This window comes from Epinephelus moara, chromosome 13, assembly GCF_006386435.1.
Source record: "Epinephelus moara isolate mb chromosome 13, YSFRI_EMoa_1.0, whole genome shotgun sequence".
NCBI classification, from domain to species: Eukaryota; Metazoa; Chordata; class Actinopteri; order Perciformes; family Serranidae; genus Epinephelus; species Epinephelus moara.
In genome coordinates, this window is record NC_065518.1 from 11,871,673 (window position 1) to 11,930,890 (window position 59,218).

General features: G+C 42.5%; 2 protein-coding genes across 4 annotated transcripts; both read right to left on the minus strand.

Moving 5' to 3' along the window:
- Positions 1–3,625: 3,625 nt before the first annotated feature.
- Positions 3,626–6,088, minus strand: six3b (SIX homeobox 3b). The gene is made up of 2 exons (XM_050060163.1): positions 5,016–6,088; positions 3,626–4,452 (listed from the first exon to the last, which is right to left on the minus strand). The coding sequence occupies exons 1-2, from the start codon at positions 5,708–5,710 to the stop codon at positions 4,314–4,316; spliced, it is 834 nt and encodes a 277-aa protein (XP_049916120.1). The 5' UTR covers positions 5,711–6,088; the 3' UTR covers positions 3,626–4,313.
- Positions 6,089–21,527: 15,439 nt separating this feature from the next.
- Positions 21,528–56,578, minus strand: ppm1bb (protein phosphatase, Mg2+/Mn2+ dependent, 1Bb). Of its 3 annotated transcripts, none has more exons than XM_050060122.1 (6): positions 56,194–56,578; positions 38,882–39,724; positions 33,755–33,872; positions 33,046–33,157; positions 30,608–30,665; positions 21,528–22,895 (listed from the first exon to the last, which is right to left on the minus strand). In XM_050060122.1, the coding sequence occupies exons 2-6, from the start codon at positions 39,710–39,712 to the stop codon at positions 22,866–22,868; spliced, it is 1,149 nt and encodes a 382-aa protein (XP_049916079.1). In that variant the 5' UTR covers positions 39,713–39,724; positions 56,194–56,578; the 3' UTR covers positions 21,528–22,865. The 3 variants fall into 3 exon arrangements, with proteins under 3 accessions (XP_049916079.1, XP_049916078.1, XP_049916077.1); XM_050060121.1 differs by lacking the exons at positions 21,528–22,895; positions 56,194–56,578 and adding exons at positions 22,906–27,407; positions 51,758–52,088; XM_050060120.1 differs by lacking the exon at positions 21,528–22,895 and adding an exon at positions 22,907–27,407.
- Positions 56,579–59,218: the final 2,640 nt, after the last annotated feature.

Here is a 59,218-nt window from a genome sequence, read left to right on the forward strand (position 1 = left end):
TTTTTGTGGAGGCTTTATTGTCTTCACAATTTATTGTTTCTTATCTGTGAAATTAAAGTAAATAAAAGCTTTGTTTCCACTGAGGGAAATGGTTTCAGCTTACAGAAATAGACAGGAGGTCTGCGTCGCTGTGACGTGTAGTTACATTTCTGGGGAGGTGCACGTCAGGCTACAATAATAAATGGGAATTAAAATCAATATGAAAGCAATAGAAAGACAGACAGGTCAGATAAAATCAGGATTTGCTTTCAGATAGAAGTATGTTTATAGGAGAGACTTAAACGAAGCCAGTGACTCAGACAGCCTTACACCCTCTGGCAGGCCATTCCAGAGCCTCAGGGCCTCGATGGCAAAAGCTCTGTCCCCTTTGGTCTTCAGTCTGGACTCTGGGACAAGCAGAAGACGTCTGTCCAAGGATCTCAGACTACGCAGAGGTTCATAAGGGACCAACAGGTCTGAAATGTAATCTGGAGCCAGGCCATGAGGAGCTATAATGAGAGCAATAATATCTGAATCATGCGATCACAATGTTAAAACAAACACGCACACACACAAACTTAGACTTTTAGATGATTCATGTATGAATCACTGAACTGGCTGCAGCTTTAATCTAGAGAGCAATTTCACTGGATTCATTTTCAAACATGTTCATTTCAATAGTCCTTCGTATTTGAAACAGTTTTTGACTCCATGTAATTCCTCATATACACTTCGACGTATGCAGTGTCTGTAAAAAAAATTCTAAATAATTGTGTAATTTGTATTTAAAATCTTTGTCATATAAATGCAGTGGAGTAAGAAGTATTAAGTAGCATGACAGTAAAACAGGCCTGAAGTACAACAACCTTGATTAAAGCTTGATTAAATGTCCTCAGCAGCCGGTGTCTTTACTTTGACCACTGGATGGCGCCGCTCTGCCTCCACACTGTGTCCAGTTTGTTCACAGCCCTCCAGAAAAATCAGATGAATGAAAAATGAGACCTTTTTGTATGTCTCCCTATGAGAAGGAAGCTGGCGTATATTGGAGGTGTATGGATACACAGTTTACAACCATAATTTTTTTTGCACAAATAAAAATAAATAAATATCTAGCAGGCTACTATGCAGACGTCTTGGGAGAGTCTGGTTTCCAAGGTCTGCACTCAATGTACTCAAGTAAGGGACTGTTCTTTACTTGTCAGAGTGAAGACCTTTGCACACTGAGTTCTTTTCTTTCAGGTGCATTTCTTTAATCCGTCATCTGAAAAAGAAATCGTTGCACACAGAAACCTTGCAAGCTGATTCCGATGCGTTTTATTGTTCTATTCGTTGTGAAAATTCGCAAAACGTGACAAAATGAAAAGACACATTTCGTCCTTTGCCTCTCTCCACTGGAGTCACCTATCTGGCTGTCACCACTCCCTCCATGTTTCATTTGGCACCGTGGCTGCATCAAGGGGCGGAGCTGTCTTCCTTCTCAGTCCTCCGAGCCCCGGTCTCACTCCGAAGTCGTCGAAATCAGGCGCTTTGGCAGTGACTTGAGGCATCAGAAACCAAGGAAAAAGGTGTCCTTTAACATCGGCATGATATGAGGCTAGTTGCCATTATAGTGTGACAGTTCCTGGCGGCATCAGGGGGAAATGCGGCAGTAGGCGGTGAAAGTCTGACTGGGGCTGTGGATGGGTCCAACAAATGTCAGCTTTCACCTGAGAGAGCGGTGTTCACGTCCCGTAAAATTCTAAAGCCAAACCCTGTTCTTTTTTCCTAAACCTAAACACGTATTTTTGTTGTACCGACGTAGTGCTTTTATTTTGAAAGAGACCGTATGTAAACGTTAAACTTCCTGTGAAAACAGAAGTGTATTTTGAAAGAAGACAATGCATGTAACAGGCAGAACTTGACACAGTGTCCCAGAACGTCAACAACCAACACACCCAGGGTCCCTTGCACGTCGTATGTGGACATGGAAAGTCCATGACCAAACGTCAATATGTGACGAGGTCGGAGTGAGAATGTGTTGGTCCTCCACATTCTGTGTGCAGTCCACACCCTCCTCCTCCTCATCATCATCATCATCCTGAATATCTGAGCTGTCTGAGTTACGAAATGATTCTGCGCGCTCACCCCGCTCCTCTGGCTGTGTCTTGCTGCCACATGCTCTTCACTGATTCTTAGTCAGACATCTCTGAAGGCTCTGGCGGACGCGAAAGATGCAGAAAATTGAACCTGTTCCGAAAATTCTAATGATGAACCAAAGTTCTGGACACATTTGTGCGAACACGACTGACACAGCGTGAGGTTGTGTTTACTTGTGCGAAAAAACAGACTCAGTGTGCAAAGGCCTTTAGGGCGTGGCTGGCGTGTAACTTTTTTTGACCCTCCCTGAAGTTACAAATATTTTTCCTTGAAATCTTTAAAACTTCCCCTTTGATGTTTGAAAGTTAAAAGTTGAAGTCGAAATCCTGGAGTTAAAAAAAATCTGTTTTTTCACTCTTATCGTGCATGGTGTTCAGTCAGTGTAAACGGTTGACCTTTGCCCAAAATTTCAAGTGATTTTTGAGAAATATCATAATATTGAGATCAGATTCGGTTATGGGGTTTTTTTTTTCTGACGGAAGCCTTTGTTGCACATGATGTGTCCTACAGCCGCCAGAAATTTCAAATCCAACATTCATTTATCTTTTTTGAAATTAAACCTTTTTTGTTTCTGGCTGTGATAAATTAAAATAAAAAATTTGCGGTAAAAAAAACAAAACAATATACGACCCCCCTCCCCTAAGCTAAAATAAAAAAACGCAAGTCCCTCCCCAGTGCTTTAAAAACACAATTGACATGCCATCCCGTTTTTGCACCAACCCTCCTCCCTCACAAGTAATGAACAGTCCCTAAAAGCAAAATACCTTCAACATACCAAAAGTAAACGTACTGGTCCATTTCAGAATTATGTTTATAACACTAGATTATAATTATTGAGGCACTAATGTAATAATGAGCCCTGCGATAGTCCGGTGACCTGTCCAGGGTGTACCCTGCCCCTCACCCAATGTCCACGACCCCTAATAGCATAAGAGGTTATAATGATATAGGGCTATGAATGATATAATGAATAATGTGTACATTACTTTTATGTTGCTGGGCAGTTTGTGATTTTACCTCCAGGGATCAATAAAGTCTTAACCTAAAATGATACATTGTATTTGTTGATTGTATTTTATGTCATTAATCTGAATTTAAAAATGAACTAGAGGTAAATAAGTGCAGCGCAGTAAAAAGTACAGTAATAAAAGTACAATATTTGCCTCTAAAGTCACTTAAAATTCTACTTCTATTGTGTTTTCCTTTAACACGTATAGATGGATAATATAACGGATGAACAAACGTCATTTATCAAAACTCTTTTACACTCAAACACATTTATAAACTGTTTTAGACCAACTTGTGTTTTAATAATGCCTCTTTTATATGACACACTATAAGCATTTATTCATGTGTGTCATCATAAAGTTCATCATTCAGGATGATTACAGCCATTTTATACTGCGTTAACAATAATTAATGAACTGTTTCTACCCTATATCTGCCTAGAAACACTGTCCTTATGAATATTAACATCATGAAAGAAGAGTGGGCACAGTAACAGTCATATATTAAATAATTTTATTTATATAAAATACCAAAACATTTGTTCAGCATCAAACTGAACACAAAGTACAACACACACAGACTGCACAGTGAACTTTAAATAAAGTAGAAGTGAAGGTAAAGGAACAAAACAAAACAAGGGAGGTTTTAGGCTTCAGTGCGTATTGATTGTCTACAGCAGCGGACATCAGGGTCTTCTAAAGAAACAACTGGTTTCATTGAAAAAGAAAAATAATGATACATAATTAGAGAAAATGAGAGTGATTAGCTCACTGGCAGGTTTCAGTGCGTAAAGGTCCTCCCATGTGGGGGTCCCTGCAGGGTTAAAGTCCAACAGGGGTCCACGGCTTGATGTCTGTTTAATTAGACTGATGGTGCGAGCTGGGTCCACACATGTGCAACGTCACCGTCCAGGCAGTGATGTCGTTTTTTTGTTTTTTTTAAAAAGGAAACCAACAAGAAAGACACAAATCAATGATATTCTCAAGAAGCAAAAGAAAAATCTTCATGTAACCTGGAACATCATCTGCTTGGTGGGCTGAGGAAACATTTAGGATGAAGCTGTTTTATGCCCTGAACATTTATTGCAACCCTGACCAGCCTTTTTTCTTCCTCCCTCGCACACATCATCCTCCTCTCTCCGGTAATCCACTGAGGCCCCCTGAAGGTCCATGTCATATTTTTGTAAAGTCTCAAACATCCAAGTCAGAGTCACTGTCCGTTACTGAGAGGAGAGTTTCTCCATCTGCGCGCTCCCCGCTTTCGTCTGGACTGCACTCTCCTCCGCTTAGTGACCGCGCACCGTCTGGACACATCCGGTGGTGCTGCAACCTGGAAATAAACAGAAAAAGAAGTTAAAAGTGGGGAAGTCATCTTAAATATAGACCCAAGTGTGTGCAACAAGTTCTTGTGGAAAAAAAAGAGCAAAAATAAAACTGAACCCAAAATGAAGGGTTAAAATGGATCAAAATCTTACACACAAACTGTTATATAAAAGCATCTCAAGTCCACGCGTGGTAAGCAATATATGCCCTCACCCATCAGTGTGGGGGTTGACCCAAACACTGACCCTGAAGCAAATTATAGAGAGATAGAGAAGCGAGAAAGATCGACCAGGTCAGACTGACAGAAGGAAGACAAAAAGCTACAAGCTGAATGGCCGTGCGCTTTTACGCATGAATAGCCCTTTTTACGCACAACTTAGGGCTGCCCGCGGAGACTGAAAGTGGGTGATCAATAGGGAGACGGATTCATGCTGGACACATGAAGTTACTTTAATTTTTAAAAGTATTTCGATACCAGTAAAACAAAGTTATACATGTCCGCCCCTGCTCACTGTAGGCCACCAGCTGTGACACTCAATAGACAACTTATTTTGAGCAGAAGTCACTGACCTGTTTTTTGCTGCTGCCGCCCGGTCTCTCTGTCTCCGGTTTTTGAACCAGTTCCCAACCTGAGTCGGTGTGAGTCCGGTTGCGTGCGCCAGCTCCCGCTTCTTCCCGGGATTCGGGTACGGGTCCTGCAGGTACCACTCTCTTAGCAGCCCCCGTGTGCGCTCTTTGAAGCAGTGCGTCTTCTGCTCACCGTCCCAGATTGTCCTCGGTAACGGGAACTTCTTCCTCACGCGGTACTTATCAACAGGTCCGAGCGGTCGCCCCCGGAGCTTCTCCGCCTCCCGGTAGTGCGCCTCCAGCCACATTGCCTGCAGTTTACCGTGCGAGGCGCGCGTAAAGCGGTGCGTCTCCAGGATGTGATAAAGCTCGCGGAAACTCCCGGTGTGGTAAGCCACCACGGCGCGAGCCCGCTGCACGGACTCGTGCTCAGAGATGGAGTCGCGGCCGTTTGCGGTCACCGGGAGTGACCAGAGGAACCGGGCCAGCCGCTCGATGTCTCCGGTCTCCTCCAGAGTCTCGCAGACGCTGGCGATCTGCGCCGCGGAGAAACACAACCCCGGGAGAGCCAGGGGAGGACAGGCAGAGGGAGGGTCCTCCGGGGAGCGGGAGCGGGCCAGAATAGGGGGCCCATCCGTGAAGTGTGGCAGCAGGATCCGGGAGGCTGAGAAAAAGTCGAGCGGCGATCTGAACACCATCTGGATGACAGAGTGAAACCAGAGAGGAAACCAAGCGTGTCTCGGAGACAGTCTGACAGAAATCTGCTGAAGTCTGACTCTTTAGCTCACCTGGGAGTCAGGGAGGGACCCTGAATCTGACTCCTCATTGGACACCCTGGAGCTGATGCGGGGTTGTCATGGCAGCAGCTGTCAATCAAACAGAGAGGATTTATCTCCCTGCTTTTAAGCACAAGCTGGACACATGAAGTCTCTATGAATGACTCTCTATTGTGAACCTTGAAAAAAAAACTCAAGAGCCACTTACTGGCTTTATACAGAGCTCTGAAATTGAATAAAATAAGTGAAAGTGATAAAAACATACCACGGAATAAACTCAAACTATTACAGGATGAACAAAAACAGCATCAAAAACTAAAACTGTGAAGACTGATTTGACAGTTACACATTTTATTTTAGATTGTGCGTTGGAAATAAGAAAATAAATAAACCGTGAAACATTCTGGAATTTTTACATTGATGAAATTAATTTTTAAATCAATATACAATTTCCAACACATCTTAGTATATGTTTTATTATCATTACACTTATTTTTAAAATTTGTATTTATTGTTTATTTTATTTTTGTATTTTTGCTAACCGACCGCTTTTATGTGCCTCATTTATCATTTATTTATTTATATCTTTACAGAAGAGTCAATGAGAAAAATCAGCTCTTCCTTCGCTTGAAGGCTCACTGCGCCAAATGTGTAAGTTAATGTGATTTCATTGTCACATTTCTGCCACCAGCACAAATTTTCCTAAGTTTTGATATATAAATTGAGTATGTAGAGCGAAAATTGTGGCATTGAGAGCAATTTTTTTTAGACATGTTGTAGAGGATCTTCCAGCTCCTCCACACTCTAGTGGTGATGTCATCACTCTAGCTCTCTCCCATAGACACCCATTATAAACTCTGAAACAAACATCATCAAATGTAAACTGCAATTTCTTAAAAACCGTAATAGATACAAAAATGCTGATTTGCTCCAATAAAGTCTAGAGTCTCATGAGCGGTTTAAACTTTGAATAATTTTTCAAAGTGAAAGTATGGCGATTTGGTGTGGCCTCAAAGAGGAGGGATTTTTTGTTGTTTTCACGTTGTTTTCTCAACGATCTCCCGTTCATTTTAATGAGAATTTTTATGATGTTTCGTAAAAACACTTGGTAAATCTCTGAGAAATGTCATAGCACACCATTCCCAATCATTCTGCACGTTTTGATGTATGTTTTGTGACTGTGTTGGCAATGCTGTGGGACAAGAAGCGCACCAAAATATCGATGCGGAAGAAGAATAAGAAGAAGTATGAGAAATAGTAATAGGTTGTGCCTCCTGTTGCTCAACAGGCACCCCCAATAAGAAGACCATAAGCCCTCTTAAGCAGAGGAAAAACTGTGATGATGATGATGATGATGATGTGTCATATTCTTCAAACAGTAAAACAGGAGAAAAGACTGAAACAGAACTGACTTCGCTGTCTGCTATCAACTAACTCTCACAACCTCTCTGGTCCTGCCGGTAAGCAGCTTGCATCATTAATAGCAGTAATGTGGACGGTGTGATCACCCGGACCTGAAAGCGTATGTTTCTCTAAGTGGTGTCCCTCCACTCTAATCACTTTCTAATCACTTTTCCATTCTCTAATATCCGTAAGTTCAGAGATAAGCTGCGGCTCCGGCTCCATTCTCTTACCTTGGATTAGCATCGGGACTACACAGCCTGCTAACATTAGTCTAATAGAGCTGCATATTCAATCAGCATTAACACATTTTGGTTGCCCTGCGCCATATGCTTTGGAGTGTGGCACCCCTCATGCAGGGTTGTGTGTGTGCAGATCAAGTGTTTGACATGACTATTTGTTTACTCGATGGTGGGAAAAGTGGGTCCCCTTAAACCACTGAAAACCACACTGACCTCATATACCACATAAGCCTGTACGTGTGTGTGAAATATTAATAGTTTTTTTTTTTGGCCGAGAAAAGAAAAACATACTTTTACGCCTATATTGTGCAGCATCTCATTCTATTTTGTCACACACATTTACATGCCAAATGTGAGCTGTGTTGGGCGTGAAAAAGGGGGTCACCCAGCTTGAAAGGGTTAATGCCAATTACCCTAACAGACAGATGTCCCGGCATGGTGGTCGTGTGCCAGTTTTTCACCCTAGATGAGGCACGGTCGTGGTAATCTCTCCTTCCTTCACCAAATCAAATAAGCTTCATAATAATAACAGTAACAGACTGAATCACTGTGGCATCGCGCTAACAACAACAATCACTTCCAAGCAGACGACTGGTATTTGATTTAAATTGCAGAAATATGTAAAATCAGAAAACTCATTTTTTAGCAGTAACTGTAATGTTTAAAGATATACAGTTAAACACAATTAAATCAAAATTAGTTACACAATTAATAATTACACTCAAATAAATATTGTTTTATCTGGGTCTTTTTTAGGTGGCTAAAAACTAGCCATTAAAGGCTGAGTTTGTACAGCTCTGTTTGACTTGGTTGTGCAGTTTCCAAAAGGGGACCTCTATGACAGATTTGAAAATGAAAAAAAATCTAAGGACATGTAGTTAATAAGAGCCCGCTTCTCATACCTTGAGGCTAGCATCTCAAGACAACGTTAGCTGCCACTAGCATAACACAGCTGAATCTCCAACTTAAGTTTTGATGGTTGAGTTGCATTGTGGGTAATTTAGATGCATGGTTTGAGGAGAAGGAATACATTGAATAGAATACGAAATTTCTTCCTTTTTTAAAAACTTTTCATTGGGGTCTGATGATGTTCTTGTAAGAACAATCAGAAGCAAACAAACAACTACAACACGCTCTGATCCCAACTCGTCAAAGATCATCGTCATTGGACTAACCCGTCTAAATATGACGTGCTAGGTACTGTCCTGCGTCTGAATTTGAACATTCGGGGACTGTGTTTCAATTTACACTCCTTACATGCATTGTGTCTTTTTGTAAAAATAAAAACATAGGTATTACACCTTATTTTTAGGTTTATTTCCTTATGTTTACGCAACAAAAGTCAATGGTTTGGTTTAAAATACACACAAAAAACAAACCGCGTGATCCTGGGTCAAAGTCCAGAGTTTGTTGGACCCATCCCCCACCCTTCCTCCCCACCCTACAGGGTCTTCCTCACTCTTTAAGTTATGGTAGTTGCTGGCGCTGATGCCGCCCGGTGTGTATCATAACCCTGCAAACGGTGCCTTTCTGTGTCTGATGCCGACATCCACTGACAAAGGTGCTGTATTTGATGAGTTCGGTTGTTTCCTGCTGCCTCTAAAACTGTGTGTATCATACCGTTGCAAACGGTGTCTCTATGCGTCGGTGTCTGACACTGACATCACTGACGAACAGGTGGTATTTGACGAATTAGGAGTGAGAACAGGCTGAAACGTAACAGTACAGTCTAACAGGCATATTCACAAACATAGCTGATTAATGGTGATCAACAAGCAGGAACATCGCAGCCAAGAAAGCTGTTTCAGTGTCAGTTTCTCTTCTTCCTCCATTCACATAAAGTGGCTCATTCTGCTGTGCTTCTTGAGTCCACCGAGCAGCATGTTTCTATGTCTGTTTTAACAGCAGAAACAATAGACAAACACACACACAAGTCTCCAAGTGACAGTCACGGCCAGAGCTCCTCCAAGTTGAAAAGACATTCCTCTAACTGAAGCAAGAAGGAGGCACCAAACATACTTGAGGAAACATACTTGAGGTGTGTGTGTGTTGTGGTGATGAGGTGGCGAGTGTGTCGCAACGGTGACAATTAAGTTAATTCAGCTACATCTTCTTTCAGCCACAGGACAATTAGCGGGGAAGAGGAAAGAAAGTAGAGGTGGATGACACTTCCAGGGTGGCTGGAGGAATACAGCGCGGATTCGAAGTGAATTGCCTCCCGCGTCTCCTTATCCCCTGTAAACAAAAGCCCTGCTCCTAATTAACCTCTCCACTGACCTCTACAACTTAACACTGACCTCTTAAGCCCTGAAACTTTAACCCCCTCACCCCGTCTCATGGAAGAGGCCATACAGCCCCCCTTAGTCCCTGCAAAGCCTCCTCCTCGTTAAGCCACTAATCACTTCCTGAGTCTTTGTTGTGCTTTTGTGCTCTTACAGAGATCCAGGACAGTTTGGTGCACAATGGTAACCAAAAAAAAAACAGGAAGAGGGGGGGGTAAATTGTGGCGGGGGCTGAGAAGGACGAAAATTAAGATGTGGAGAGTGAGCGGACAGCGCTTTTTATACAATTAAGTATTGGATAATCCATTAAGCATTCATCTGGTTGCCAGGAAAGTAATCAACAATTATGATAATCAATTTATCATTTAAAAGAATAATTCAGTATTTTAGCAAATACACTAATTCACGTTCATGCTGAGAGTTAGATGAGCAGATTGATACCATTCTAGCCACAACCAGGAAACAACTAGCTCTGAACAAAAGAGAACAAAATCCACTACAAGCAGCTCTAAAGCTCACTTATTAACATGTTGTGTCTTGCTTGTTTAATCTGTACAAAAAACAAAAGTCCCTTTCACACATCTGCAGCTGCATCCTGAAATTATCTAGACGTTAACCGGAGGAGCTGTATGTGAGGACGCAAATGTCCACATCAGGTGGACTGGACATTACACAGACTTTTCCCTACCAGCTGCCTTGAACAAAGTTCACATAATGTCTGATTGAGCCCGTGTGTGAACACAGCAGGTTGTTTCCCAGAGACTTCACAGTGAGCAAGTGGGAGTGTTGATGATGTTTCTATCATTTGAAATGAATGTGTCTGTTTTCATATCTAAAGGGAGTATTGAGTGTGAAGTTGTGCTTTTGCAAGACGTTTTGTGTGCAGGCTAAGGCAGAATTTATACTTCCGCGTTGAATCAACACCGCATCTACGGCATGGCTCTGCGTTGATGTAGAGCCATGCCGTAGCTTGACGTGCACCTCCCCAGTAATGTAACTACACTTCGCGGGGACGCAGACCTCCTGTCTATTTCTGTAAACTGAAACCATTTCCCTCAGTGGAAACAAAGCTTTTATTTACTTTAATTTCACAGATAAGAAACAATAAATTGTGAAGACAATAAAGCCTCCACAAAAATAGCATTTTAAGTCTTGTGTGTGATTTATCCTGGCTTCATATGAGCAGAGGAAATCTCTGCTAGCTGCTAGGCTAATTTATACAATGTAAAATGCCATAGGCTTGTGCTAATAACGTTAGCATGTTGTATTTGTGGGGAAAATGTGTCCAGATAAAGACAAGTGTTTGTCTGTGAATGCTGCGAGTTATAGTGAAGCTGATTTGTGTACTTGTGTTTGAAATTGTCTCTATTAAGCCATGTTTAATGTGTGTTTAATGTGTGTTTTGAATCAACTAAACTTTACAGCACTTCACAGAAACCTCCACCACCGACTAGTGTTTTGGAGGTGTAACTGCAGAGTGACACAGACACACCACCACACAAGTATAAATGCTCACAACGGCGTAGGCGATGTGCATAGGCTACGGCGAAGGCTCTGCCGCACGAGTATAAATCCTGCTTAACTGTTTTCCCATGCTTTTATGCTAGGCTAAGCTAACTGTCTGCTGGCTTTAGCTTCATTCTTAGCACACAGACATGAGAGTGGTATCAATCATCTCATCTAACTGTCGGCTAGAAAATGAATAAGCATATTTCCCAAAGTGTTGAACTGTTATTTCAAGTTATTTAAAAAAGGAAAATGCTGGTTCCAGCCTATAAAAATATGAAGACTAGCTGCATTATTATCTGTAAATTAAATATCTTTTGGGTTTGGAGAGTGGGTCATACAAATTAAACAAGTTTGAGACATTACACATTTATTGATGATTTAAAAAAGTAAGCGACAAGTCGTTAGTCTTCCTCATCACCACACAAATGGTGGTCCAAAGGAAGGAAAGCTGGCTGCACATGTGGACAGATGGATGTGGCTTTGCGTTACACTGTGCGCCTGTGTGTGTGTGTGTGTGTGTGTGTGTGTGTATGTGTGTGTGGTCAGTCACCTTTTGACCACAGCTCGACCTTTGTCACAGAAAGCTGAGGTGAACAGGTATTCAAGTAACTGTACCTGAGCAACTAATCCTGTCCCCCTGATTGGTTTGTAATCCAATACCTGCAAGTTAATCATGCTACTTCTACTGGCGAGGCGTTAGTCCAGCTGTGTGCGTGCTGAAACAGCTGGACAGAAGACCGTTTGTTTTTCAGAGACAAACATGAATACACATGTAAACACCTAGCAAACACACACAGACACTCATCAGCACATGACAGATGGGTGACGAGTACGCACATTAAAGCACAAACACCTTACTGATAGGAGAACAAACAAAATAATCTGATAATTTGACTAATAATTCCTCTTATGCGCTGCACTGTTTTCTACAGTATAGATTAGGACAGCTGGGCCAGATGTGAAAGCAGCGATTACATCATTATCCCGTGTTTTGTTAGTGTCATCTCACCACTCAGCACGATTCTAATTAATAGCCTGAATGACACAAACACAGCAGCTGCCTGACAAACAAACCCCTGCGGCCAAAAATACAAACAGCTGGAGCCTCATCAAAAGTCTGGCTGACGGGTCGGCCGTGCCAGAGACACACGGTCATGCAGATGTGAAGACACACACACATAAAATGCACACATAGCTAATACATTAACAGCCCTCAATCAAACATATTCAAGCAAACTCAGCAGGTTAAAGGGACAGTTCACCCCAAAATAAAAAAAATACGTTTTTCATTTTACCTGTAGTGCTATTTATCAGTCTAGAGTGTTTTTATGTACATTGTTGAGTGTTAGTCTCAACAGCAATGTCTCTTTCCAGAAATCATAACCCGGTTATTTAAGATAATCCACAGACCTTGTTGTGAGCAGTTTCATGTGGGAGCTATTTTCTTTCCACCGAACTACGCAGAAGGAAGTGTGCGTCTACTCATGGACGAAAGCCTCATGCTTGTGACAGTGCAAGATGTAAACATTAAAGGCGTCCTCACACCAAAACAATATAAATTGATAAATAGCACTACAGATACAGGAAAAAGAAATACTTTTGATTTTGGGGTGTACTGTCCCTTTAAGAGAACAAGTCAAAGAGAATGAGTCAAATTAAAGTTCTAAATTTCCTTCATGCAGAGGTATTGTTGCAGTACAGCTGCAGCGATTAGATGATTAATTGATAAGTTGATTGAAAGAAAATTAATTGGCAACTATTTTGATAATCAGGGCGGCTGTAGGTTCGATCCCCGGCTCCTCCAGTCTGCATGTCGAAGTATCCTTGAGCAAGATGCTGAACCCCAAATTGACCTATGGCTAAGTCCCGCCCTCAAACACGATTAGCCAATCACAGTACGTGTAGCCATTCTCATACACTCGGACATTCTCTGCCTGGACGTTCATTGAAATGCATTACAGAAAGTCAGTTTTGTTTGGTTTCATGAGCTTTTTCAGAGATTTGAAGTTTAAAAATGGTCAAATGGTGTACATGGGGTACATGCAACTCCGACACAAGGTATCCTGAGAGGCTGGGTGACGAGGTGTATTTTTTACACTTTAAACCACATCTCAACAGAGAAAAGTGTCTCCTTTGGATAAAGTTATGTGGTAACGTTAGACCACATCATCAACTCAAGGTGAATAAGATTAACAATGACATCTACATCTGTTCTAAGGTAAGTCAACATCGTGTTTGAGGCAACATATTGTGACTTTGCTGGAAAGAAATATAAAGTTATCTTTAACATCTCTAGCTAACGTTAGCTAAAGTTAGCCTAACGTTAGCTCCTAGCTGCGTTGTTCATCATGTCACCTTGTTTGCTGGGAGTTCATTAGCCTATTTTGTTCTAGTTTTGTACTTTGGTGATCGTACATCATTGTTAGCTGTTGTCCAAAGGGCTCTAGTTAAGCTAACGTTAACTTCTGGAGCTTAGCTTCATTAACTTATCTGTAATGGCAGAGATAACAAAGGTTGGCAAACGTTATGCTGAATGATTCAGTGTAAATACTGTAGCACCAAACTAACGGAGAGACACTCTTGGTAAAGATGGTAAAAAGGCCGTTATCCTTTTCTCATATTCTGAGCCAAAAACCTTAACTTCAGTGGCACTTTAACTTGTTGTCTTTGATGGTGACGGCAACCAGATGCGGTTCACAAGCGTACACTGTGACCTGTAAATTTTGGCTTGTAATTTAAGCTTTTCATCGACCTTCTCAACAATAAAATGATGAATATATCCCTCCAATGCGTAGTTTAGGCCCTTTTGGTTACTTCTCAATGACATCTGATCGTTATGTCTCAAAAATCATCAGTTGCCTCCTGCGAAATGCCGTGTACTGTGACACCTGCCATAGCGCCGGTCACTGAATGTTGATAGTTTGTCCGAGTGAGTGGAGGGGGGCGTGGCTTAGCCATAGGTCAATTGCTCCCGATGATGTTTCAATCGTTGTGTGAGTGAGTTAAAAACTGAGTAGCAGGTGGCACCTTGTATGGCAGCCTAGGCCACCAGTGTGTGAATGTGTGTGTGAATGGGTGAATGTGACTTGTAGTGTAAAAAGCGTGTTTGGATGGCTAGAAAGGTGCTATACAAGAGCAGGCCCATTTACCATAATCTGTTAATTGTTTAAGTCATTTTTCAGGCAAAAATGTCAAACATTTGCTGGTCCCAGCTTCTTAAATGTGAGAATTTGCTGCTGATCCAAAACCTGTTCAGTCACCTTAAATTATTTCACATGTACTGCAGCTCATAGTAGCAGAAGAGTTTATATTTAAACCCTGAGTTCAGTCAGGAACACTGCAGTGATCACAGCTCCACCTTTTAGTACCAGATCTGTGTGCTAGGTACCCCAACAGAGGGGGTACCAGATCTGTGTGCTAGGTACCCCAACAGAGGGGGGACCAAAAATGGGGACAGTACAAAACAGTTCCATTGGTACCATCCACAACTTTTCACAGTGGAAACGGGAAAAAAAAACGTATTGAACTGAACTGTACTGCTCGGTGGAAACAGGGTTTAAGTGATGGAGGAGCTTCAATAAGGGGAAGCCTGCAGAGACAGATACAAAAAAAATGGGGCAAGGATGTCGGAGTAAAAAGCAAAGAGAGGATGATGTGAAGTGAAGTTGGGATCATGATGAGTGAAAAGAGAATGAAGGCAAAGAGAGGAGGGGTTGGCTCAGATGGAGGGAGAGGGGGAGGAGGCTGTCCTGTCTGGTGTGGTTGGGGGTAATCTGGTCTAATCTGCTGCATGTTAACCTATCTGAGCAGCAAGAGCCAGATTATCCCTCTAACAATGGCCACACGCTCATCTGCTAAATTACTCCACTCAAAATCATATGCTGAGACACACAAATTCACACACACACACACACACACACACACACACACACACACACACAGCTTTCAGGGGACTATCAGTATATTGTATTTCATTATATTTCACTGTGCATGGATATTGCACACCTTTGAGCTCTTCTATGGAGCCTTCAAATCAAACTCAGAGGCAAGGTGTCTTGTTTGTAGCATGATGCCCGTGCAGAATCACCCGGTCAACATTTCTCTCACCCAAGGTTACAGCCATGAGCGGAAATTCCTTTGCCGTAAAAAGAGATAGAGTGGGCGGGAGGAGAAGAAGAACTCGAGTGAAAGCACCAGAGCAGGTGAAAAAAACAATAAGGAGAAAGATAAATACCGCTAGCATTTTCCTCCACGCTAACAAAGCTGTTGGTTTTTGTATTGGCACATGTTCTTCAGCATGTCGGGGTCAAATAGGTCAGCTGACCTTGAGGTGTAGGGAGCACAAACAACCACCGGCACTGAACACACTGCCCTTTCACAACAGGAGGGAAAAACCACAACACTTAAACAGCAGCAATACATACAAATTCATTATAGAAAACTGTAACACAAGGCAGGTTCAGTGTGTTACCATGTATGTGCCCTGTAAATGGAGTTTCTGAAGCAGCTGCAGCTTCTCCAGCAGCTCCAGGTTACAGGTTGAGGGCTGAAAAGCTTTTCACAGAAGCTGCTATCCATTCAAGTAAGAGGAGAAGGAGGGAAAGAAGAAAGAGGGAAGTCAGTACGTGATGTGTTTATGTAATTAAGCAAGACTGGAGACTCTGTGAAGCTGCGCTCAGCCACAGTAATGCTAACATCAGCATGCTAACATGCAGAACTGCTGCCTTCTGATGGGGTTGTGTTCACGAGAAGAGTCCATATGAAAAATGTTCTTAAAGCTCCGAGTTCACAAGTTGTGATGTGTTTGCTGACGTTTTCAGAACTGGCGGAGGATAATGGAAGTTCTTTTTTTTTGGTGGATGGGAGGTTGATATAATGGAATTTTAGCTGTATAGGTTTTATCGTTTCCCATAGATTGATTTATTAAATCTTATTTCCTTAAAGAATAGCCAGCAGCATATTCTCTCAGTCCCTCTTTGCCCTGCTGTCTCTGTTTGCCAGTCCAAAAATTAGACAAAAAATAGCTAGCCAGCCCACGCTCCCTTGGCCTCGCCTCTTGCCACTGTGGACTGCTTCGCTGGGAGGAAAGTGGGCAGCAGCTTGAGAAACAGACCTTCGATTGGCAGCTATAGCTGCTCAAATTTGTCGCAAACCTCCAGCACCAGGTGTCACTGCAGGCTGTTAGGTCAGGCAGGTCTAACCTGTGTAACAGCAGCAACAGAAAGTTTGCTGCTCCAGCACAGTCAGGGTCCGGCCGCCTAAAGCTGGGGTTTGTGCTGACTAGATTTGAGTTGCTGTGGCCGCTGACTGGGGGTCAGTCTTTGGAGCTGCTGCCTGCTCTCGAGGACACACTGTGATGAGGCTCTAGCTAATGTTAGCTACATAAATATGAACTTGAAGCCGCAGCCATGAGCCTTTGTCTCCAGCACATTCTCACTCCGACTTCGTCACATATTGACGTTTGGTCATGGACTTTCCACGTCCACGTACGACGTGCAAGGTACCCTGGGTGTGTTGGTTGTTGACGTTCTGGGACACCGTGTGAAGTTCTGCCTGTTACATGCATTGTCTTCTTTCAAAATACACTTCTGTTTTCACAGGAAATTTAACGTTTACATACAGTCTCTTTCAAAATAAACGCGCTGCGTCAGTGTAACACAAATTGACGTCCTTTTTCCTTCAACAACAAACACATGAACAGGGTTTGGCTTTAGAATCTTACGGGATGTGAACACCACCCACTCAGGTGAAAGTCAGTGTTTGTTGGACTCATCCCCATCCTTTCCATCCACCCCAGTTAGACTTTCGCCGCCTTAACTTTTGTCCCAACTGGCCAGGTATCATGCCGATGTTAAAGGATGCATTTTTCGTTGGTTTCTGACGCTGCAAGTCACTGCCCAAGTGCCGGATTTTGACGACTTCGAAGTGAGACCGGGCTCTTGGCTCTGGTTAGCAGAAGGCTAAACTATTAGCAACATTTTCTCTCCATCGCCAAAACACTTTGCTAATACTGACACGTGTTTTATTGTGTTCACTGTCCGACTCTCTTTTGACAAGTCTGTCTTGTTTCTTTGGGTTGCTTTGCGGTGTAGACAGTTGTTGCCACTGTTTGAATAACAACGTTCTCTGCAGGATTCTCCACTGTTAAATCAGGCTTTCATCAAAGGGACATGCACGAACAGGTGCATTCGTACAGCCAATAGAAACGCCCTCTCTGAAATTACCTGTGATTGGCCAGTGCCAAGAGGAGGTGCAGTCTAGTGTTCTCTCAATTCACTTGAATTACAATATGCTTTAAGTTTATTATGGGATTTTTGCCCAATGATGCCAAAATAAAACTGCCTACCCCAGCTTTAACATGCCGATATTTAATGCAATGGAATATTCATTCATTTTCCGTAACTGCTCATCCTGTAAGAGGCACGGGGCTGCTGGAGCCTATCCCCACTGACACCCTGGACAGGTCACCAGACTATCACAGGGCTGACGCATAGAGACAGACAACGATTCACACTCACATTCACGATGCATTATTACAAACATAAACAGATTTCTCATCTTGCACAAGGACATATCCTCTAAATTTCATGGCAATCTATCTGACAGTTGCTGAGATATTTCAGACTGGAAGAAGAGCTCAACCGACCAGTAGACCAAAAAGTTAAAAAGAAATGTGACGGCTCGACAAACAGTAGGTCTGCGTTTCTTTGACTCATCTTGTTTTGTTTCATTTCACGCATTCATACACAAACAAATTAAAGTGAACGAGATTAAAGATGAGCCGAGGAGGGGAGCGCAAACACATTTTAACAGGTCAGTGTCTATTGTTTTATTATATCAGGCTTAAAGTGGATACAGCGGGTGAATCAGTGAGAGGGTGTACCCTGTACCCCACCATCATCAAATTAAATTCACCCCTTTTACTCCCCTAAACACACACACACACACACACACACACACACACACACACACTATAGTATATTTGGATCATTCATTCACACTCTAACACACATGCTCTGCAATCCCATAATCCCACTCCAGATTGAGAACACCTTTAAGATACGATGTGATTATGATTAGGGATTATGATCAAATTATGACAGAGTGACAGATTAGACTGTGTGTGTGTGTGTGTGTGTGTGTGTGTGTAGCACATATTGTATATTAAAATGTCCTTCTTTATTAATACTAGCAGAGTGACAGATTTTTTTGATAAAAAAGGAAAAGACAAATACATATATGAACATGTATGGACAGAGGTATAATTTTGTTGTCTTGTAATCGTAGGAATTGCAGAACTGGATTAATACCTAAATCTATTAAATACTTCTGTAGCAAAAGGCAAAAACCTCACAAAAAACCTCCTTGTTTTAGTGATATTCATAAATTCATCGATTTAAGGTCCAGACTGAAATATTTCAAAAACTACTGGATGGATTACCATGGAATTTTGTACAGATATTCGTGAACATGAATATCTGTACACCCCCCTGTTTTTTTAAACTAGCACAAACGTAGTGGTATAGGGGGCCCTTAAATCACACATCATATCTTGATGAACATATTATTCAAGTTGAAAGTCTTTACTGATGTACACTCTATAATTGGTTGAAAACAAAATGATGTCACAACAGTCAGTGGAAACCAAAATCATCAACTCACTGAGGGCTGGATTCAAAATCACACCAAAAATTAAAGTATATAATTGAAATCATAGGCTGATCCAAATGTGTGAATTTTATCACAGCAACTCAGTAGTTTGTGCTGCCCCTGTGTGCCTGTATGCACTCCTGACGTGCTCCCGATGAATGGTGTCCTGGGGGATCTCCTCCCAGACCTGGATCAGGGCATCAGTGAGGTCTATGCATGGATTCATCCCTACATTATGTCCCATAGGTGCTCAGTTGGATTAAGGTCAAGGGAACGAGAGGGCCAGTCAATGGCATCAGTGCCTTCATCATCCAGGAACTGCTGAAACACTCTGGACACATGAGACCGGGCATTGTCCTGCACCAGGAGGAACCCAGGGCCCATTGCACCAGGAGGAACCCAGGGCCCATTGCACCAGGAGGAACCCAGGGCCCATTGCACCAGGAGAAACCCAGGGCCCACTGCACCAGGATGAAACCCAGGGCCCACTGCACCAGGATGAAACCCAGGGCCCACTGCACCAGGAGGAACCAGTGGCCCACTGCACCAGGAGGAACCCAGGGCCCACTGCACCAGGATGAAACCCAGGGCCCACTGCACCAGGAGGAACCCAGGGCCCACTGCACCAGGAGGAACCCGTGGCCCACTGCACCAGGAGGAACCCAGGGTCCACTGCACCAGCGAAAGGTCTGACAATCACGCCAAGGATTTCATCCCGGTACCTAACAGCAGTCACGGTACCGCTGGCTGTGACATGGAGGTCTGTGCAACCCTCCAAGGATATGCCTCCCCAGACCATCACTGACCCACCGCCAAACCGGTCACGCTGGATGATGTTACAGGCAGCATAACATTCACCACGGCGTCTCCAGACTCTTTCACGCCTGTCACATGTGCTCGGTGTAAAGCTGCTCTCATCTGTGAAGAGAACGGGGCGCCAATGGCGGACCTGCCAATTCTGGTGTTCTCTGGTGAATGCCAATCGAGCTGCACGGTGCTGGGCTGTGAGCATAGGTCCCACTAGAGGACGTCAGGCCCTCATGCCACCCTCATGGAGACTGTTTCTGACAGTGTGGTCAGAAACATGCACACCAGTAGCCTGCTGGAGGTCATTTTGTAAGGCTCTGGCAGAGCTCCTCCTGTTCCTCCTCACACAAAGGAGCAGATACCGGTCCTGCTGCTGGGTTGATGTTCTTCTACGGCCCTGTCCAGCTCTCCTCATGTAATGGCTGATCTGCTGGTATCTCCTTCATGCTCTTAAGACTGTGCTGGGAGACACTGCAAACCTTCTTGCGACCACACATATGGATGTGCCATCCTGGAGGAGCTGGACTATCTGTGCAACCTGATTGGGCTGCAGGTGCTGCCTCATGCTACCAGTAGTGACAAGGACACTAGCAGAACACAAAACTAAAACGAATCAGTCAGGAGAGAGCAACTGCCTGTGGACACCACATGTAAAACCATTCCCTTTTTCGAGGTTGTCTTGATTTTGCCTCTCCATTGCACCTGTTGTCACTTTCATTTGCACCAAAGCAGAATTCTGAACATTCTGGAGTCAATAGGTTTTTGATTCAGGCAAGAAAAGAGTCTGTTGCAGTAATCCAGGTGTGAAGAGATCCATCCTGTCGGTCTTCAATTTCCTTTTTGAATGACAGACACAGACTAGGGATGCGCATGATTAGTCGCCAAAATGATTAAACGTCCGCCCCCTTGCTAGTCGGCACCAGAAATATAAGTCGGTTAAACCAATTAGTGTTTTATTCAAGTTCAAGGCTGCTTAACTGTCACGTAGCCGCCCGCCACTAGTGGGTGCTACAGAGCTGTCAGACACCAGAAAAATCTGGAATATAATCACTTGACTGGAGCAATGTGCAACCACATTCAACTCAGATAATGTGCAGGTTTACATTCATACAGCACGGTGCAAAATGCCTCTCATTTAGATTGAAATTTAATTATAATGTAGATGTTTTATTAACTTTAAAGTGAATTACTATCCTTTCTGTCGGATGATCTGCAATGTTCAATGTGCCCCACATTTCAGAGGCAGTTTACTTATTTTAGATGTTATTTTAGTGGTTAACTTTTGAGTTGCCGTCATGTTCACATTCATACCGCACAGCGCCAACTGTCACGTACTTCAGCGGCATTTAAAATCCGACATGGTCGTTGAAGATTGTGATTAAAGGCTTCAAAGGGCTCTTAATGCACACAATTCCTTTTATTAGACTAGTCGACTAGTCTTTTGTTTAGTCAACAAGGAAATGAGTTGACGGGAACATACCGCCATCTGCTGGTGAGGAAAGTTATTTCCCTCATGCGCGCACAATATAGCTACTTGGCCATTGGCTGTAACCTCTGCGGTGCATTTAAGTTACATTTTTTTGGCCCAGACACAGGCGGCATGACACACTGCGAGTCGGCTTCTAGTTCTTGAATGTCTGTTTGATGCGTCGGCACCTTAATACGTCCTTGTTTCACAACGGTAGTCCACAAACCAATGGGTGACGTCAACAGTCTATGGTCAGGGTGCTGACCGGTCTCGCTTCGTGATACCGGCATCTGAAAGTAGAAAAGGAAAAGGCCACACAGACGAACACAAACACCCAGAGATGACACGGCCTCTCATGAAAATACGCAGCCACCACTGGATCCTTGGCAGGTATTTTATTTCATATATAGACGCTTTCTGTAATCAAATGTGAGTGCAATCAAACAACAGCAATACAAACATTACCAATGCAGTCTGAGAACCAGGAACAGGGTTAAAACAGGGAGTTCACTCACTCTACATAGCGAGCAGCTAGTAACCTCATGGACAACATTAAAAAAAAAAAAAAAAAAAAAAATTCTTTCCTCTGTCAGGACAGTCCGCCGTCATGTGTACTTCCAACCATGATGGTGGGGAGGGAGGTGGGGAAGCCCGTTTGACCCACCACCCTCCTGCCCTAAGTCCAACCAGTGATACAACAGCCCCGCCCGCCCCCCCCAAAACCCCCCACCCGACCCACCACCCCGCCTCCATGAGTCCAACTTGCACTCGGCTCTTCAGTGAACTAGATAACCTCCCATTTTTCCCCATCATGATTATCATCGTCATTATCCTAATAGTATCAACAACAACAAAAAAAAATAATTAAAAAAATCCAAATCATTTCCACTTCTCACACGGCAGGAGCCAATCAGCCTTCGGGTTCAGTCAGTCTCAACCAATGGCTGTCCATCCGGGTCGACTAGAAAACCACGTAGCTGTACATGTAGAACCAAAGTCCTCATGCAGTGCCCTGCGAAGGTGGCACATCACATACGTGCACAGGTGGAAGTGAGGGTGGGTGGGGGGGTGTTTATGTTTTGTTTTGTTTTTTTAAATGATGTGTCTGTGTGTGTTAGAGAGAGTGTGTGTGTCTTTTTTTAAGAGGGGAGAAGCAAAGGTGTTAGGCAAATATCAGACTCAGGAGCACAAAAAAAAAAAAAGTCCAGGAGAAGAAGAATTACATACAAAGTCTTTATGCACCGTCTGTCTTCTCTTGGCCCTCCTCAAAACACTCTCACACACAAACTCTCTCTCGCACACACAAACATACGCGCACGCTATAGGTCCTTACGTCATCGTGAAGTCAGGTGTTCGATGTCAACATTCAAGAAAAGAAAAAAAAAAACACCTCAATGGTAAAAATCATCTCTACCATCACAATGTTTCAGTTCATAAAATCTTGACATTTCTGAAAAGTGATTTTTTGTTTTCCTCCAGGTTTAAAGCAGTATGCGTGTGTAGTTGTTGTCGTCGTCGTCTTTGTCCCACTGCTGCACACACACACACACACACACACACACACACACACATGCACAACCAACATACGCACACTCACGCACTCCAACACACACCACATGTCCTCTTTTTAGTGGAGAAAGACATGGCGCAATGGAGAGACACTCCTCCTCGGGGCGGATGCACCGATCACCAGGAGGAGACAGGGGTCGTTGCCACGGCTACCAGGGGTCTTCCAGCTCACCGGCGCTCTGGGTGAGTAAAAAGGAGAAAGAGATGGAGAGAGGTGTGTTAGGGTTTTTTTTCTGCGTCTTCCGGAGCACACAGTAGTTTTAAGATACAGCTCCTGATGCCTTAAATAATGTTGAACCTCACTGCCCTCGTTTATCTACTCAGACTGAATGGATAATGGTGAAAGACAGTGACATTATTCCCCTGCCCAGCCTGTATGTTAACACAACCAGAACCCAGACCTCTGATGACTCACCTTGCGGAGAATCACGAGGCCAACTGTCAGACTGAAAAACAGGGGAGAAATGGAGAGAATGGAGTCCCTATAGTCTACGCAGCTCCCCCTCCGCTCGTCGCCGCCAGCTCATGCAACGCAGCGGCAGGCGTTTAGTTTTGCTGCTATTGTTTTAAAGGAGACGACAGATTAAAACGTCTTTGAGCTGCTGAGATGAAATTACGAGTCGAGGCTGGAGCTAAAAGCTGACAGGGGAGGGCAAGGAAGGTGAGGGTATATTTTCTGCTCGAGCTGGAAACTTCACAGCCTACACAGAAACATATACAACACATTAAATATGGTAGAAACACTGAAAAATTCTACTAGAAGTTTCAGGGAATGGTCCTGTGTCAAATGCTACCACTTTACCTCAGGCTGTGACAGCGATTCTCATGATTTTTGGTGACATGCAAGCCAATTTAAAAAGGGAAAATATGACTTTTCCTGCTTTTTTTGTTCCCCTAACCTACACATTTGCAAGGTATGACACATTTGACAGGACCAGAAGACAAGAAACACATCTGTACAGTCAGATTACATCCAGAAATACTCACAAACTTGACACAAATCATGGCATTATAACTCAAATCATTTTTATTTGTTCATTTGTCATTTTAACTGTGTGGGTGGGACTGATTTGGCCCACGTAACCGCATACAAATGCAACTCATACATACACAAACACACATACAGACATACATACGCGGAGTGTTTAGCATAACCTCCCCTCCGATAGTTAAGTGCCTTAGATATTGAAAAGATAAGTGCAGTGCATGCATTACCAGGGTCACTGGGTACTGGGCTTTATATAGACTTACAATAACCCTCTACCTGCTTTCAGAGAAGAAGAATGAACGCTGTAGGTTCAGTCTGTTCGAATCAAACTTTCACAATGAGGCGAGAGTTCCAGATTGTGTTCGGAACAGACAATGTCATAACCTGTGAGGAATTAAATATACTGCGTGTGGGATTTTATCAAGCTGAAACACACCCTGCCGCAGTTACTACCAGCGGCTGTCAGCAAGAGCACTGGAGATCTGCTTTACTCTGATGCTCACACAGTCATCTCGTATAAAAGACACTGATTCCAGGTGTAATCGATGGCACAGGTGCTAAACGTGAGAATGACCACAGTGGACATTTTCAGCCGTGCTAGCAGTATGACTGTAGGGAGGTAATGTAAGCCGCACATTGAATCTGTTAGCCTGAGGGTGTCGCCGAAAGAAAGGCCACATTGTTACCTAAAGCTGGACAGTTTCGTCGCGTCTACTGACTTCATTTTCCCCATCTTAAATTTCTCGGATTCAGCTCTACAGTTAGACTCTGTTCAACTTTAATCTGTCTAAGATTTACTTTGTCAGAACAGCTTCACTTGAAGGGATAGTTTAGGTGTTTTGACGTGAGGTTGTACGAGATACTGATCCATGGCAGCCCATGTCGCCCGCAGTTTGGAGAAGCAGGCAGGAGTACCGACACTTAAGTAAAGCAATACTGCTGTGAACGCAGGCAGCAGAAAAACGCAATTTAGCCACCTAAAAAAGTCAATATCAGTTCAAGTGTTGCAACGTTGAAATTATTTTCACAGCTTCACTTTGCGGTCAGACAGCGATTTCCGACGGGGGAACTGAAGCCGTTATATGGCTCTCTTCAAGGCCAGACTGCATTAACAACAACAGTAGTTTTACCTCACAGGACAGGCGAGTTGCTGGTCTAACGCTGCCTTGAACGGACAGCATGTTTGTCTTATTGTGTGACATTAATGTTTTATAAGTTCGCATTCACAAAAGTCACACAATGACGCATAAACTAACCGACTGAGGCAGTGGTAGACCAGCAGCTCTTTGGCTTTAAAGAGAACATGAATGGACACAACGGCTTCAGCGCCCTCTGACAGCAGGGTAAAGTGTTAAAAAATATTCTTAATATATCGCACACTTAAATTGATTTTGATTTTTTTAGGTGGCTTAGGTGGGTTTTGCTAATGTCCCCATCTACAGCAGTACACTGTTTCGCTTCTGTGGCAGTACTCCTGTCTGCTTCTCCAAACTGGAGGCATGCCGACAGACATCTACTGTATGCAATACAATGACTATGGATAAGTACCTTATAAATCTTCAAAAAAGTCCAAACTATCCCTTTAAGTGCAGCTGTGCTCAGAGACGAATGCTAACAATAGCATGTTACCAGTGATGCCATTAGTATTCAGCTTAAAGCAGCTAGCGCTATAATGCTAACACGTCTTCGATCGCATTTAAAATCCAAAAGTTGTTAACCTGCACAAAGGCATTCAACCATTTAGTCTTCACCTTTTTGAGTCTTTTATTTTGTAAAAGCGAAAAACATTTTGACTTCTGATAAAGCGTAAATCTCACATTTGCGCTGGTTGTCCAGGCAACAATGAGCCCACGCTACACTTGAAAATAAATTTCAACAAACACGACAAATGAGTGAGATTCATGCTGCATCAGAAGTGTCTTCAACCTCTTTTTTTTTTCAGTTTAACAAGAGAAAAGACTTTATGAATGAAGACTTATTGGTTGTTTTGGCAATTATAAATCAGTCTGACCTCTCACACCAGCATTAACGAGGAGACCGCAGCTGCTTCCCTGAGCTGTTCTATGGAGCGATCTCTATGGAACTATTAGCTATGATTCGCTAACAGCAGTTTGCAGCTAACCCTGACAAGCCGAACCATGTCACACAATTTGAACAAGATGCTGTATGTCTAAGAAAAAATGACACACTGTACAAACAGCAAACAATACGACATTTCGTCGAGCACTGGTCTGATTTCTCTGCAATAATTTAGTTATGAACATTACAGCCTTACACGGTTGCTAGCGTGGCTACAGACTTGTTTTAATTTAAACAAAAGTTACTTTTATGGCCCCTTTAGTCACCTCGAACTAGTATACTTGAGTGTTACTGACATATAAATTCACCTGAATAACAACAACCTGAAACACATTTTAACCTCTTTGTGGGTGACTGTGAGGCAGCGAACTAAAATGCAGTGATATGGAATTTGGGATATGTGGTGACGGTATGATTTAAATGAAATGCCGCTCAAACTACAAGTGTACACCCACCTATAAAAGAGTTGCTGTGGAGTTAGACTGCCCAGTTTTTCAGTACCCAGACTGCTAAACTTGCCGATAAGTGGGCTAACAATCAAGTACCACCCGCTACCAGAAAACATTTCAGTAGTGATGATTGGCCTCTTTCTCCATCACTCAAACTCATGCAGACATACAAACACGCATACATACATATACGCAAAAGAGTGTGTTCTGAGTCTGTAGATGGGGCAGGCCTGCAGACAGTGCAGTGCGTTGAACACAGCTGCAGCTCAGAGGGTCTCCGCTCCTTTTCTCTGTCAGTTCGTCCACTGTAAGCAGGTGTGTGTGGGAGGGGGGTGAGGCTGAAAGGGAAGGGGGGGTAGGGGGATCAAGTGGGAAATCAGCCAGAAGCCAATACTGGTAAATATAGGCCATGAAGAGCAACGTTCATTTTTGCTTCACCAGCCACTTTTGCATGTAATAATGATTTGTTACTGATTCTCTTCTATTGTAAACATCAGTCTGTGTGGTCAGGTTGTAAAAGTGGCTGGCAAGTTTGGGAATCCAAGCGGAGGTGGTCAGAAGACAGGGGAAACAAAAGGAAGGGTCCTCATTAGGAGGAAGGTATATATGTGGCTCGGAAACAGAACTTGAATAGACAGAGGGGCCATTTTTATTTCCATTGCATTATTAAAATATTCATGAATGGCAACAGTGGCTGTAGCTGCAGACTGTGATGAAGCAGGAAGTGGCCGGTGTGTCCATTCAAGTTCTGTGATGAAGGAAAGAGGAGGAGAGGTCATAGCACGTCTGACTAGAGCTCTGGGGTCAGATGGGTGGGCGGGTGGTTTGGTATGCGGGCGGGGTGCTCAGTCAGAGTAGGGATCAGGGGCGGGCGCATCTGGGCTGGCCTCCAGCTCTGCAGTGGCAGGTGAGGGCGGGGGCGAGGGGGGAGTGGGAGGGGAGGCAGTCTGCTGCTGGCCGTCGTCGTCATCGTCATCGTCGTCGGAGGTCCTCCTGCCCTCCCCTGCTCCCTCCGCAGCGCTCTCCCCCCGCAGGTGGTAGGCGGCCAGGGACTCCTCCAGCACCGTGCGGTACTGCCCCCGGTGGTGCAGGCGGAACTGCCGCAGTGCCTCCAGCAGATGAGCCGCCGTGCTGCCACCTCCCTCCTCACTCTCCTCCTCTCCCCCCGCACAGGCCTGAGGTGACACGCCAGGGGTCAGACTCTGCAGGCACACTCCATGGTCAAACACACACACACACACGCACACTTACATACACTAACAAGCAGCGGCACAATACTCACATCAAATATCTACCACACACTAGCGTGACGATGTCAGAGACATTGCTGCACCAGTCGGACAAGCCCATGCAAACGCTACCGACCCTGTGACCAAAAACCCTGTGTGATATTCGCTGTATGGTGTAACAGAGAGGGAGGGGGGAGGTTGGTCAGCACCCACACAGCCCAGAGAAAAGAGCCTGCAAGTCAAGACTCCACTGAAATTAATATGACAAATAAACTCACGTGCCCTCATACATAAACACACCTTCACCATCACATCAGACCCTCCCTGGCTGTTTGAAACCTGACACTGATCTATTCTTTAGAATAAGAAATGCATTTCTAAAGTTCCGTTAGCCTTGACAGCTATTTCTTTAAGGTGATGGATGTGATATTATCTCCTAGACAACGTATGATTTTTTAGAGATTTTGGCCCAATCCAATTTCTTATTTTTACCCCTCGTTATTCGAGTGCCACCTTGCTCCTCGGAGTAGTGTTACAAGGGGTAGTAACTGAGGTCTTCTCCTTTAAAATGGGACAACCCTTCAAGACCCTGATACGTCACCTGTAGTCACTGATGCTGGCGTTTACATAAACAGTATATGCCGTCTTCTGCTGTGGTGATTTCTCTCGCCTGGGCTACAGGCAACCTTTTGCCGTCGTCACAGCTTGAGTTTCACGCAAACAATCAATCAAACACGTCAGCAAATAAGAAAGAATGCTGCTTCATTACCAGGCCAGAATCGGTGCTCTGTAGGCTGATGTTAGCAACCCAAGATCCTATCCTACTAGTCTGCACTGATATTAGAGCAGCAGTAAAAAGTGTAGCAACGTCACTGCCAGAGCATGTGAGCGGAGCGGAGCGGAGTGGGGAGCGGACGGATTTTGTGTTGAGCGAGGAGTGGCTATTTTTTTTTTTTTTTTTTTTTAAAAGGTGGAGCGGAGCCTTATCTCTCGCTCCAATTTCCCTCTGGTCGCTCATGCCCCACCCAGAATGCATCTTGCACACCCACACTATTTTCTTTCAAAACTATGGAGTTTACTGTGTACTTCAGAAAAGAAACTGAGAAGAGAAGTAGCGGTACCTTGGAGAACGGTCCCTAACTGTGGGGAGAGGCGAGAGGGCTTCCCCGGAGGCCGGCCGCTTAACCTGGTCCGTCTCCTCTACACTTTGACTTATTTCCACCCTGCCGACAGCGGTACCGTGTAGAACAGTTCCTAATTGCGGGGAGAGGGCTTCCCCAGAGAATCTACCAAGCTCATGTTTTATTTGTGAATAGAAGATTACAGGTTAGGGTAGTACAACGCAGTTTTTTTGAGCAGAGAGTGGCGAAAAGTGAGAGGTCTGCGAGCGAGGAGCGGAAATTTTCACCCGCTCCGCTCCGATGCTCTGGTCACTGCTGGACCTAAGTTCAATTTTGGTTGTCATATGCCATTGAAGGGAGGAAATGCAAAATAGAAATGTGTCAAAATCTGGGACTGTCATGCACAAATCAGCAATAACAATGTAACATTGACTAGCTAGCTAGCTAGTTAGCTACCGAGATATCGGCATATTAACAATTTCTTTTGTCGTGCTTGTTCTAAAGAAAAGAACCATACTTCACTGAAACAACATCAAGCTATGATAAGATAATGGTTATTGCAATTTTAAAATCTTCATCAATGAAGAAAACAGATTTGTGGGGTTTTTTTGTTGCTTGTGCAGCCGATTTCTCATAACACTTGGTTTGGAGTCTGCCTCAGAATATCCTCTGTTTGGAGGGCCGTGTGGCCCTAAAGCGGGATTTATACTTGTGCGGCAGAGCCTACGCCGTGGCCTACGTACACGGCTAACGCTGTTGTGAGCATTTATACTTGTGTGGTGGTGTGTCTGTGTCACTCTGCAGTTACACTTCCAAAACACTAGTCGGCGGCGGAGGTTTCTGTGAAGTGCTGTAAAGTTTAATTGATTCAAAACACACATTAAACACAAAGTTGCAGGACACATTTTCCCCACAAATACAACATGCTAATCTTTTTAGCACGAGTCTATGGCATTTTACATCGTACAAATTAGCCTGGCAGCTAGCGGACTTTTCCTCTACTCATATAAACAGCAACAACAGGGACATTTAACAAAGGTAACATTACAAATTTCGGCTCCATTACAACTCACAAGGTTCACTGACAAAACAACTGAGGGAAATGGTTTCAGCTTACAGAAATAGACAGGAGGTCTGCGTCGCCGCGACTTGTAGTTACATTTCTGGGGAGGTGCACGTCAGACTACAGCGTAGGGTACGGTGTAGGGTCAACATCGATGCAGAGCCTACTGTAGGTGCGTCGTTGATTTGACGCAGAAGTATAAATCTCGCTTAACACTTTGCCCTACCCTTCTGTCACAATGAGAATCAAAGCACCCTTACCTTAGACGTGAACATGCAAAACAGAGGGGTTAGGGCTAAGTGGCAGGGACAAGCAGTACACTGGGGTTTTGCCTTTGAGCCCTGATTCTGAAGTTTGAGTTAGATATTTGACAATAAAAGTCGTTCACAAAGGTAACTTTGCCTTGCTATTTGGACACATTTTACTTACTCTGTACGCTTCAGGTATCCACTCTCTATCAGCATTGTGAACAATGTATTTAACCTATCAATTAAAGCCCCCTGCACTCAAAAAGTCGTTCTTATTGTTATCTCACTCTGCAGAATGATTTAAGTGTAGCATTTTACAATAGAAGACTGTTTTTGTATTAATCTGCTGAAGGAGGAAAGTTTCTCTGTGCTCACACTGAATCTGTGTTGAAGATGGGTCCGTGACGTACACAAGTGTGATCTCTTCATGTATAGTATCCACTATTTCAACGATAAATACAAATTTAATCTGACTTCACCTCTTCAATGTTTTTCAACGTACAGTCCAATGAGTTTCACTGAGCTCGCAAAGGTTATGCTGCTGAGTCTATCCTCCACCCTCTTTCACACTTAAATCAAGTTCATTCTCACACACACACACACACACACACACAAAAGAGTGTCCTTGTCTGGGCTGGTGTGTGTTTATAAGGTCATGTTGAGGTGGGGGTGAAAGGTGGGAGGGGTGAGGGGTTTAGAGAGTGATCGACTCACCCCTTCCTCTTCTCTGTGAGGGTTCAGCTTGTTGTACACCGCCTCGATCACACTCCGTCTGCAAACACAAACAACACACAGCTCGCTGCTTAGACAGGAGAACGACTCCCCATATAACACAAACAGTCTCTGTTGATTCTCTGCAAATGTGTATTGATTAAAATTTTAATGGAACTAAGAAAGCAACTCAGTCGATACTTGAGTATCCGCTACTGGCGCATAAAGAGACTAAAGAATCTCTTTATGAATCTGTACTCGTAAGTGTTTTGAGGAGTGTTATCTGCACGTTTGGGAGTTTTTAAGTGCACATGTGTTGCCCGTGTCGGAGTGGACACAACTGTCTTTGTGCAACCAAGCTTGGCTCAGTGTGACAGAGGCTGCAACTGACGATTACTGACATTATCAATTAATCTGCTGATTATTTTCTTGTGTAATAAATTATAAAACATCAGTAAACTGTTTAAAATACATATCAAATTTCCCTAAGCTTAAGGTGACATCTTTAAATTGCCTTTTTAGTCTGACAAACAGACCTAAATCCAAAGATATACTCTGTGTCGAAAACACACCACGCAGTGGCGAAGTGCAGTCTGTATCGAGCTGCCGTGCATCGGCTATGGGAAGCTGCGGCGGCCCCTCCAAACTGCGGCCATTTGATTCTACAGTCTTGCCTCTGTGACATGCTGACCTATGTTACAAAGAATATTTTTCCCACCTCAAACACATGAACACGCCTCCAAAGCACAGAAAAATGTCATTACTGCAGAAACATTGAAACCACTGCCAGGTGAAGTGAATAACATTGATCATTTCATCCCAATGCAATGTTCTGCTGGGAAACCTTTGGTCCTGGCATTCATGTGGACGCCCCTTTACGCACTCCACCCACCTAAACATTGTTATAGACTAGTACCCCTACTGATTGCAGCAGTACTCCCAATGACAGTAACCCCTCAGCATGGCAGTGCACCATGCCACACCACAAAAACTGCTCAGGAATGGCCCTAGGAATGTGACAAAGATCTCAAGACATCGACCTAGCGTTCAAATTCCCCAGATCCCAATCTGATCAAGCATCTGCAGGACAAACCAGTACCTCAGAGGTCCTTTGTCCAGGCCTCAACGGGTCAGAGCCAAGTCCGATCTAAAGTGGAGCCTCTGACCTGTCGAGGCATGGAGACTGGACCTCTGGGGGTGTCCTGTGTTGTCTGGCACCAAGGCGTTGTTGACGGATCCTTTGAGTCCTGTGAGTTGTGGGGTACCTGTATGCCCAATGGATTTTGGAGGCCAGGTTGACACCTTGAGCTTAGTCATGTCTGCCCCGCCATTCCTGAGCAGTTTTTGTGGTGTGGCATGGTGCAACTGCCATCAGGGAGTGCAATTGCCAATAGGGTGTACTTGATCGGTAATGTCATTTGGATGGGTGTAGTGTGTCAAGTGACATCCACATGAATGGAAGGACCAAAGGTTTCCCAGCACAACATTGTATGGTAACAAAATGATCAATGTTATTCACCTCAACTGTCAGTGGTTTTAATGTTTTGGCTGATCTCTCATATCACTTTTTCAAGTCATTTCGAACTATGTGGAAAATTTTTTTGACTTGTGTGCACAATAGTAGAGCACGACTCGGGGCACATTTTCCTGACCGCACCCGAGTTCAAGACAATTATAACCGAGCCCAGCCTGACTCCCGACAGACTTTCTGATTTTTAAGTCCGAACAACAGAGGTCACCAAGCTTTTTCTGTGGCTGCTCCTAACCTTTGGAGTAGTTTACCCATGCAGATAAGAACTGCTCAGACCGCTGAATCTTTCAACACTTTACTAAAGACGTACCTTTTTTCCTTTGGCTTTTAATGTGAGCTGATCTTTGACATCTCGACTCCACATATTGTTTTTATTTGTTTGCCCTGTGTTTCTGTATTTTGTTAGATTCTTTTATGCTTGTGAAGCCCTTTGGTCAACTCTGGTTGTTTTTAAATGCGCTATATAAATAAATTTGACCTTGACCTTCAACCCGACCTGAGCCCGACGCAGTTTGTTACCTGACATAGTTACTGTTATGAACAGTGTGTAAATGACCATCAAAAGGCTGCTGTTACGCACAGTCAAACACGCCGCTCGGCACAGCACACACACTCAATTGGAGCGGAGCCTGTGTTGTGTTCAGGCGTCACGTAAATAAGTCCAGCACTTGAATAGGCCATAGCACAACACCGCAGCATGTCAAGTGGGCCGAACCCAAGAAAAATTATTGATTTGTTGTCGGGTTGTCGGGTATCCACACTCCGCACATCAGGATACAGTATCTCAGTGGTAAGTTATGAATTTTACAAGTTTCCAAGCCATAAAAAAATCATGTTTTGTCCAATAATATTAAACGGTATGTTCTGTGTGTAAAATGGAGCTACATGTTGTTCCAGGCTGTGTATTTACTTGCTGGCCAGGCCTCCGCCAGGTGGAAGGTTGGGGATGTTCTCTGTGGCAATGCTCCTCAGGACCGACACCAGGTCAGGGACTCCCCCCTCCCCACAGTTCCCCAGTAACTCTACACACAAACACAAAGAGGACAAGGGGTTTGTGAGAGATCATGTTACAATACAATATATGTATTGTAAACCACTACCTCTTTCTACAGAGGCTGAGAAATCACACATAGTAGTGGAAAAATCACTGCGAGTGTGAGTGAGTGTGTGTGTGTGTGTGTGTGTGTGTGTGTGTGTGTGGGGCAGACTGATTTCAAATATTTGTATTACCTAAAGAATGTTTATTTTGCCCTGGTTATGTAAACAGAAACTGAGCACAGTATGTGGCCTGTTGTTTCACTTAACCTTTTTAAAAAACATTTTTGAAGAAGGCACTGAAAGACTGCTGGGCCCAAAGAACAGTGTGGGCATTTAACTACCACTGAGCACATAAATGTTTAAAATAACAATACACCAAACACAGCATATCAGACAGTGATAGTTTAAACAGCAGGAAAACAGTCAGATATACACTGAAACTAATACAGAAACTATCAAGACCACAGCATTTTTAAATCTCCTTGACTCTAAGTTTAGATTAACTGTACCTTAACTGATTATTATAACAAATGCATTGTCTATTATGTTTGTATGTGTGTGCGTGTGTTGCGTGTGCTGACCCTCAACACGGGTCTCCAGGTACTTATCCAATTCCTCTTCTTTCTTCACAGCCTCCTCTGAGATCTTGGGAGCTCCGGGTAAACACACCAGCACCACACTCATATTGTCCCTGCTCCCCTGCAGGACGAGGACAGGCACAGACAGAACAAATTAAATCTGTGTAGGACATCAGGGATATTCTATCGCTCTTTTTTGAATGTGACCCCGGCTGTATCACAACCCTAAAAATCAGCGTAATGTTCCCACTTATTGTTTAAAAAGAATTTCAAGGCTTTCCCTATCAATGTGAATCAAAAGCATATAGCCAGCAGTGTTTTTATTTTAACAAACAATCAAAGCTTTCCAGTGCAGAGTATCCAGAACAGTGTATGTAAGAAGTGAGAGTAGCTGGCAGTAACATAGGTTGGTATCTATTGGACTCTGACCCATACAGGTATTCATATTTAAGTTTAAAAAGACCAAATAAATCAGATAATGAAATGCCAGCCGAAGCCGAAAAAAACTTTCTTCACAACACCTCTAGCAGCGCTACGGAGCAGTTTTTCAATGAGTGGGTCACTGTTTTGTTTGAGCACATGGTTGATGCAATTCACAGTCCTGACAATTGGGGGTGTGTTACCCACGGCAACAACAAACATAGCTGAAAACAAAATTATTAGCAACTCGCAGTGGTTCCAGAAAGAGCAGCCGCCTCAGTAGTGTGGAATAAACTGTGGCGTCCTGAATGTTTTATGAACAGCCCCGGACTTCTCAGACTCTTTTAGTGACTTACCGCTCAGAGGGAACTCAACCAGCGGCTCCTCTGGCAGCAGCACAGCGTCTCTCCCTCTCCTCTCTCACCGTGCGCACACAGGAGTCGGTGTTGTCAAGTGATTTTGTCATAAACCTTTGGTAATGTAAACCTACATGACGCTCGCTGCTCGATCAAAAACTCCATATATGTGAATGTGTGATAGTTGTGGTATCATAACAGCCTGTCACAGGTTACAGCGTGATGATTAGAGGAGAAATGGCAGAGCATAAAGGTCCAGGTGGGAAAAGAGGGAAATCACCTGTTGATTTATATATATATGTCGATCCCAGGGGACATTTTTTGTATTTGGGAGCTGTTTAAATGTGTAATTTGTGGTAGATTTTATTTTGTTGAACTGCTAATATTGCATACATAATCTGAATCTCACTCTGAGTTACTGCTGTTGTTCACAAACTAAAGAAATGAGATCATTTTAGTTTTTACTGAATATTTGAAGGCAAACTGTAAAACTATATCACTTATTTTGTTGCAATTCTGTTCTCTTAAATTCAAAATAACTTCTTTTTTTTTTTTTACTAGCTTGTCATACCATCAAGAATATCGTTATCGCAAATATACCCTCAAATATCGTGATACTACTTTAGGGCCGAATCGCCCACCCCTTCTGCCAATGGATTCACCTCATTCTACAGGTCTACAATAGGGATGCGCGCAATTAGACGATTAAACGTCCGCCCCCTCGCTAGTCAGCACCAGAAATATTAGTTGGTTAAACCAATTAGTGTTTTATTCATGTGCAAGGCAGCTTAACTGTCATGCAGCTGCCTGCCACTAGTGGGCGCTACAGAGCTGTCAGACAGCAGTCCCCCTCCCCGCGGTAATGCTCGAGTAGACTGGCGTTTTATAACAGCACGGTGGGAAATAAGAAAGATGTTCTCTCACAAAACCAGCGCGGTTTGGCAGTTCTTTGATCTAGAAAATGAAAACAAGGTAGCATGTTCGGCGCCAAGTGTCTCATACTTCAGCGTCTTTAAAATCCGACATGGTTGTTGAGGATTGTGATTAAAGGCTTCAAAGGGCTCTTAATGCACACACTATTTTTTGGGACAATATTTCAAATACTTAACAGTAAATTGTGCTAAATTTTGACTGTTTTCTAAGCGTTTTCCTTTTCTTGGACTAGTCGACTAGTTTTAATTAAAATTTTTGTTTAGTCCACAGGGAAATTAGTCGCCAGGAACATCCCTGGTCTACAAATGGCAGTCATAGCCCAGATATGCAGTAATGCGTCAGCAAAGACAGAAGCAAGTAAACATGGATGTAAACAATGCAGGTCCCAAAATGTAAGGAAAAAAAAAAAAAAAAAAGCTTTACAAAAGGAAGTGTATTCAACATGTTTGTTAAACCTCAAGGACACACAGAATGAGAAACACTGAATGTTAATATAACGTCTGTTCACAAGAAAACTCCAAAAGACATCTTTAAGAAAGTGTGTCTTTCTTGATCTTTTACGGAAAACACTGCTTTTTCTTAAACTGTTTCTACAATAATAATAGACGGATAGTTTGTGACCTGGAGACGGCAGCAGACAAGCTAACAGCATGTTCTCAAAATTTTCTTCAATACAGAAAAAATGATGGAAAAACAACCTCGTAATAAACAGTTTTACATGTTGCCGATAAAAACTTGTACCTTTTGGACACAGAGTTACTGGAGGATAATTCCAGCCACTTAAATTAATGATTAACTTGACGATTACTTTGATTTTAGTATATGAAACATTTTGAAAATGGTGACCATTGTCCACCACATTTTGCCAGAGCACAAGGAGACATCTTCACATTTTATTTTGTCAGATCGGTCGTCCAAAATCTTTAATTTAGGATCAAATGGGACAAAGAAAAGCAGAAAAGGCGTACAGGAAAACTAGCATTGGCAAATATTTGGCATTTCTGCTTAAAGAAAAAGGTGATAAATTCTCTGACAAAGACTCTGATGAAGACTCTCCAGTCGAAACGTGTTGGATATCCATGTATTAATAAAGGATTTTTAACAGTCAGAGTACGTTGGATGCATTTTAAGAGATTAATTCTCTGTTAATCGACAAATCACTCCAGCTCTAAGATCTTTATTCATAAACAACTCAAGCACACTGGACAGCATATTAACTGGCATTTATAGGACACATAGACAGTTAGCCTATAAACAAGACACAGATCTGGCCTTAAACCAGTGGACAGTCACCTTGTCATTACCTTGTAAAAGTCAACGTGGTCAGAGTAACTTTCTGTAAGTGTACAGTGTCACATACATCACAAAAGGCAGTGGCAGCAGAGGTGATTTATGACAGCGTGTGGCTGTTACTTGAGATAACCCATCTAGGAAGGTAAAAATAACTAGGCTGCTGTGCACTTGCTGGTTCTTGGAGTACTCAGACAAAATAGATGATACACAGGAGGCAAAAAGTCCAAGATGTGGATCGAGCGGTGGACAAGTTCAGCTGAGGAAAAAAGTGATTCTTGCTTTTTCTTGGATCGATAGTTGAGAAGCAATGGGCAGGGACAGAAGTGAGAGCAATGATGCATTATTCATCACCTGATTTATACGATCTCTCACTGTGAGATGAGTTAACTTTTACTGAACAACAACATCATTTTGTAAACTTCTGATGTGGTTTTTTATGATAGACTTATTTTATAATTTTCATTATTATTTACATTATCAGTCGAGAGATGTTTTTACATTTTTCCATTGAAGGGAGCAGTGTCTGCGCACTTCCCTAAAATCTGAGACTCAAACATACACCCAGCAAGCTAGATTAAGTACGTCACTAACACGAAAAATCGCTGTCTAATACGGGAAACACATATTGACTGAACAGACTTCGACACAACACCAGCAAAAAACTGAAACCTCCAGTGCAGATCAGCAGATCAGGTCAGTACTGAGAGCAGAGTTGTTGAACTACAATATCTCTTTGACTCTGTTTAGATAACAACAAATAAAAAAAGCTATTACAACCTCTCAAATAATTGGTAAAATCATATTTAATCAAAACAAAAAAGGTGTATTATACCTAGGTTATCATCTCCCTCATACTGTTTCATGTATACATCAATTTTTTGTCTTTTCTTTTACGTTTGATTTTGCTGTTTGACATGCGATACTGAGATCATTTTTCAATGTTATAAAATGAAATATGTATATGAACATTGTACTGTTATATTTGAAAAATGATTAATTAAAAAAAAACATAGTGAAAGTTTTGACAGCAAACATGGTAGAGAGTGCAGTTTTACCCTGAAGCTTCCTATCCTAGCCACTATCTACCTAAACCCCATCATAGCAGATATCATTGCATCTTTCACAACTATTAACAACCATAACGGTGTCAGCCACTGCAAGGTAGCCCACAAGCTAACAAGCTAACACACAACATAAACAAATATAAGATGCTAACTGCACTTTCCACCATTCCTACATGTCTGCTAGTCGCCGATTTTGGTGCACAACAGACTGCTCATCCGAGTCTGGGTCTAATATGTACGGCTGTTTCTTCAAACGCTAATGCTTGCCATCGTGTTGCACGATATCAACCTCGCTCGAGCAGCACTGGAGAAAGTGAAACCTACTGCAAGCAGCAGGAGACATGTATAGCTGCAGACACAATTTGTTGGTAGGGTACACGACATGCCCCTACAAACCCACTGATGCACATCTGAACCCTGCAACAACGCAACACTGTTGTGAAATATGAGGCCAAATGTCGCAATAATCCACTTTATGATTCGTAATACATGAAGACGCGATTCACTTTTTAGTAATGAGTTGTAGCCTTACCCTAACCCTTACCCTACCCTTAACAGCCTCTCTTTTAACCTAATACTTCATAGATAGCTAATCGCTAGCTTAGCATTTTTCGTTGGGGCTTCCATTTTTGGGCCAAAGGGGCGATCCTGGCCTGACGTGTAGGCATAATGGGCGAGTCATGTAGCTAGAGGGTGGATCACAAAGCTGCTCCAGCTGCAGTTATACCTCGTCGAGTCGTCAATGAGGGATAAAGGGCAGATCTGCTTCTAGCACCTTTTGAGACTGTTTTAACTATTATGTAGGGAAACCATGTTGAATAAAATAGTAGTAGTATTAAAACATGTCTGCAGGGGCAATTTAACAATTTATTTGTTTTAATATCAATAAAAACCAGCAGAATCCCCGTCATAGTAATCTGTCGAACTCTCTAGTCCTACTTGTAACGCAGCTCTGTCACATGTACCACATTGGATTTTAACAATTTAACTTTCAAGTTAAAGCAGGTAACCATGTCAACACTGTCCCCTCTTATGTACCTCACATGTGAGAAATGAAAGCTTACCTTATGCAGACAGGTGTCCACCACTGAGTTACAGACCTTCTCCAGGTCATCACACACCAGGAGTCGTGAGCGGACAAATTCACACAGCTCCTCGTTGGACATGACATCCCAGATTCCATCACATGCCAGCACCACAAACTCGTCTCCTTCGGCCGCCCGCTCCAACACACACACCTCAGGCTCAGGACTCACCAGCTGCTCCGTGGGGCCCTTACCATCCACACATTTATAGTCGTAGTCCCCCAGGGCCCGGGACACAGCCAGGGAGCCGTTTACCCTCTGGATCATGACTGAGCCGCCAGCGTTCTGGATGCGCTCCTTTTCGCGGGGGTTGCAGGGCTTGTGGTCCTGGGTGGAGAAGCCCACCTTGGTGTCTCGACTCAGCACGGCGCGCGAGTCGCCGCAGTTAATGAAGTAGAGGTGGGTCGGGCTGACCAACACGCACACTGCTGTTGATCCACTGCGGTCCAGGCCCTGCCGCAGGTCAGAGAAGCTACGCATGTACTCGTCAATGTTCAGGAAGCCCGAGCGGATGCCGTCCTTCACGCCCTCCACGGAGCCAGATCCGGAACTGAAGTCGGCCCCTCCTGACAAGATGTGTTCCAGCAAGTGGCCGGAGCAGTAGTTGGCCACCCGGGAGCCTGCGTGACCATCATAGACAGCAAAGAAGGACCAGTCGGTGAGTCCATGGGGGAGGCCCACCACAGCTGTGTGGGCATCCTCCATCTCCACCCGCCAGCCCTGCATGGAGCTCAGGCCATAGCGCAGCCCATTGCCCTCACCGTGGGCACTATGCTTCTCCGTCTTCGGCTTGTCCAGGAATGCACCCATTGCTGCCTATAGCTGGAGATTAATCAGGGAGAGAGAAGAGAGAAACACAATTTCGGTTACACCGTCACCAGAGAGGACAAAGATGATCCCTCACCAAGTCAGCCACTTTTATCCGAATGCACCATCGTACCATACGACATACAGAATGAGAAATTAAGCTAGACCAATAAATCAGTCAATATTATATTAAAGATCGGTGTACGTTAAACAGAACAATATCAGGAAAATCTGCGATGTGTGATAACATTCTTTAATATTGTGATGAAGAGGTGACTTAAGATACATTGCATATTAGCCATACAGTTCCTATGTCTTTCTGCTTTAATAGGTATATAGGTTATAGCAGTCACTTAGACCCCAAACACTGAACAGCCTATATCCAAAGAAATTAAATAAATGATTTCAAACTTCAGACAAAATGTTTGAACACTGGGTATAAAAGACTTTTAATTGTTTTTTTGTTAATTTATTTATTCATGATTTTGTCTGTGTGTTTCCCTGTGTATCAATATGTGTCCCCTCTCTAAATTCTGAGGATTTTGCAGGCCCATGAATGCAACACGATGCAACGTGAATTTTGTTTTGTTTTTTCCCTCAGCAGTTTGAGTTGTGAGGTGGAAAATTTATTCGTTGATCCAACCAGAGCTGATCAGATCAGATTGATAGATGATAGGAGCAGCTGCTTCAGAGGCGAGTGAAAGCAAACTTTAAGAGCAAACACAATAAACTGCGCCTGACGATCTGATGCTCCCTCTGTGCCCAGAGTCCGCTCTGCGCTCTGAAAATGTGGTGCTATAAATAACTAAACACAATATACAGGGCTCGACAGTGCGAGCGTTTCACTCGCATTTGCGACTAAAAATAGGTGTATGCGAACTGTAAAAAATATTTAGGGGCACGTGTGCATAAAAAAATCAGCCGAAGCAGCCTATATTTTTGTCAATAAAAAAATATGATAATCTAACTGCAAATGTTGGAGGAACTCCAGCCNTGGAGGAAGCGGTGGACCTCCGGGGAAGCCTGCTCCGTTCTCCCCGCAGTTAGGGACCATTCGCCACGGTACCGCTGCTGGGCAGGTTGGAAATAAAGCCCTTTTCACACCTCCGCCGACAAACCCATTCATTGTGTATGTGCTACCGCGGCGCAAGACCGCACCGCTCTGCTGCCGAGCTGAGCGGCGCGTGAGAGGGCGCATGCCGCGGCGTCTGCACGCCGTCAGCTTGCGCTCGTATTGAAATGTTTTTAATTTCACCGCAACGTGCGGTGACGACACCTCGGCGCGTCCAATAGCAGAGAAGAGCCTGAAGTAGACCCGGAAGCGGTCACCATGGAGCTGTAGCTCCTGAACGAGCCTGTACTCCCCCAAATCCTGTCCTCTGCGCCCTACCCCGCAGTGGGCGCCGCGAAAGCTCTGTGTGAAAGAGGCTTAAGTCCTGCAGAGTTTCAGAGGACCTGGAGAATGTTTTAGGATAGTAACAACATTATATAAGATAATCATATTACAAAGATAATATATATAAGATAATAACATTAAAGACAAAATTAAATTGCAATAGGCCTACTTTTTCAAAACTTGATTTTACCTTTCTGTACATTTTGTATACAAATTCATTACATAATTTTGCTTGTAAATGTCTATTTGCATCACGTTTATTGCGGAAAACACATTATTTGATCAATTTATATTGTGCCCCTAAAGTTCTTTGTGTGCTCCTTACTTTTTCAACTTAGGAGCACATGTGCTCCTTGGGAAAAAAGTTAGCGCCAAGCCCTGATATATATATATATATATATATATACACACATATATATACACATTTATATATATATATATATATACACACACACACATATATATATATATATATATATATATATATTTCATCAGCGCTCTAAATGAATGGTACACCTTGAAAAAAAACCCTCAATACGTCGTTTTCAGCCTCAAAATTCTGTATCAGTCGGGCTATAATTAGAATAAAAGTTATATAAATTCTCACATTTTCACATTTTTAAAAATGTGGTTAGTTGATGTCATTAGTAGGGCGGTCACTTACCAAAAATCAAGATGAAATGAATTGGAAATGAATGTCATTTGAATTAATTCAAATTTGTACAAGACCACAAGCAGCCTTGACTTTGTTAGTTACTTTACCAAAAACACTTCCACACACTGCTTCTCAGGTGCTTTGGTGTCATTATTGTCCACTCAGGATGGCTTTGCTCGCCAGTGTCCTCCACCAAACAACAACATTACTGGCTTAATCTTGTTTACTGACAGGTCAACTGGACTGGTCTCTGCTGGACAACAAGGCAAACTAGCTCAAAGGTCTAATGGCTTATAAACGGTCGGCTGCGTCTCTAGACTGCAGATAAACAGTCTGTTTGCTTATAGACTTTAAATTTCGAGTTCCAACAGGTCATAACATGTTGATCAACTTTCACATAAAAAGTAAGAACCTTTATCGTAGCTGTAGTTAAAGTGATAGCATAAACAAGAACTCAGAGAAGAAAGGAAGAAAGCATTACAATAATACTTTAGTTAACTTGACTTTGTATGTGTTCATGAACTATATAAATTGAATTAATAAGCAACGTAGACAAAATCCATAATTTTGTTGACTATTTCTCACATAACTTATTACAAATTTTTGTTGCCCATCATAATTTAGTGCCCCAGGTTATTTTTGCATTTAACATTTTAGGCCCTCACACAGAAAGCGTTTTAGCAGCCGGAAGCGGCTTTTTGTAATTTATTTTAATGAGAATTAAGCTTTTTCCTCACAGTTTTAGCATTGCGACATGCCTCGTGCTTCTGCACTCTAAGTGCCTGGCATTTTTGCCGGAGCGCTCTGAGCTCCTCGAGTTGAGGAAACTACAACTCAGAGCTGAAAAACTCTTTCTTCCCATTGTCCAATCAGATAATTGAGAGGCGGGCCTTCTGTGGTGGTCACGACAACAAGTTTACAGTTGGTAAACAATGGCGGAGAAACTGGTGGTAGCAGTTGCTGGATACCCAGAGCTATACAGCCTGACGATAGACAGCAGGTTGTCAAACTGCCCCTGAGTCATCCTAAAATATGCCTGGAAACAGCCATCATGGAGGAGAAGCTCCTGGACCAACTGGTGGTACTCCCCAAGATCCACCCTCTTTTTTAGGGTCTCATGTACCCACACAGATCTCTGTTTCCCTGTGCCCAACAAACTAATTACTGACAGCCTCTCACCCTCAACCAGAGCTACAGCAAGTACCCTCTGCCTCAACATTTTAGGAACTAGATACTAATTACTGTGAAATAACTAAAATAAATAAACGGTAGATTGATCACACGGGAAGGTTAGAATAAGGAGGTGAGTCAGTGGTTACCTAGCAACAACAAAAAGGCGCAGCAAGCGTTTTTTTCTCGCTAGTGGCATTCAATTGGAATTAAAAAAAGGCAGTGCGGTGCGCCTCACGTTTTGCAACCTTCAAAATGCTTTCTGTGAGATCGGGGCCTAAAGCATTACAAATGTGAGTGAAGCAAAACTGACCTCTTTTGTCAGATCACATAATCTTTTATAGTTTATAATAATATCCTTGACACAATAAATCCCTCCGTAAATGAGCAGTTCTTGGTGTCAGTAGTTCAGTAGGCTGCTTCACACTGTGATTACAGAGTGCTTTTAATTACTCAATGGATGGTGAGAGCCAGAGATCCTGACAACAAGACAAAGATAGCAGAGGAGGAACCACAGAGCTGAGGATTACACTGCAGCATTAAAGCTTCTTTGAGCACACAGAACCTCTTTCACTCTGAACACAAGGTAACTAATACTATTAGCTAACTTGTTGGCAGAATACAGAGTGTGACATTAGTGAATCAGCAGGGTGTGAAATTCTCACCTGTGAGGAGCTGAATGGGAATTAATTTGTCTTGTCCTGGCAGCTGAGCCAGGTTGAACTCTTTACTGGACAACACTGCGTTTTTCTGTTGCAAGCGACAAGCTAACACAGCTAATGGTGATGTTTGGTTAAAAGTGATCTTCCCTTCAGGATGCCTTTGAGATGAAAGGACACAGTAAATTCATCATCGTAGCGCCAGGAGATGACCCTGTTTTTGCCCTGATAATGCTACACTGTGAGCGACAAAATCCATGTTGAAATTGGCACAAGGAGGGCGCTGGCAGAGTTACATTACGATGCATTCAAGCTCTATTAGTTAAAAATAAGTATTGAGCGAAGGTAAATTATAACATTATCATGATAATGTTTATCATGATAATTTATGATTTAAATATATCAGATATATTTAAATGTAACACTGTAATATTTAGTATTTGGCAAGAGACTTGAAGAAAGAATTACAGTTGTTCAAAAGGAGAAACTCGTTGCTTTCACAGCAATATAAAATAGATATTTGAGAAGGAATTACATAAGCTTAAAAACGCTTTTGAAGCCATTTTTGAATATGTTTTTTTATGAGAAAGAAGGTTTCCTAAAAGTTGTTTCATAGATTTGTATGGTTGAATTTGTGCTTGCTCAAAGATTATGAGTTTTTAAAATGAGGATATCTTTGTTTCCCTGGCACCAAAGGGGGATTAAATAACAACAAAAACAAAATCAACAACAACAAAAAAAAAATCATCAGTATCAGCCCAAAACTTCACAATTGTAAAAATGTATTATTGTCGATGTAATATTTTGGTCGAATCAGATTTGAAAATAACACAGGTCACACTTCAAATGAGAATGAGAGTCTTTTCCAAGACCTCTAATGTGGAAATGTTTGTAAAAAAAAAAAAAAAAAAGTGTACAATAGGTGATCTGAATGAAAGTGTGACCAGTATCAGCCCCAACAAGCCTGACTGCTGCTGTAGTATTCAGAATTAAATTTAACATAGGAATATTCTAATCAGCGACATGAAAAGGTATTAAAAATTGCAAGAGTGATGTCTTTATTTTTTAGAATATATTATCTTATCATTACATCAAACATTTTTGTTCGTATTGACTAAAAACTGTACCTGAACACACTCGCAGCACCTCAAGCTTAACCGCCTTTTGCCATATCTTTGGCAGTTTTGACCTGCACTATATTTTCCCATCATCCTAATCAATTTTGACCTAAATGTCAGCAACTGCTGCAGTATGGAGCTACTTACAGTATGTATTGTTCGGCTGGTGTAGCACTCATGAGATCTTGAAATCAATAAAAAGCGATAAAAATCGAAAGCGCCCTGAGCACGTCTTTTTTTCAACATATTGATTTCTCGCTCTGCATTTACCTCCCACATGAGCGCACACACGGCATGACAGGCATGTGCCCAAAAAAGGCTGGTACATGCGAGGAGTGACTACAGCTGGTTTCAGAGGAACGTGTATGTGTGTGTGTATGTGTGTGCTCTGCGCATGTGTGCAGTGTCATAGTCTATGTGCGAGAAAAAGACGCTCTATAAATACGCCAGGCCGGTTTAGATTTCATGTCCAGGGTGGGGCAGTGGGCCACGCCATTCACATTTCTATTGCTTTTCTGCTACATGATTGTATCAACAGGATTCCCTCTACCCAGCTCTCACCAGCAGCCACTGCCGCTTACAAGTAGCCTATATGTTCATGTATGGTAAGAAAGTGTGTTCACATATGTGTGTGAGAGAAAGAGAAATCTGTTATGTTCACCAGCAGTGATTCTCTCTAAAAATAAAACAAACACACTGCCATTGCCTAGCAACCACCCACCCTGCAGGGCAAACATCCAGGCTAAGCTTCATTCAGCGACATCCCCCTCTCTATGTCTCTCTCTCACTTGCTCTAAAACACACACACTCTCTCACACACACACACACACACACACACACACACACACACACACACACACACGCACGCATACACACACACACACTGCCGCCTGGTAGAGAGAGGAAAGGGGAGTTGCATCATCCATCCATTAAAGCAGTCGCAGCAGCCAGACCCTGAAAGGAGACATGCAGACTGCAAGAGCACATGCGGATACTATGAGATTTCTCTGGCTGACAATGCTACAATAGCAGCGGAAAAAAACAAAACAAAACAAAAAAAAAAAAAACACACACGCACGCACACACACAGAAAACCCAAGAAAATATCTCCATTGAGACATCAGACTGAAACCAGGAACTCTCAACCACTTAACCCCCTCAAAACTGCTGTCACCCGTGCTGTAACCGCAGGTCGAAACCAACACCCCCTCATGCTAAGACGCACATGTCTGCCAAAAACCACTGGCTACGAAGAGGGAAGTGGAAGGTCGGGGATTACATAATGCTGCAGAGAGCCTGAGTGCTGCTCTGAGAGCAGGCACACTCGCACAAAATAGTTAATGCTATCCTGGAAGCAAGGTTAACATACAGCTTCCAGCACTGTCCTTGTGTACACATCAATACATATGTAGTTGTACATTTGGACTCATCGTGTAGGATCATGCCTGACTCTCCAGATGATGTCATAACTGGGGATACGACAGCTTCGGATGTTGATCTGTTCATTTAGATTTGATTAAAGTCTGAGGGGAACAAATGCTTTCTTTTAACTGTGGAGATTCATTTAAGAAATTTTAAGTCTTTCAGATGACACATACATCTCAAATTTTGTCAAGCATTAAATATTGTCTGAGAGGTGCTTTGGTGAATAACTGTTTCTTCGTGTGGCACAACAATAGATACAAAGTTACACATTTGTTTATGATGCAGTATCAGCAAACACAGGTTAATAATGACATCCTGCACAGCTATGATTGGCTAGCTTTCAGGGTTAGCTGCATTAGCTTGGGTGTTAGCTAGCCCATCTATTTTTTTCTCGTATCATCGTGACAACGCTTTATTTACTCGTTGCTTGGTTCTTTAATTTTTTTAGTTTCTTTGTACCTTGTGACATAACAGTAGGGTTTTAAGAAAATAACTGCAGATAATAATTTGCTAATTTAACTGCTTACAAACTAAGCTTTGGTTCATTTTGCTTTTGAAAGCGCGACACTAACATTAACTAGTAACTAACCGGTTAATTTTTAAGGAAAAAATGCAAATGATGTGAAATACAAGAGGCCTTTTCTTTTAGTCTGGCGCTCCATTGACTCATCGAGCTTTACTGCCCAATTTCAAAGCATCATCAATGTAGAGGTGGTGACATTTTAATGTTTTGTGATGCAAATGTCTCACTTCCATTGCTAAAAGACACCTGGCTACTCTGGCTAGGGACGTGTTCATTTGGAGATCACTGCTGGTAAAGCCACCCCGGCGTTACTGCGGAGAAATGGAAGCCCACTCCAATCTCTTCCCACGTAGCCCAAGTAAATAAGCGGCTTCATTTTGAGCTGTAAAACCCCTCCAGCACTGTAACTATGTTAGCACCACTAGCCGTTCTGACACCGCTAACAGTGCTAACAGAGCATTGTTAACATGCTTAGTTGCGTTCATGGTTACACACACAGTTAACGGGGGTTTGCAGCTTCAAATTGAGCTACTTACTCATCAGGGCTACCTGGGGGAAGACCGGGGGCTAGGCACAATATTTTCACAGCAACACTGTTGTGTCGGGATGGCATTACTCGCGGTAATCGGATATACTAGCAGTGCCGCTAGCTAGCTCCCATCAGACGCAGTTGTTGCGCAGTGCGGTAAACTCAAAAGTGGCAAGATTAACCTCCAGTCAGACATGTGGCCAGGCAATCTAGGCAGCTTGCTAGCTTCTGTTACATGGATACTGCAGTAATACACCGTCTTTGTGATTTCAGTATTGACTGCCATTCTCCGTAAACCTGCTTATCTTATGCCAACTAGCTGCAAGCTAGCGTAGCCCCAGTGACAACTAACAAGACAAAACAAGGTTGTAAGAAGACAAGACGCCATTTCTGCATATACACCTGCATTTATCTCTGTAATGTATGTAATATATTTCAATTTACACTCTTTTATTAAGACATATGTCCAGTAGATCATGTTGAGAATTCATCAAGTACTCTAAAATAAGCTAGGGACGTGCCCCACTAAACTTTCAGACAAGATTTAGTCCAGGTTTAACAGACAGCTAGACATTTTTTCTGGGCTATGATGTTATCAGCTGCTCAGCAACAAACGGCAAATGATAAATGCCACATACTTCTACTCCCTGGAATAATCTTACTTTCCTTATTCTTAATTTATTGTTTCAGTCACATTCTGAGAGGCTTGCTGAAAGGACCAGCAAAGCACCGCGAAGGGCCGAACATGTGGTCACACAGGGCCAATAGTGAGCCGCCTGCCCACTGATCTTGCTTTCTACTACTTAACATTTCCTGGCCAAAATTCCACTTTTACAGTATTGCATGCTTTCTTTCTTTTATATAAACTTCCCCACTTCTTCTGATTGTAAGGCAAGAAATCATGGAGTTTGGTTTATGACAAATCATAAGCTGGCAAATAACTTGTGAGAGTTTAGTTAGCTACTCCACATGGCACTTTCACATCCAGACTGCGGAGGACAGAAGCAGCACGCTAATGTTATTTTTTCCCAAAACCTGTATCAGACTAGTCCTTTGAGACTGAGTAGCCCACGCATTTACTCAGACTACCTGAGTCAAGACCAGGCTGGCAAAAGAGAATTTAAGTTCTTGGGATCAACGGTCTTTTACACCAAATCCCTACATGGGAATAATTTAAAATCAAAAGCAGCACACAGGATATGAATGATCACACAATATGAACTCTCAAGACAAACTAAAGAACACAAAGTACAGTGTGCTGGTCCAACTACAGATCCAACTCAGGGCTACATTCCCGAGGAGCTGAAGACTTGGCTGAACCTGCATCTCTCAAAATTAGACAATAGAGACCAAATTAATAAAGCATTCGGGTAGTTCTTCTCAGCTTGTTCAAATTAATCAACTGGACGCTGCCCTAAAAAGACGATGAAGTGGTAAACATCAGCTTCCTACTGAAGTCATCAGCAGGAGTTTTAACATTTCACCGTAACATGATAGACAAGTTAACTCAAGTATCCATAACATTTTTCTCCAACAGCCTGATTATCAACAGCGACTGAAGACCACATGAAGGAAAAGGCCTGATAAATATGACACGATCATGTGATACTCCCCCATACTAATGAGGTGAGAAGGACCACATGAATGCACCATTAAACTAACCAACCCAAAGTGGATTGTAGGATAGCGAGCGAGGGCTGCCGAGGGTCACATTTCACAGCCGCATTTGGAGAAGCCTCCGGAATGGGACAGCCTCGTCGAATTTAAATGACGTATTCAGTCTTGAAATACGGACTTTGGAGCGGGCGACGCTGAATTGAGACACAGCTTATGTTGTGTAATTGGTCCCGTGTGACAGTAATGACTTATAAAGCCACATCTTCCTGCTGTGTCTATTCAAACACCTGAAAAACACTAGTGTTACATATTTAACGCTGTCTTTTTATCTTAACTGCTGAAACCAATTTAACCTATACTCTGACCTTGCCTCCCTTTTTACGTGTCTTTTATTACCCACCGAGCAAAGGTAGACAGATTCAACATGCAGCATTTCAACACTTTGATGACCCTCGATTTCTTCATCTCCCCTTTGAGCACTAATCCGCTACAGACTGGTGCTTCCAAGGTAAAACATACAAGTCCTAGATCATCCAAGTCAAATGGGGCAAATCACCCCCACCACTTGCCAACTAGGGATGGGTCACGATTTTCGAATTTCGAATAGTCGTTTTATTTTTGAAAAATCGATTTTTTAATGCGACTATTACTATTCGCCGTCTTATTCCCCCCCTTTATTTGACATGCAATTCAGCTCCTAACCGCACGAAGGCAGTATAGGATTGCTACAGCGGTATGAGATGGGCTACCAGCTAGTTTGATGCTCTTCTACAAACAGGAGAAACATGCAGAGACTACTACAGTCATCAAAAAGTTCCGTGTGGAACAACTTCGACAAAATAAACGAAAATGAGGTGCAGTGGAAACTCTGTGAGGCAAAGCTTGCGCATCACAAGTCTACAACAAGTAAGCACAGTCATTTGAGAGCGAGGCACACAGGAGGCGACGAGGGACCGTAACGGCAGGGCCACACCGCCCACGGAAGCGCTGCGAATAGCCTCAAAGCGCCGAGAAGCGAGGCCAGTTTCCTTTCGGCGCCCATGTTAACAGATTGTGTCATTATTCGAAAAATTGTCAAATATTTGCCATGATTTTCGAATAGTGTTTTTGCTTGTGCTGCCCATCCCTATTGCCAACATTCATTTTTTCAATACGTTTTTTACTTCATGACCATGAAATATTAGAAAACGCTGTAAAACATAAAGCTTGTGTTATAAAGTGACACTTGAGAGGCGCAATTGTGTTTCAAAGGCAGGTTGACATTTATGAATCTCTGCGATCCTTAAAGCATCAAAGTGCACAATGTGGAGACCAAGAACCAACACTTACAACCAAAACCTTTTGTCCACCAAAATTAGCACATTTATGCCAATTTTTAAACCCAAAAATCACACTAAAACACGCAATTTACTCCTTTCCCATTGCCAGCTGATGAGTATGCTGGTTTTTATTTCTGACGTGTCACTTTCAACATCACGAAGGCGCCAGAAAAAAGAGTTAGTAAACAGTAGAAAGCAGCATGGAGGCCAGTGAAAATGTTCCTGTGGTTACTTCTTTTTTTAGGGGGTAACATGCTATGTCTTTTAACGCCTGGAAAACGCAAGGTCGGACGCTGGGTGCTACTTTTGTGCCTTTTTTGAGCCAGCTTTCAAGAGCGCAGCAGCAGGTTGCGTCTGAGGTTGCTAAGCAATCTTAACAAGCACCGTATTGTACGCCCTATTTAGACGACAACGGTTTCTATAAAAACGGAAAAGTCTGTCCTTTGCGTTTTAAAAAACTTCCGCGTTTATATGACGACGTTATTGAAACGATCCCCCTTCACACGGAGCCACAACATCTACTGGAAACGCTGTAGAATGGACGCCAGGCCAATGGGTGGCAGTGTAAATTTGCAAAGGAACACCACGGCATGATGCCACGCACCTGCGCTGAAGCGCCTTCCTCTACAACGCAGTGATTACAAACCAAAACAAAGAAGACACAATGGCGAAAGCACACACAGATAACTTTGTCTGGACAGACAATGAGGTGGAGTTGTTACAGTAGATCTACACTTTGCTGGAGAAGTGTTCACTATGATCTGATATTCTATTGATTCTTTGGACAACAACACAATATTGTCTAATATTTCAAAGTCCGCCTTTATACAGTTTTTCTTCTATTTAATTCAGGGGCCTACAATTGATTTGAGACAATACCGGTAAATATCCTCACTGTCCTTATCTTGGCTCTTGCCATTGGTTGCCTGGTGCTAGGCTGCTAGTACTCTTAAATGTTTGGGAAGGAGGTAGGCTTGGACAGAAATGGTTACACAGACATGAATTTTCAAAATGAAGGTGTGTCTTAAAGATGACGATAATATCACTGAATCGATATCGATACACATCGATGTATTGTTACACTCCTAATAATTACCCGCAACTACTGCAGAGTCATTTGTGCCAGGTACGAACTTCGATTGTAACATCTACCTTTAAAGACACATATCAGATGTTAGTGGGATTTTTGTTTAGTGAGAAAGGGGTTTAACTGAGAATCTACAGTGTTTGACATGTTACCATATGAAGGGAAAAGCAATTAGGGCTGCAACTAAATTATTTTTTTGATTAATCATTTATTCATTAATTCTATGCCATGGTGTAAAAGGCCAATCACAAGGTCTGAAATTCCAAGTTGATGTCTTCAAATGTTCTGTCTGACCAAATTTCAAAACCCAAAGACTTTCCAATTTTTTAATATAATAACATACAACACAGAAATTGATAGTCAAAGTTGCTGCACAATTATGTTCTGTTGGTTGGCTAACTATTTTCCTTACAAAGCAGAAAAATACAACCGCACACCTATCCAAGCTTCTCTCTTTCACTGAACTAAAACTGACATAAGCTTAACTGCCTTCCTTACTCATCGTAAAACACACGTCATTCAAACTCGACAGAAACCAAATAAAACTCACCAAAACCATCTCAGTTGGTCTTGTCCATCATCTAGTTAGTTAGTCCACTAATCCAACAATCACCAGCTCTGGTTTGGTCGAAATAAACCCTTAATTCACTAGTTAGGTGTGAAAATATGCTGATCTGCACGCTGATTATCCTCGCAGTCTCTGCCCGACAGCTGTCCACTGAGCAGCAGCTCTCACTCGTTCTTTAGAGGCAGCTACAGTAACGTTACATCACGTTTCACCAAACTTGCAGTTAAAGGCAACTAAAGAAACAGAGAATTAACAGATGCAGTTATATTTAAAAATAGCGGATCATTGCAATAATCATTCTACTTCTATGATCAGGACACTCCATTAAAGAAGAAATACAGCTCAGCTACAGTCCTGGCAGCAGCCTCCTAAAATCTTCTTTAAACCAAGATCACCTTCCTCCACATGTGACTTACAAACCAAAACAAATATTATCTAGGTACTGAGATACTATCAAGAAACCCAGCCAAGCCTGTTAATCATCACAATGTGTAAATAATGTCACATAACTTGATTAAAGAGCATGTATCTTTCTTAGTGGGTCACGAGTGATGACTGAGAGGGATTACTTTTGTATGAGATATTTTTTTTAGGGAAAATCCTGCATTGTATAGCTTTCAATTCAGTGCACTAACATTGAAATTAAATATAGCCCTGTTGCTCCAATGCAAAAGTTTATATTCCAAGAATATTTCATGAATAAAATCTGTACAAAAAAGCGTATCTGCATGGCTCAACGGTAAATGTGACCACCCTAACCCTAACTAACCAACAGGCAAATGAGAAAGCTGCAGTTGAACTGATTTACTCCGCTGAAAACTGTCAAACAGGCTTGTTCTTTCCTATCACGGAGAACCAGCGCAGGCTCCTATAGTCATTTAGTTTTCTTTAAAGCGCCTTGTGACACCTAAAGTTCCATCATGACAGACTCAAGCCTTAAAGATCAGTCAAACTCTAAAATAACCTTGCTGACTGTCTCAATCTCCCACTGACACTGTGTTTCATCTCCTCCTCAGTCTTTACACTGTGACTGCTGACTCAGATAAGATTATCAGCTATTGAACTCCTCCCGTATCTGGCTGGCAGGGCACAAGCCCAACACCAAGTGATGTCATATACTGGTCACCTGTGCACCTTATCACAATCTGATATACTGGAGGTGAGCGGGATGGCCGTCAGGCTGCATTTCAGCTTTGCACAATACAAAATTCATGATGAAATGTGAATATATCTTAAGCCTTAGCGTACAGGACAGAGCTCTGCAAGGTTAAATGGCTTCATCATCTGAGATTACGTAAAAGGTAGTAAAAAGAGATCGAAAAGATGATCTGCTCACACACACGTCTTCACATGGGAAGTCAAGAGTTTCACTTTCATCATAAAATCTTGACAAACATTTTCTTTGCAATGGAATCAGGTGACATTAGACGCCGAGAGAGCGCTCTTTGCATTGCTGGTGGTGTGCCTGTTCATTGGTCAAGTAAATCAGAGTTGAATTTGTCATCTTGAAAGTACAGGGGAAGCCCTTGTTTGAAGTGAGTCAAACTGGGAATGCATGAAAACTTCCAGAAATTCCTATTGCAATATCTAAAAAATTTTTTTAAAAAGAATTACTAGAGATGATAATACATTTACTGATCTGGGTTGATGCAAAGATTGACTTACGTAGCTGATCACATCACAGTTTTGTAAAATATCCCTAACAAGTAGTAGCAGGTTAGTTAGTAGCAGGAGTCGGCATCTCACCTCTGACTGCTCTCAAAACAAGACAACGATGTAAGCCTAAATTTGATGGCCACTTTTATTAATATACAGCCTAATTATCAGGACTCACAGAACAGTCTCTGAGTTATGGTCAATCACATTTGTTCATATAGGCCTGTACTGTTGTACATCTAAAGCAAAGCTACCAACCAAGCCCACGTTAATGTCCAGGGCAAACCCCTGCTGCCCTGTGCCTATGGACCTGCCCCTCCCTTATAAAGCCAGGAATATATGCCATAATAGAAAACATTACAAAGACGTAAACATATACAGCAGCTGACTTTGCATACCATCAGCTGATTGATGGCGCAGCAGAGTCAAGCGCTATATATGTTTATGTCAACTGAGGCATGAATCACAAACTTGGAACTGCACAACCCTGTGAACTTGACTAGTTAACAAGCAAAGCAATAAACAACTAGTTCAACATAGTTCATTTCATTGTTATTTTGACCATTTTTCAGTTAAACAATACCTTCTGAACATTACAAAAACATAAAGCTATTTATTGTTAAGCATATAAGTTTATATTATTAGTGATACTGACTCACAACTAGACTTGCACCGATTTATCGGCAGTGATCGGAACCGGGACGGTTTTCACGTGATCGGCCATGACCTGCGACCGGCCAGTCAGTCTGAAATGTGCCGATTTAAAACGCCGGTCAACTTCCCGGCGCGCCGCATGATTGACATCGTGTAACATCAGCAGCGCACACACACGCACATGTGCAACTCACGGCTTGGGCGATGTGAGGATATGAAACATGGGCGGCTTCTCACCTTAATCATTCACGCACACACATCAAAAGAGAGAAGGAGAAAATTGTTAATTGTCCATGTTAAACTGAACTGCGGAGCTCTCACTGCTGCGCTGTGCCGCTTAAAACTGACGAGGCGCATATCCACGTTCCGAAGATGCGATGGCGAAGATTCCTGAAGACCTGTGTGAATTTTCCACAGGAGATATTTTTACTTTTTTGTCTTTTAAAGAAATTACCCACAAATGCTATACACCAAGAATTATTATTTTATTCATCAATGTTTTTATTTATGTAAGCTATGCCTTTTTTACTTATTTATTTTGATACTGTACCTGACGTTATATTTGGGCAAAAAGGAAAATGTTTCTTAACCTGTGTCACTGTTTTTGTTTGTTTGTTTGCTTGAGATGATTATTGAAGAGCTGCTTGTATGTTGGTTAAAATGTTCTAATAAAGCAAAGATAGAAAATATTGCAATATCTTGTGTGCTGTAAAGTGGTTTAAAAAAAATGAAATTGGAATTGGCCAAAATCGGAATCGGCCACCCAAACACTCTGCAAATCGGAAATCGGTATCGGCCCAAAAAATTGTAATCGGTGCAAGTCTACTCACAACACACCTTTTCAAACTGCCATATTCGGTCTGATTTAATGATGACGCACATATTGAGACTTGCAATGATGATGACTTCATACCTTATTTCATAATTCTGACTTTTGACTAGTTATTTCATTAACCTATTACTGTATATTAGATCATTGATTATGATCTATGGATTCATTGCTGCTTGCTCTTTTGAATTGTACCTTGTAAGGCGTCCTTGAGTGCTTTGACAGGCGCCTATAAATAATATGGATTACTAGTATTATTATTATCATTATTATTATTATTATTATTATTATACATTCAAGGTAAGTGTTGGGCAGTGAAAAATAGGTGGTGTTGGGAGGAGCAGTGCTGTTGCTGCAGCAAAACATGACTGGTTATAAACACCTTGGCAGCTTGTGGCTAACATTAAATGCTATCTGCTTAGATTACATTTCATGTGTACTGACTGATTTCACGGGCTTCAACAGAGATACTAGACATAAAAACAGGGGCTTGCGGTTGTGATTGCCCTCTAAGGTCACTACACACACAACAGGGCATACAGTAGCTATCCACCTGGCACTGCATGCATTTGTGTTTGATACACACTGAGGGTTGATTCTGGACATTAATGTCGCTTCATAGCAACTTATTAGATTAATAGGACCAATAGCAGTTTGTGGCTGTGTGCTAGTTTAAATATGATATTGTACCGTTTGAAATACCATTACACTGCAAAGCTAACATAACATAGCTAACCATTGACACCCATATGACAAAGTCCGCTAAGCTGTCATTAGCTAGTTATAGCTAGTGTAGCCTGTACCATGCTAGATTAGCTCGCCTGGGACCAGACTAAGCACTGGAGGCTAACGTGTCCTTTGACTGTTCACATTAATATCACCTTAAAATTGCTTCATTCAGAATCGGTTTGCTAACGTTGGCGGTGGCCAAGTTACTTTGAAACTTCAGTTGATGGGTCAGATTTTTATTTTGACAATGGTCCGTTTGAACGCTGCCGTTATTGCACAACACACTTCATGTTGCATGAACCGACTGGCTGTTTTTGGAAATGCGTTTCTGTGTTAAATACCAATCCACTGACCACATGCTGAACTCCATTCCTCTTTAACACTGCTCCCTCCACGCAAAGGCCTGGCTTGCTAGTGTGTTGATATGAGCTAACGTTAGCTGGCTTGCTAATGTTAACTTAACAGTTAGCTGTCGTTGGTGCCAACGCAATTCCCCAGCTTGTCAAACTCAAGCTAATGACGTTAGCGCACATACTAGCATGCTACTTACGTTTTCCTGCTGTTGCGAATGTAGATCCAATCTTGATTACCTGCTGGATTCTGCTCTTGTGTGAAGATATGTCGGTAACCTAGCTATCTACGGAGCTAACGTTAGCTGGCTAGCTATGTTATGTTTCCTTATTTGACAAAAATAATCGAGATTGGCCTCAGATGAGCGGCGATAATTCCTTTCTCGGTGGTTCCCTGCTTGGACAGCGTTGATTTTTACGCATGTTTGACGCCAGTTCTGTCTCTCACATAAAATGAAGACTATTCCGATCGTTCCAAAACAAATATGGACACTGAGAATTGGTTATATTATACAACACTGACAAATCTAGCACTTTCTTCAATTGAAAGGCCAGAGCTATCCTTCGACTTTGGGTGCTGAACAAGAGGAGGTGTTATTTTTGGCATATGTTCTGTGATTGGTTCGAACGTCAAGGCGAAACGTCGGCTAATTGGCTGCTTTGTCTGTCAATTAGCTCTGCCCCTGTCCAAAGCGACGTTCTGATTGGTCTATTACCGAAGTTCAATGATGCACTGGAGCTGTGGAATACACTCGTAACTGATTTTGGCGTACGCCGAAGCTAGCCTGGATAGGCGGGGTCAGTGTTGAAATACAACCATTCAGCGCCGCCACGGGAGCGGATTCACCACAACCCGGCGGACAAGGCTCAAAATATGAATAAAATCAAAGGTGGCACAGCTGAGATTGAAATGCGCTGTTGTTCCCGTCCGCCATATGTTTGGAAATTACCGCACACGGGTGCTCTCGAGTCAAAAACAAGCGCAACATGATTCAACTACAGCAGGGATGCTTCAAATAGGAGTCTTGTCTTTATATATTGTGTGTCATATTGTTGAAGGTCTTGAAAGAAAAGTTCAAAATGCCAATGTCTTGCTGTGGATTTTTTCATTGATAAAATGTATTAGGTTTCATCCATTCTGAATTTATTTATTCATTTTTCTTTTATTTTTAATCAACAATAATTTAAATTGTTGCTGATATCCGTTGGTATGTTTCAGCTTGCATCAGACAATTTTGTTGTTGCACTGTAATGTTTATGAAACTTTTCATTGTTTGCATTTTAAAAACTGTACTTCTCCCTGTTGGTGCGGCGTTGTATAATGTGCTTTGGTAACACTGTTTCAATATGGTAATGCCAATGAAGCCTCTTTGAATTGAATTGAAACTCAACTGCACAAAATTATGATAATTATAATAACACCTTTTTCCACCTTACGGCTTTTTAATCAGATGAAAATGTCTTTCTCCTGCAGTTGAATTGTTTGTCCAGTTTTTCTTCGTAGTTCCAGTCTCTAACAGAAGGAAGAATTATTTCATTTCACTTTAATTCACTAGAAATTGTGCCATTTTAAGAAAGTACACATAACTAGTAGGTTTCAGTATAAAAAACTGGCTAGGATAGCTGCCATCTTGTTTTTACTGTGATAACTGTATTGTGCTCTTACTGCCACTAGATGGCACTAAAGTGTCCACGAATAAGGACAATAGGTGATTTCTCTGATAATTTAGGCCATGTTTACGCGATAATGATGTTTTCCGATCCTGCTCGTCACAAAGGGGCTTCTTGTTACGATGGACTGCGCATAAATACAAATGGCCCTATCTAGAGTCAGTGTTTGGTTTGTCCATTCTGCGCTACTGTAGAAACATGGCAGCGCAACATGACGATCTCCGTAGACAAGGACCCGCTCCGTATAAACAGCTCTTTCCAAGGTAACACAAAAACGTCATCATTCTTATTTTCAGGTGATTATACACTGAAGAAAACATACGTATAATATTACAGTTCCATTTCTGCTAACATATCTCCCTAAATTCTTCACACTGGACCTTTAACATGCTTTGGCAACATCGTAACGCTGTAAACTGCGGCCTTGTTTAAATAAATTCCTCATACATGTTACTGATTGTATCACCTCCTCAGTTTAATTCATGATACTCTGTGTTTTTAATCAAACCATAAAACTCCGTGTTTGTTAATTTTGCGAGCTAACACCTGTTCCTAAAAATATTCATCTCTGAAAACAGAATAATGCCAAGCTAATAGTTTTGACCTTCTTGCACCTGCTCTCTGCGTGAAAGACCTGTAAAAGTCACAGCCAAAATCACGCGCCTCGACTGCACTGCACAAAAATGTCCTCTTCATTTTAGTCAGCTTACATCGTCCAGGACAAACTGCAACATTTGAACGCTGACCTCGTGTTATCGCACGACACGTGTCACTACAGACTCTAGTTAGGTGGAAAAGAGGAGCTCAATCCAGCTATTACACACATCTGCAATAATTCAAACTGACACTGAACCTGGGACTGGATCATCAATGGGCACAATGACGAGCTGCCCTCTGGGGGAAGTGTGAACAGGTTCGGCAAAGAAAAACTGCACATGTTAAGAAGAAAATGGGAGGAATGGAGGGGCAGCTCATTTTTGCCCTGCAGCCACCCAGCAGGTTAATCTAGCCCTGACTGTACCTGCAACACACAGTTCAGTTTGAGTCATTCATAAATGCAACACACACGTTTTCTCTTCCTCAATAATAATAATCATAATAATATTGTTATTGTACAGCCATGGGTGGATTATGAGACAATGGGCCCCTGGGCCCCAAGAATGCAGAAGGCCCCACCACCTCTCAAACAGAGGAGCAAGACAGTAGGCCTCTTTTTGTTGCTTGCGTCACTTTGTAGTTGCTACGCATCTTCCTGCGGTTTTGTGTCTCTTAGTGGTTGTTTTAAGTCTCTTTTAAGTTGCTTTGCATCTCTTTGCAGCCATTTTGAGTTTCATTGTAGTTGTTTTATGTCTCTTTGTAGTTGTTTAGGTTTCTTTGTCGTTATCTTGAGTCTCTTTGTGGTTGTTTATGTCTCTTTGTAGTCATTATGTGTCTCTTTGTAGTTATGTCTCTTTGTAGTCATTATATGTCTCTTTGTAGTTATGTCTCTTTGTAGTCATTATGTGTCTCTTTGTAGTTATGTCTCTTTGTAGTCATTATATGTCTCTTTGTAGT

Bases quoted from the DNA above. Each gene is read 5' to 3' on its own strand.
- six3b (XM_050060163.1), bottom strand. From the start codon at position 5,710: ATGGTGTTCAGATCGCCGCTCGACTTTTTCTCAGCCTCCCGGATCCTG. The intron at 4,453-5,015 runs GTCAGTGACTTC...GTTTATTTCCAG, and splicing joins GCGGCAGCAGCAAAAAACAG to GTTGCAGCACCACCGGATGT.
- ppm1bb (XM_050060121.1), bottom strand. From the start codon at position 39,712: ATGGGTGCATTCCTGGACAAGCCGAAGACGGAGAAGCATAGTGCCCAC. The intron at 33,873-38,881 runs GTAAGCTTTCAT...CTCGTCCTGCAG, and splicing joins TGGACACCTGTCTGCATAAG to GGGAGCAGGGACAATATGAG. The intron at 30,666-33,045 runs GTAAATACACAG...TTGTGTTTGCAG, and splicing joins GGCGGAGGCCTGGCCAGCAA to ACGGAGTGTGATCGAGGCGG.